The sequence below is a fragment of the Dendrobates tinctorius genome, unplaced genomic scaffold (genome assembly GCF_039654945.1).
Source record: "Dendrobates tinctorius isolate UK_male_01 unplaced genomic scaffold, ASM3965494v1 ptg000019l, whole genome shotgun sequence".
Classification (NCBI taxonomy): domain Eukaryota; kingdom Metazoa; phylum Chordata; class Amphibia; order Anura; family Dendrobatidae; genus Dendrobates; species Dendrobates tinctorius.
This window is the reverse complement of record NW_027361687.1, coordinates 81059596-81131684: the sequence shown is the minus strand read 5'-3', so window position 1 is coordinate 81131684 and position 72089 is coordinate 81059596. Positions and strand designations below refer to the sequence as shown.

General features: G+C 47.0%; 1 protein-coding gene and 1 long non-coding RNA gene across 2 annotated transcripts; one reads left to right on the top strand and one right to left on the bottom strand.

The window, feature by feature from the left end:
* Positions 1 to 20445: 20445 nt before the first annotated feature.
* Positions 20446 to 21381, bottom strand: LOC141082666 (olfactory receptor 10C1-like). Its single transcript, XM_073566616.1, has one exon. The coding sequence runs from the start codon at positions 21379 to 21381 to the stop codon at positions 20446 to 20448; it is 936 nt and encodes a 311-aa protein (XP_073422717.1).
* A 13393-nt stretch (positions 21382 to 34774) lies between these two features.
* LOC141082736 (uncharacterized) lies at positions 34775 to 69988 on the top strand. Its single transcript, XR_012230566.1, has 3 exons — positions 34775 to 35020; positions 68558 to 68711; positions 68801 to 69988. It is a non-coding gene; the product is annotated as an uncharacterized lncRNA (long non-coding RNA).
* Positions 69989 to 72089: the final 2101 nt, after the last annotated feature.

The window sequence follows — 72089 nt, the reverse complement described above, 5'->3', positions numbered from 1 at the left end:
CCAAACACATCATCTGCAACACAGCCTGCTGACGCTTTCCACTAGCTGCTCGATAGGGGGACACATCGTGTGCAACAGTGGCAGCTGCAGATGGAGTGCTCATACGACTGCGTTCTGTGGACGAGCTTTCGCTTCTGGAGGAGGAGGAGGAGGGTCGAACGCCTACAGCCAACTGTTTCCTATACCGTGGGCTAGGCAGCACTGTCCCACCACCGCTGTCCCCTGTGGACCCTGCATCCACCACATTAACCCAGTGCGCAGTGATGGACACGTAACGGCCCTGGCCATGCCGACTGGACCATGCATCAGTTGTGAGGTGCACCTTTCCGCTCACTGACTGCTTGAGTGCATGGACAATGCGGTCTTTCACATGATGGTGGAGGGCTGGGATGGCTTTGCGAGAGAAGAAGTGGCGACTGGGTAGGTCATAGCGTGGTACTGCATAGGCCATGAGTTCGCGGAAAGCTGTGCTTTCCACCAACCGAAAGGGCATCATCTCAAACGAGATTAGTTTGGCAATGTGGGCGTTCAAACCCAGTGTACGCGGATGAGAGACTGAGTACTTTCTTGACCTACTCATAGTGTCTGGGAGGGTGAGCTGGACTTGAGAGCTGCATATGGTGGAAGTAGCGGTGGACAGGGCGGACTGAGAGTGGGTTGATGATGGTGATGGAGTTGGTGTTCTTTCTGATGGCCTAGAATCAGTCTTTCGTTGATATAACAGTGGGATTCCCTGACTGCTGTGGTCTTGCAACGACACCTCAACATTTGCTGCTGTGCTAATCGGTGGGCTTACAGTGGGGGAAACAATGTAGCGTTGCTGACTACCTTCGTTGTGATCAGTTGCACATGTGGCACTTGAGGTTTGGTGTTGTGTCCACGCTTGCAAGTGCATGCTGGTTAAATGTCTAAGCATGCAACTGGTATTCAAATTTTTCAGATTTTTCCCTCGGCTAAAGGTCTTTGCGCACTTCTTACAGATAACCTTGGCCTGATCATGAGGATTTTGTTCAAAAAAGTGCCACACTGCACTCTTCCTACTTTGGCAGACATTTTGCGGCCTAGCACGCTGTGATCTTTTGACCCTCTGGACAAGCTGTCCAGCAACTCTTTTGATGTTTGGAACCTGTCTTTGGAGTGCTCAGGGCCTGCCAGATAACAGCTGTTGCGATGTCGATGTCTGCTGTGGATGCTCCTCATCTGAGCTATTGGAAGCAGCACCCTCTTCCCCCAATGGATGCCAATCTGGGTCAACAACTGGGTCATCTATCACCTCCTCTTCTATGTCATGTGCACCTTTCTCTGTGTCACCGTGTATGGTGGTATAGTGTGCGGGAAGGGGCACCTGAGTCTCATCAGGGTCAAAATCTGGCTCTGTACACTGCGAGGACAATGTAGTGCTCTGAGTGAATGTACCAGCAGAATCATCCATCAGCGGCTGTGCATCAGTGCACTCCATGTCAGATTCATCTTGGCCTGGGTAATTCACCATTTCACTTGATAATCCAGGCATGGTATGTGAAAACAGCTCCATGGAGTAATCAGTAGTATGGCCTGCGTCATCCTTCAATCTTGGTTGGGGTGAAGGACACAAGGAAAGGTGTGGTTCATGAACATGAGCCTCCAATGACGACTCAGTGCTTTTACTTTTTACAACTGAAGAAGAGGAGGCGATAGAGCTGGAGGCTGAGTCAGCAATGTAAGACAAAACTTTTTCCTGATGCTCTGCCTTTAAAAGCGGTTTGCCAACTCCTAGAAAACTAAGCGTTCGAGGCCTTATGTAGCCAGACGATGACGCAGGGTCAGCACCTCCTGCATTCGGTCCTATTTTGCTCTTGCCACTACCATCAGATCCACCACCAACACCATCATTACCAGCTGCCAACCCCCGCCCAATTCCACGGCCTCTTCCACCAGCCTTCCTCATTTTTGGTAGAAATGTAGACAAAATCCAACAAACTATATAGTAATGTAAAACAAGGTACAAGGTGTCTATAGGACAGGGGAGATTTAGAATTTCTGCGCACACTTTTGGACACTGGACACTTGTGGATTGTGTGAGGCCCACTGATATCTGAGCGCTATGTGACACGCTCGATGGCACAGCTGTGACCAAAGTGACGAGAGGATAATGGAGATTTTGAATCTCTGCGCACACTTTTGGACACTGGACAATTGTGGATTGTGTGAGGCCCACTGATATCTGAGCGCTATGTGACACGCTCGATGGCACAGCTGCCTGTGACCAAAGTGACGAGAGGATAATGGAGATTTTGAATCTCTGCGCACACTTTTGGACACTGGACACTTGTGGATTGTGTGAGGCCCACTGATATCTGAGCGCTATGTGACAGGCTCGATGGCACAGCTGTGACAAAAGTGACTAGAGGATAAGGGAGATTGGATTGCTTTTAAAAAAGCAGTTTGCGGAGCAGTGGGTAAACAGCAATGCCAGCGTGTCAGGAAGCCTTTAAAGGCAGCCCAACAACCAACACCACTGATACACCACTATATAGCCTCCCCTTGCACTGCACACACAGTGACTTGTGTGTTGTGCAGGCCAAATCGCTAGCAGCAGAAGCAGTTTTTTTGTCTTCTTCCCTGCCTAACGCTCTCCCTACAGAATCAGCAGCAACCTCTCCCTATACTAAGATAGGCAGAAGTAAGATGGCGGTCGGCGTGCACGCCCTTTTATACCCCCTGTGACGCCCACCAAAGCAAGCCAATCACTTGCATGCCCTTCTGAAAGATTGTGGGCAACGTGATGACCTAGGCACGGGTCACCACCGTGTCCGTGGATCCTGATTGGCTGAAAAAGAGCGCAAAACAAACTTTTGAAACGCGACTTTGGCGCGTAAGTCGCCGACCTCGTGGCCGACCTCATCCTAAGGTCGGGTTTCGTTTCATGAAACCCGACTTTGCCAAAAGTCGGCGACTTTTGAATTTTTTCGACCCGTTTCACTCAACTCTAGTGCTGTCAATTGGGAGGCAGCAGGACAGATTGCCATCAAAACAGCAGGGGAACAGCTGACGTTACTGAACCCCACAAACACAGGAGCTAGTGTTTTACTCTGTGAAGACGGCACTTCCGAGCAACAACTGGTTGTGTTGAAGCCCAGGGACAAGCACGGAGCAGGCTGAGGCTGCATTGAAGAAATTTTAAGATCGGTTGTAGACTTCTACTAGTTTTAACCAAGCTCCACTTAGGCCTGTGGCTTCACTGATTTTCGTATTTCCCCTGTCCTCCAACCCCGCCAGTTACAGCTCCGAAGTGGCGTCTGCACAATCCACACTTGTTCCTGTGTTACAGGTGTTCAGTCCGGTCAGTTAATCCCCTGATGTGTGTCCGGCAATGTCGCCTGCTCTGTCCACATTCCCATAACTAGTTATGGGAATGTGGACAGAGCAGGCGACATTGCCGGACACACATCAGGGGATTAACTGACCGGACTGAACACCTGTAACACAGGAACAAGTGTGGATTGTGCAGACGCCACTTCGGAGCTGTAACTGGCAGGGATGGAGGACAGGGGAAATACTAGAGACAGTGGAGCCACAGGCCTAATTGGAGCACGGTTAAAAATCAGTAGTGGTACGACTGTGTAGGCAGCAGGAGACTTTGCCATCCACACAGCAGGGGATCAGCTGACGTTACTGAACCCCACTGAGACACGGGAGCAAGTATCTCTTTCCGTGTGGACGGCACTTCCGAGCTACAACTGGCTGTGTTGAAGCCCAGGAAATAGGAGGGTGTAGGCAGAGGCCTACTGTATTTGGAATGTGGTGACAGCAGGAGAGACTGCCATCCACACAGCAGGGGATCAGCTGACGTTACTGAACCCCACTGAGACACGGGAGCAAGTGTCTCTTTCCGTGTGGACTGCACTTCCGAGCTACAACTGGCTGTGTTGAAGCCCAGGAAATAGGAGGGTGTAGGCAGAGGCCTACTGTATTTGGAATGTGGAGACAGCAGGAGAGACTGCCATCCACACAGCAGGGGATCAGCTGACGTTACTGAACCCCACTGAGACACGGGAGCAAGTGTCTCTTTCCGTGTGGACGGCACTTCCGAGCTACAACTGGCTGTGTTGAAGCCCAGGAAATAGGAGGGTGTAGGCAGAGGCCTACTGTAGTTGGAATGTGGAGACAGCAGGAGAGACTGCCATCCACACAGCAGGGGATCAGCTGACGTTACTGAACCCCACTGAGACACGGGAGCAAGTGTCTCTTTCCGTGTGGACTGCACTTCCGAGCTACAACTGGCTGTGTTGAAGCCCAGGAAATAGGAAGGTGTAGGCAGAGGCCTACTGTATTTGGAATGTGGAGACAGCAGGAGAGACTGCCATCCACACAGCAAGGGATCAGCTGATGTTACTGAACCCCACTGAGACACGGGAGCAAGTGTCTCTTTCCGTGTGGACGGCACTTCCGAGCTACAACTGGCTGTGTTGAAGCCCAGGAAATAGGAGGGTGTAGGCAGAGGCCTACTGTCTTTGGAATGCGGAGACAGCAGGAGAGACTGCCATCTCCACAGCAGGGGAACAGCTGGCAGTGCTGAACCCCACTAACACTCGAACGAATGTGTTTGGCTCTGTGGAGATGACACTTCTGAACACCAACTGACGCTGTTGGAGCCCAGGATTAGGCGAGGAGCAGGCTGGGGCCTGTTGCTTTTGGCAGGTGAAGGCAGCAGGAGACTTGCCATCTCCACAGCAGGGGAACAGCTGGCAGTGCTGAACCCCACTAACACTTGAACGAATGTGTTTGGCTCTGTGGAGATGACACTTCTGAACACCAACTGATGCTGTTGGAGCCCAGGATTAGGCGAGGAGCAGGCTGGGGCCTGTTGCTTTTGGCAGGTGAAGGCAGCAGGAGACTTGCCATCTCCACAGCAGGGGAACAGCTGGCAGTGCTGAACCCCACTAACACTTGAACGAATGTGTTTGGCTCTATGGAGACGACACTTCTGAACACCAACTGACGCTGTTGGAGCCCAGGATTAGGCGTGGAGCAGGCTGGGGCCTACTGGATTTTGGCAGGTGAAGGCAGCAGGAGACTTGCCATCTCCACAGCAGGGGAACAGCTGGCAGTGCTGAACCCCACTAACACTTGAACGAATGTGTTTGGCTCTGTGGAGATGACACTTCTGAACACCAACTGACGCTGTTGGAGCCCAGGATCAGGCGTGGAGCAGGCTGGGGCCTACTGGATTTTGGCAGGTGTAGGCAGCAGGAGACTTGCCATCTCCACAGCAGGGGAACAGCTGGCAGTGCTGAACCCCACTAACACTCGAACGAATGTGTTTGGCTCTGTGGAGACGACACTTCTGAACACCAACTGACGCTGTTGGAGCCCAGGATTAGGCGAGGAGCAGGCTGGGGCCTGTTGCTTTTGGCAGGTGAAGGCAGCAGGAGACTTGCCATCTCCACAGCAGGGGAACAGCTGGCAGTGCTGAACCCCACTAACACTTGAACGAATGTGTTTGGCTCTGTGGAGACGACACTTCTGAACACCAACTGACACTGTTGGAGCCCAGGATTACGCATGCCGCATGCAGAGGCCAATGGGCAGCGGTTTTTATGGAGGTTGTTGACTACTACTGATTCTAACCATGCTCCACTTAGGCCTCTGGCTCCACTGTCTCTACTATTTACCCTGGCCTCCAACCCCGCCAGCTACATCTCTGAAGTGGCGTCAGCACAATCTACACTTGTTCCTGTGTTACTGGTGCTCAGTCCCGTCCGTTGATCCCCTGATGTTTGTCCGGCAAGTTCGCCAGCTCTGTCCTCATTCCCACTACTGGTTATGGGAATGTGGACAGAGCAGGAGACCTTGCCGGACACACATCAGGGGATAAACTGATGGGACTGAGCCACAGGAACACAGGAACAAGTGTAGATTGTGCTGACGCCACTTCAGAGATGTAGATGGCGGGGTTGGAGGTCAGGGGAAATAGTAGAGACAGTGGAGCCAGAGACCTAAGTTGGGCACGGTTAAAAATCAGTAGTGGTTTGAAGGTTGATGGAGCTGGTGACTTTGCCGTCCACACAGCAGGGGATCAGCTGGCGTTACTGAACCCCACTAACACAGGAGCTAGTGTGTTTCTCAGTGCAGACGACACATCTGAGCGACAACTGGCTGTGTTGAAGCACAGGGATTATAGTTCAGGTGGTAGAAAAATGAACACACCAGCAGACCTGGATACAGTTGCCAACCACTAATTTAGTGTGTAAGAGGAATGGCAAAGTCTTTGGAGATCCAGGCCTTGTTCATTTTCAGAAAAGTCAGCCGGTCAACATTATCGGAAGATAGTCGCGTGCGACGGTCTGTTAGTACACCACCTGCGGCACTAAAGACACGTTCCGATAATACACTGGCAGCAGGGCAAGCCAGCACCTCCAATGCATACTGGCTAAGCTCTGGCCATGTATCCAGCTTAGAGACCCAAAACTTGAAGGGGGAAGAGCCATCTGGGAGTACAGTGACAGGGCAAGACATGTAGTCTGACACCATCTGACGGAAGCGTTGCCTCCTGCTGACTCGAGGCGTCGCTGATGGTGTAGACAATTGTGGTGGACACACAAAACTTTGCCACATTTGGGCCATAGTGGTCTTGCCTTGTGCTGCGGCGCTGCCTCTGCTCCCTCTTTGTGCAGAGTTTCCTCCACTGCCTCGACGCACAGAGCTGCTTTGTAAAGCACTAGCAACAATGCTGTCGGGTGGAATGGAAAACATTATGGACTGCACCAGTGACTCTTCGTACTCCCGCAGTTTACTCTCCCGGTTCAACGTTGGTATGAGCCTTTGTACGCTGTCCCGGTAGCGAGGATCTAGGAGGGTGTACACCCAATAATCAGCTGAGACGAGAATGTGGGCGATGCGGCGGTCGTTTCTCAGGCACTGCAGCATGAAATCAACCATGTGCTGCAGACTCCCAACTGCCAAAGAACCGCTGTCCCCTGTTTGAGGCGTGACCTCGGCCTGCTCTGCATCACCCCACCCTCGCTGTACATACTGAGTAGAGGTTTGTATACCTCCCTCCTCTGGAGAGATGTCTTCTTCCTCCATCGACTCCTCCTCATCCTCCTCACAAAGTGTCCCCTGCCTAGGCCTTTGTGAGGAAACACGTAGCGCAGACTGTCCAGAAGCAGATGGCATTTGGGACTCCTCATCCTCCACCTCTTCCGAAACCTCATCCCTTAGTGCTTGCAGTGTTTGTTGAAGCAGGCAGATAAGGGGGACAGTCATGCTGACTAGTGCATCATCTGCACTCGCCATCCGCGTGGATTCATCGAAGGCACGCAAAACGAGGCAGATGTCCTTCATAGAGGCCCACTCAATGGTGCTGAAGTGTGAACGGCGCACAGTGCGATTTGTTTGCGCCTGATGCAGCTGGTACTCCATGACTGCTGCCTGCTGCTCACACAACCGCTCCAACATATGTAACGTTGAATTCCACCGGGTGGGTAGGTCACATATGATGCGATGTTCCGGAAGGCCAAATCGTCGCTGCAGAGCAGCGAGGCGCGATCTTGCCGTGCTGGAACGCCGCAAGTGAGCGCACTCTATGCGGACCTTGTGCAACAGTGCATCAAGATCCGGATAGTCCCTCAGAAAGCTCTGCACGACCAAGTTAAGCACATGTGCCAGACATGGGATGTGTGTGAGGTTGCCTAGGCCAAGAGCTGCCACCAGATTTCGGCCATTGTCACACACTACCAAGCCCGGCTGGAGATTCGCTGGCCCAAACCACACATCGCTCTCCAGCTTGATAGCATTCCAGAGCTCCTGCGCTGTGTGGCTTCGATTCCCCAAAGAAATTAATTTGAGTACAGCCTGTTGACATTTGGCCACAGCTGTGCTCATATCGGTCGTAACAGGCTCCTGCTCTGCTGTTTCTGAGGAACTTGAGTAGGAGGAGGAGTCTATGTGTACAGAATGGAGTCCTGCAATCCGTGGCGTTGGAAGAACACGTACAGCGCCACTCTCCAGATCTGTACCCGGCTCCACAACATTGACCCAGTGGGCAGTGAGGGAAAGGTATCGTCCCTGTCCATGGTTACTGGTCCACGCATCGGTGGTCAGGTGGACCTTGCTACTAACGGCGTTTAGTAGCGCATGTTTTATTTTGCCCTCAACATGTTTCTGCAGGGCAGGGACGGCTCGCCTGCTGAAATAAAAGCGGCTGGGCACGTTGTATTGGGGGACTGCCAATGCCATTAAGTCCCGGAAGGTGTCAGTGTCCACCAGCCTGAATGACAGCATTTCAACTGCCAGAAGTTTGGCAATGCCTGCATTCAGAGACTGTGCTCGGGGATGGTTTGCCGAGTAAGGGCGCCTTTTATCCCATGCCTGTGCTACCGATGGCTGTGATGGATGGGAACGTGCTGCTATGGGTGGAATCTGACAGGGTCTCCGGACAACAGTGGCAGAAGTTCTTCCTTGGTGATCCTGTGAGGAAGCCGAACCAGCAGTGTGTGAGCTGGAGGAAGAGGCCCCAACACGAACTGAAGAGGTGGTAGGTGGTGCTGTACGTTGGCCTACGTCTTCAGGGTGTCTCTGCAACTCCAACTCGTGCTTGGTGCGCACATGTTTCCACATATTTGTGGTATTGAGGTTGCTGACATTTCTCCCTCTTTTGACTATCTGATGACACAGCTTGCATTTCACAAAGCAAATGTCATCTGCAACTGTGTCAAAAAAGTACCACACACTGCAAGTCTTGGGAGCGCCCGTTTTGCCTTTGGAATGAGGAATGCTCCTAACGGGTGCCGAAGTGGAGGGTACAGGCAACCAAGTCTTCCCCCTCCCTCTGCCTCCTGTTTTGGCCGGTAGGGGAATCTCTTCCTCCGAGCTGCTCCCACCACCTTCCTGTTCCTCACGCCATGATGGGTCAAGGACCTCATCATCTTCCCTCCCCTCTTCAAACAGCTGCTTCTCCGGGGTTGTCTCGCCAGCACCGTACGCACCAGAAAGTGGCAACTGAGTCTCGTCATCATCTGATGCGTACTGAGGTGTGCTGACCATAGGCACTGGCCCACTCACCTCTTCAGATTCAGAGGGACAAAGAAGTTGCACATCACTGCATACTCCCTCTTCTTCACATTCAGGAATGCTGCTTGGCTGGCCCCCTCTTTCCAAGCCAACAGATTCCGAGAACAGAAGTAGAGACTGTGATGGCTCCTGTCCATGTCTCTCTGACTGCCTGGGCACTTTGGCAGGTGGTGAAGAGACAGATGGTTGCTCTTCGGTGCTCTGGTCCTGAGAGGCTGTGGAAGTAATTGAAGTCGATGCGTTAGCTGCCATCCATCCGACAACGGCTTCAATTTGTTCCTCCCGCAGCAGTGGGGTACGTTGAGGTCCTACAAAGCTGCGCATAAAGGACTGTTGCCTGCTAAAACTGGGGGATGCTGATCCACTGGTGCCCGCAGCAGGCCCAGAATCCCCACGTCCTCTACCTGCAGAATCCCCACGTCCTCTCCCTGCAGAATCCCCACGCCCACGCCCACGCGCCTTACTCCCTGCCTTCTTCATCTTGCCAGACTGCTTAAGATAGGCAGAAAAGTACAAAGGGGGGCCTTAGTGTGCTTATTCCTGAACAGCTGGTTACAGGTACAAGAAACACTAATTTTATGAAGTGTGTGTGTGTGGACTACACTTTAATAGGAGCTGATGTGGCCTACACAAGTTCCAAATGTAGTGTTTGGTGAACTTTTTTTGTGGTTTCTTTGTTGGAAACAAACTCAAAGTATGTGAACAAAGAATTGAAACTGATAGTATCACCAACTTTTTGGAGCTATTAGAATGCAGGCAGGTAACCTACAATGCAAAAGATGAGGCTCCAAAAAAATTGGGTAATACTAATCTGGCTGCGCCGGCAGGGCACAAGCCAGAAAAAAAGGCTCCTCTATCTACTCCTATATAGTGTTTGCAACCAACCAATGTTGATGGATACGGATGGATGCACACTAATAGGAGAAGAAAAAATGAGCTGCACTCAAAGACAAATATGTGTGAGGCAGTGATGCACGTTGAGCGTCCTACAACCAGACGTAGCTGCAGGACACTCTACTCTGCGTGAGCTGCACTCACACACAGTCAGCTGCACTGTTCACGGCTGTCTGAGAGGTCTCTGACTGTGTGTGAGTGCAGCTCACGCTGAGTAGTGTGCCCTGCAGCTACGTCTGGTTGTAGGACGCTCAGCGTGTCACTGCCTCACACATTTTTCTTTTCTTGCAGCTCATTTTTTCTTCTATTAGTGTGCATCCATCCGTCTCCATCTACGGTGGTTGCAAACACTATATAGGAGTACACAGCGGAGCCTTTCTGCAGCCTGTCAGTGCCAGTGCCCACTTAGAGACCTCTCAGACAGCCGTGAACAGTGCAGCTAAGTGGGCACTGGCACTGACAGGCTGCAGAAAGGCTCCGCTGTGTACTCCTATATAGTGTTTGAACCACCGTAGATGGAGACGGATGGATGCACACTAATAGAAGAAAAAATGAGCTGCAATAAAAGAAAAATGTGTGAGGCAGTGACACGCTGAGCGTCCTACAACCAGACGTAGCTGCAGGACACACTACTCAGCGTGAGCTGCACTCACACACAGTCAGAGACCTCTCAGACAGCCGTGAACAGTGCAGCAAAGTGGACACTAGCACTGAAAGGCTGCAGAAAGGCTCCGCTGTCTACTACTAGTGTTTGCAACCAACGTATATGGATACGGATGGAAGCACACTAGATTGAAATTATGTAAAAAATGCAGCTCAAAAATTAAAAGATGTATGAGGCAGCAGTGATCACACTGGGTGGCCTACAGCCTGACGTGGCTGCAGGACCCACTCCACAGCGTGAGCTGCACTCACACAGCCCTTGCAGACAGCTGTAAACACTGCTGCTAGGGCAAAGAAGGCTACAGTGGTGGTTTATGTAGCCTGGGTAAAGCACTAGATGTTTGGTGGAATCGCTATTTCTAACTGTCCCTCACAGTCTTCTACAGCAGCCTGTCCCTAACTGAATTCACAGCAGAGTGAACCAGAAATGGCGGCTGCGGTGGCTTTTATAGTGCATCATGACATCATTTCGGCAGCCAATCACAGCCATGCCAATAGTTAACATGCCTACATGCCTAACAGGATGTGCCCACACTTCGGAGGATTCCCATTGGCTTAATCAAAGCAAGCAGGCTCATAGCATGATGGGAACTTCCGATTCCGATTCCGGAATCCGATATGACAAAAGTATCGTAAGTCAGTATCGGAATTCCGATACCGCTAATATCGGCCGATACCCGATACTTGCGGTATCGGAATTCTCAACACTAGTTCCGGACCCTACTTTGGTTTTTTAATGCAGTGTCGGGTGGGGATGTTACAGGGGCATGCAGATGCCCTGTCTCGTGCCCATGTGGAGTGTCAAATGTACAACCCCACAGGTTTGATCAGGGGAGGGGATATCTGAGGCAGTAACCCCTGTTATAGCTAGGGGGCGCTGTGTGCTCTCCCCAGGATACGCACAGAGGTGTATTGAGGCTATGGGAATGCATTGCTATCACAAGCCTAGCTGGGATTGCAATGGGGAAGCAGTGACTGATGTCACAGGTAGGGGTCACTGTGTAGTCTCCCCAAGATATCTTCGGAAGTGTATGAAGGCCATAGGTGTGTATGGCAGTCACAAGTGTAGCTGTGACTGCAATGCAAACTGATAATAAAAGTAAGTGTTACTCTTGGACATATTAGTGTCCAAGGCAGAGGTAGGGAAAACTTGCTCTGGATGTTGCGTATGAAACAAATTGCAGTATGATAGTGTTGCAGTCTGTTCCATTCCGGACCCAGGTTTTCCATGTGGCTGAAAGCCACAGGTTTGTGTGATAAAAGCCCTGCGGGAAAGTGTTAGAGAGGTCTGAGTGAGTGCTTAGTGAGTCTCAGGTGTGTCAGGGCCAGAGTGAGGCATGGCAACCCGCAATGTACACAGAGATGCAAGTCGTCCATGGTGACTTGTCTCGGATGTGGACAGTTCTGTACCCGGAGGTGAACCAGAGGTGGATGTCCTGTGCTCGAAATAAGACTGGCGTGTGAAATGATTGCAAAAAAAGGTGGATATGGTGCCCGGCTGCGATCCAGAGGATATCCTGGTCTGTGTACAGCTGTGTGAGTGAAGAGACTGTGATGCAACGGTGCAAGACACCAACGGAAACTAGTCAGAGGAGGACTAGCGTGTGTATTCACACAGCATTACATGTTGCAGGCACTAGAGTCTGGATATGGCGCATAGACACCCATGGAACTAGTCAGAGGAAGACTGGTGTGTTTAGTGCCTGTAAAATGAACGTTGCCGTATAATATATATTCTGCAAATGGTGAAATGGTTACTAGTTATATGCACTGAAGTTATATGCACTGAAGATATAGGCATTGAAATTATATGCGCTTGTGTGGATTGGACTTTTAATGCTGTGAGGAAACACATTAAAGAGACTTTTGTGTTTGAGTTTTGTGGGTCACTGCCTCTTCACTGCGTATGGTGCTACCGCTGCCTTACAGAAGTAGAACGATACATGGAGGATTACGTTCGAGATGAATTTCCTAAAATTTTCGGTTTCACGTAAATGTAAACATTTTGAGATTAGATTTGAGTTTCTCCAAAAAAAAAAAAACCTTCTCTGCATCATTTCCTACACTGCTGAATTACTAGAGAGCTAACATCATTTCTCATTGCCGCGTGGGCCTCCCCATAATGCCCTGCACTTATGACATTTCAAGCATTATCATACGTTGTGCAGTAGTGATTAGTACCGGGGACATCCAAAGGGAACTTCTGATCTGTGAACACAGTTTGTATGGCAGAGTCATATTTCATCCCCAAAGTCACTGGGTAAGGCCGGGGTCACACTAGAGAGGAATACGGACGAGTGAGAGGCGTTAAAAGCACGCATTACACACGGACCAATGATTTTCTATGGGTTTGCTCCCAACAGCCGTATATTTCTCGTCCGTATTCTACAGTCCATGCCAATCGTAGCATGCTTCGATTGTCAGCGTACTACGCCCGTAGTACGCCAATGCAAGTCTATGGGTGCGCAAAAAATACGGATTACACACGTGTGACTTGCGAGAAATACGCTGGTCTTTTGGCTGGTGACAGGAAATGGTCCAATCCATCATCAAGAAGCCTAGACATGCAAATGAGCTCAAAAAGCGCTCCAGACATCCAGGAAGTATGCCTCCACCGAGTACAGCAGCATCATGGCGCCATATTTCCTCAATGTGGAGATGCTCATTGTACTGGTTGCAGGAGCGGCCAGAACTCTGGGACCAACGAGATCCCCATTATGCGAACCGGGCAAGAAAGGAGGCGTCATGGAGGCGCATATGTCCATGATTTTGGTGATCGCCCACATGAGGAGCAGCAGAAACTGAGTAAGTACAAGGCAAAAAATGATTAAAATTACCTCACATCAAAAAATGCATATAGAATCAGCCCCCCCCCTTCCTGTGCTTGTACTTTTTTCCTCATGAGGCGGGTAGATTTTGATGTGACACATGTTTGGCTAGGAGGATGAGGAGCTTGTGGCCTGGGCCAAATGATGGCAGTGTCAAACCAAGTTATTAAGTGTAGTTACTTGATACATGAACTATTGTAACCCTGTGTATCTGGCCTGGATGCCCCAATTACATATGCCACCCTGGGTAGAAAGCACACCCCAGAAGGCCACATGCCTAGACTACTGGTAGCAAATGTGACCGATCAAATATGTAAAATTGAGAATATTTCCTGTCACATTGCAGTGGAAGATGTGATGAGACGCTGGCGCAGCATTCGCGATCAGTACAGGCGGGAACGTCAGCAGCGGTCCAGGAGTGGTGATGCGGGCTACGTAAAGCGAAAATACATATATTATGACCGCCTCTCCTTCCTCGCCCCTGTTCCGGATCTGAGACCGTAAGTAGATACCTCACACTACATTACACTGATACTTTACAGTACCAAAAATTTTGATTTATTTTTGGCTCTGTTCTATTTCGTAACAGAACTCAGTCCAACCTTACGGATAGAGGAACGGGCTCAGATACAGAGCCCATCATTGATCCTGTAGGGGATGAGGTGGCTGGCCCATCTTCCCCCCTACAAGAAGCATGGGTGAAGAATCCTCTCAGGAGAACCCAGTGCCTGCGCCACAAACCCCACCACCAGGACCGTCTGCTGCTGCACCATCAGCCATACTGGAGGAGCAGGGCAACATGAGCAGCAGCCCAACTGCCCAGATCCGGGGCTCTCCACAGCCTGCTGGAACATCCAGGTAAGGACGAAGAAGGCGCCAGATCCCTGCCCAAGATACCCGGACCAATGTGGACACAGGGGTCCTCAACTATCTGGCTAGAGTGAATACAGATGATGGCGAGGAGGCATACTCACGTAGCCTGGCCCTTTATCTTCGTGCCCTTTCCCATGAGGTGAGGCTCCGTATTCGAGGATGTTTTCAGATCCTGCTTGATGCAAGCACACCATCCAATACCCCATATGAGCTCTTTGAATATCTGGAGAGGTGGCAGCTTTCACCCAGAAATCTAATGCGCCTTAGACCACCCACACAGAGCCTGCTTGAGCAAGCATCTGAGGATCCTCAAATACGTGGGCCTACACCTCACCCCCTTCCTCCCCCTACCCAACCTTTACAACACCAGCAACATATGTCTGCCTCTAGCCAACCACACCAATATGGCCACTTTTTCCCACCCAGTGTTGGAGGCTGGTCCCAACCTGGTTGGGGACGACATGGCTATATTGGTGGGTATGAGACACGGGCCTACCCGAGCCAACAAGATGCCCCTATTCATTATTACTCTGGCCAGTACCCCCAACAGTCCCAGGAGGAAGGACACTGCCCAACATCGCCCTGTGTGGGGGCATACTGTTGCCCATGATGTGGGTAAAGTAGCCAGCAGCAACCACAGGCTGCTCTTCCGCCTTCTACTTCCCTAACTTACCACAATTTATAAGAGCATCAAAACATGAACATTCTTTACGCCTACCGTACATCAGTGTCCATAAGCGGTCTGATGCCAGGAGATGTCCAGTGGGGTTCAACTGTTGCTCTAAATCCTAATCCAAAGGAAAAAACAGGGGGTCTCCATCACCAAAATTCTAGAAAAAAGATAAAACTCACATTTATTCTGAAGGTTTTCAAATCATATTAATAAGCCACCATGACAGGCAAGGATACCTTGCGCGTTTCAGACACATATTACATGTCTGTAAAAAAGACAATATTTGACCGCGCTATCCTGGGAAAGTCAAAGGATGAAAATAGACTACTCACTTGATAATGCATAGAAAAGGCGTGCTGTCCTTATTCAATTAGTCACTTTTTTGGCAGCTAACTATATTCCCAAATCAAGGCGAACAGCCTCAAGAACATCACGCTCTCTATATGTATTATCAAGTGAGTAGTCTATTTTCATCCTTTGTAAAAAAGACAATATTTCACCGCGCTATCCTGGGAAAGTCAAAGGATGAAAATAGACTACTCACTTGATAATACATATAGAGAGCGTGATGTTCTTGAGGCTGTTCGCCTTGATTTGGGAATATAGTTAGCTGCCAAAAAAGTGACTAATTGAATAAGGACAGCACGCCTTTTCTATGCATTATCAAGTGAGTAGTCTATTTTCATCCTTTGACTTTCCCAGGATAGCGCGGTGAAATATTGTCTTTTTTCAGACATGTAATATGTGTCTGAAACGCGTAAGGTATCCTTGCCTGTCATGGTGGCTTAATAATATGATTTGAAAAGCTTCCTAATAAATGTGAGTTTTTTCTTTTTCCTAGAATTTTGGTGCTGGAGACCACCTCGTTTTTCCTTTGGATTCAAAATGTCTAATGTAACAATTTTGGTATTGCATTATGTTATTTTTTGTTATGTGTGAAAATTGTATTTTTCAAAAATGTTCACATCTGCAAAAAGGCCAATTTGGCCCATTGCCACAGTTATCATATGGCAATAATATGTTTGCCTTTAAAAAAAACAAAACAAAAAAAGGCAAAAGTAAAAATTTCTCTACTACAGTTTACATCTATGTCTCAATTCCCAAAAACCGTGTCAGCATACTAACATACGCTTACCAATGCAAGTAAACAGTCATAGAATCAGAAGGGGTAGAAATATATATATTTAGACACACATAAAACCAAAAATTATATCATAGATACAGCATGCTCTTGCCAAGAAGTTTCCCCCTCAGGTGACATAAAGTAATTAGTGAAAATATCACGCACTTTGAGCCCAGAGAGCGGTCTACGTTGAGGGTTGATAGGTGGTCTCACCCTACGCACATTGTCCGGCCTACGCACAACATCAGCAGAGGAGGAACAATCATGTATCCTGGTGAAGTTATGAAGAACCACACAGGCTTTAACTACTTCATTAACATTTTGTTTACTCAGCTGAATGGCAGACTGGAGTACCCGCCATTTGGCACAAAGAATGCCAAAGGAACACTCCACCAGTCGCCAAGCACGTGATAGGCGCAAGTTAAAAATTCTGCGCCTGTGGTCAAGGTTGCATCGGGGATATGGCCTCATGACATTGCGTGTTAACTGAAACACCTCATCTGCCACAAGGACATAAGGGACTGATTCTTGAGTTGATCCTGGTAGCTGGCGTGGTGGTGGTAGATCCAACTGGTTGGTGCGTAGCCGCCGAGCCATAATGGAAGCATTGAAGACTCTAGAGTCTCCCGTCCTTCCATAGGCCCCAATGTTAACAATTATAAACTTGTATGGAGGGTCGGCCAGAGCCAACAATACAACAGAAAAGTATTGTTTATAATTGAAGAATTTGGAGCCAGAGTTCGGCGGCTTACGCCCCCGGATATGTTTGCCATCAAGGGCCCCAATACAATTAGGAAACTGGCATGCCTCCTCAAAGTCCCTTGATATCCTCAACCAGTCTTCCATCCTGGGCTCGGGCATGACGACTTGATGTATTGAAATCTGGATAAAACTACATGTTGACCTGACTATGCCAGAAATGGTAGATCTTCCAATCAGAAACTCATGGTGGAGGGCGGCATAAGACAGGCCAGTGGCCAGGAAGCTGAAGAACAACAGAAATTGAACATTTTAGAATGCACAAATTACAAAAAAAAGGTACATACATACCAACCTTGTTTTAGGAATTCAGATCGACTAACACACATATTTGGTTGCAGAACAAATAAGTGATATTCAGTACATATTACACATAACATTCTGGTCTGTAAGTTGAAACATATGTGGACTAAGGTGAGGGCATTAAACTTGCCCAAGGTATGTATTTTTGGCTTCTTGGACTAACACATTATGAACATAGAGAATGTGGTTGTGTAGTACATACCTTATTGTGAGTAGAAGTCGCTCCTCTGCAGATTTAGCTTTGCGCATCCTTGTGTCCTGAAAGGTTATCTCAGGGCACACTGTCTCCAAGAGTCGATCAAATGTTGCAAGGCTCATGCGACAGTATTGGTAGAATTTAGCCGGATGCTCCCGCAGAGAAGAATAGAGGCGGTGAAAATGACCTCTTGTGAGTCGTTGCCTCAAAAGTGGATGTACCCACATGCGTCTCCTCCTCCGCGGATCCACTATCACTGGGTATGGTTGGCCAAAGCACCATGACAAAAGCCAGTTGAAGAGAACCTGCTCAGTTGTGTTGAAACTCAGACTGTCTGCCATGTTGCACATACAACAATGTTTTTTATTCATTTCATTGTGCATTCAGTGCATATAGGGGTGTGACCGCCCTTTTTCTGAGCTGGGAAAGCCATCCAGTCTGGCCTAAGCTGTTACTAGTGGTTCAGCCGCTCGACCCTTATTCACATTTACGCCACTTGGCAAGTGAAAAGGTTTTAAATACTAGAGTAGGGACTGTCCCACAAGGGTTGCCGTGACGTGGCGGGATGGCTTGTACATTATTTTGATCAAAATGATGTTTACTAAATACCCTTATTATTATTATTACCTTTATGCATTATTTGCAGTATATTTTTTACTTTTTAGTTCAGGATATTGTGTTTTTTGCTTTTTGTTTTCTCTGGTTAATGGTCATGTGTTAATATGCACTTACATTGTGCATACACATTAACTTACTTTTCTCAGTTCAGATTTGTTTTTTACATACAACACCAACACACCTAGTGAAGGCAAGGTCACAAATGGACAGAATGGAGGCAGCCACCTGTTCCTGAGGCCATAAATAGGGTGCAGGCTAATGATTTAATGGTTTTGAGGCCTGCAAACTATTTAAATGTCCATTTTGCAAGCCTGCGAGAAAATCTCGCCTTACGGATGCCATACGGATTACACACGGATCACATACGGATGCTGACATGCGCAAAATACGCGACCACACCTTACTTACGGATTACATACGGAGCACTATTTAGGGGTCATTCATCCGTATTACGCATGTAAACTACGGACCGTATTTTGCGTTGGTTAGTGTGACCCCGGCCTTAGTCTCTCTCCGGTAGAGTGTAAGCTCTATAGGTCAGCGGTGTCATCTATATATCTCTGACTTGTATGATGTAAGCCATAGATGTAAGAGGGGTTCTCTCTCTTTTTCTCTCATTCATGTGTATTTTGCAAGAAATGACAAGCTTTTCAGTATTGATAGCTGCAGGATTTTTTTTCTATGCCAATTGAATTTTTGCATAATTATCTGCAAATTCAAATTTCAAAACATCCACTAAACTCTAATTACTTGCACCTTTTCATTGTTGTTCTGAGTGTGTATTTTGCATTCCCTTTTATTGTGCTTTAGATATATCATACTTTAATAAAACTGCTTCATTTAGGTATTTACTGTTATTTAGCTTTGATTAAACTTTATAGATAGAGTCATTTGTGTATTTCAAGTGTTTAGAGCACAGTTCCATTGTAGAAACACACAAAAATCTGAAGGTAAAAAATACATACACATTTTTAATCATCTCTTTCAGCTCTATTGCAAAAATCTGAAAATAAAATACAAATTTACAAGAAAAGAAATTGACATGTTGTGGAGTTCATAAACTCTTCGTGGATCAGTTTACAAAAAAGTGCAGTGGTCGGGAGAGTTAGAGAAATCCTATATCTTTGCTGGAACTGTAATGTAATGAGTTTTTTGCATAGTCATAATTGCTCACTGTGGGAATGTAGCCTCAGCTCATGCTAGAGCATATAAATTAGACGTGTGACATGAAATTTTTGATGGGATATCCAACAGAAGTTACTGATCCATGTTATTAAATAGGACTGTTAAGATGAGCGATTTTTAGCTCAATCCAACTATCTGTGACAAAAAAATATTGCAGCATGCACTACTTTCTTTCCAGCCGTTAATGAGAATCACCCACTTAAGTGGAAGGATGTGTAAAAAAACAATAAATCATATTCCACTCAAAACATCTGATTTTTAGATAGATGTTACATTACATTATTAACCTGTGTTTGATTGTGTAAATATTTGAGCGCAGAAGTGTGAAAATGGATCGCAACCCGGATATCACACGGATGAAAATCGGATGATTTTTCACACTCTCGTCTGCCTAAATATCACAATAAGAAAGATCTTGTCTAGCAGATGTTTGTTCTTTTCAGTCAAAGAATGCCTCCTAGCTGCTTGACTAAGGATCAAGATGAGGCTCCTTGGTAATCAGTTCTAAAACCTTGGAGTGTAAGACAGGAGTAGCTATCTCACCCAGGCTCTACAGCCACTCCTAACTCCCGGACTAAAAATTAGGCCTCATTCAGATGGCTGTTTTTGGCATACAAGTGTTCTCGATTATTTTTAAGCCAAAATTTTTTTTAAAAAATGTTTGACAATGTGGACATGGTTTGAGATGAACAAATTTGAGTGGAGTTGAATTTTACTCCGTTATGCAAAAAAATTAGCATTTTTGTGAATATTTTTGTAAATTTGCTTTGCGTGAATTTAGCAAAATGACAGCCATCTTATTAAAAAACAACCAAAAAATAAACTCACCTCATGGGCCAACTGTCTGGTTCCACCATTGCTCACCATCTGCTCATGAGAGCTAACTCTTTTTCCCCCTTGATTATGTGCATCTTCAGGCTTGTTCACGCTAGGCTGAGACTTTTGGACATGATCAGACTAGTAGGTCACTGTTAGATTATTTATCTTTAACTGTGTCCCCGGAGTGATTTCATGTACGCCTGAAATTGTTTTTAACAAATTGTGCAAAATTTTAGTGTAACGTGCAATTTTTGCTCTAAAGAGGCGTAAAAAATGAAAGGCAAGAACTAAAGAGTATTTTTTATTTTGTGCAAAATTAAATAACACATTCTGAAGAACTTTTTGTCTAAAATGTCAATGCATACCACAAGAAAAAAAATATATATTTTTTTACAAGTTAATTTTACCATGAGAGAGATAATTACCAGAGTGAAAACTTTAAAATTTGCAACAAGACTTAGCAACTTGAAAACTTAATACACTGTCTTACAATTTTCCTTAAAGAATTTTTTACCTCTCTGTTTCTAAATGTATAAATAAATGGGTTCAGAACTGGTATGATAACAGTGTATACGAGAGCAAGGAACTTATCGTAATGACTACCCTTGGGCCTGACATACACAATGATTGCTGAACCATAAAACAGAGATGTTACAATGAGATGGGATGAGCAAGTTGAAAAGGCTTTTGTTTTACCCTCTAAACTTTCAATTTTTAATACTGTGTATATGATATGAATGTAGAAAACCATTATGGATAAAAAGGGTAAAACAGTTGCCAGGACAGCTGCCAAGCTAGTAGTCATATTACTAAGAGATGGGTCTGAACAAGATAAATTTTGCAGTGGTGCCAGGTCACAAAAGAAGTGGTCAACTTCATTTGGTCCACAAAAGTCTAAAAGAAAAGTAAAAAGACTTGGAATAAAAGAAGTAATAAAACCAAGTAACCATGGCAGGATGGATAATCTACAACAGAACTGACTATTCATTACGGCTGAGTACCGTAATGGATTAGTGATGGCTAAATATCGGTCAAAAACCATTAAAGCTAGTTGGAAGCACTCTGTTTCTCCCAGGGCATTGAAGGTATACATCTGGACAAAGCAACCAAAAAACGAAATGGTCTTCTTGGTATGAATGAGGATACCCAACAGTTTTGGAATTGTTACTGAGGCAAAAATGATTTCTAAAACAGTAAAAATACTGATAAAAAAATACATTGGAGAATGAAGAGAAGGCTCCGTTCTTACTAACATAATAATAGTAAAGTTTCCAGAAACACAAATGATATAGGCAAGCAGAACAGCACAAAAGAGTAAATTCTGAAATGAGTGTAGGTGGGCAAAACCCAAAAGGTGAAACTCATGCACAATGGTTGTGTTAATGTTCTGCATTTTGAAATTTAAAGACAACCTGTAAAGGATGACATATTAATGTTTTATTTTCTATTTATGTAGTATAATGGGCTTATACAGAAAATTTTATAGCCTCTTATATTATCCTAGTTTCCAAGGAAAAAAGATGTTAGTGATTGCCAATATTTCTTGCTATGGTGGTCACTAACTAGGCTTATTCCTAGGAATAAGCTATAACTTATGTTTTAGTGATAAAAAGTCTACTAATTAGTAGTCAACAATAGTTCTTACCATTCTTCATCAGGAACCATTGAAAAAGCCTGAAGAGGTGAAACCTATCGAGTCATATACAATTAATGGTTTATCTGAAGGGCTTGTTTAAACCTTATATCCTGTTAGATTAACAGGAGTCTTCCATGTGTCCAGCATGGCGTCTTATACTTCACCATTGCTCAAAATAAGACTTTGATAACACTTTTGAGGAAGATCAGTACAGCTCTGTCAGATGACATCTTTTGGACCAAAGAAGCCTCTGAAAAAGTGGATTGGAGATAAGTGTATATCCATTTGATTGTGCCGATATACTGTAGACTATGAGGGGATTAAGTAAAATTTCAAGTATAAAATAGTGTGGAGGGGAGAAAATACCTAGTTAAAAGAAAAAAGAAAAAAAAAAGATTTCCAATGAGGAGTGGTGGTGAGGTGAGAACAATTGGCGGAGTGCAATCAAACACTGTTGCTGGGAAGAATAGCCTGTAGTCAACTATTCATCCCCAAGCCTAAAAGTTATAATGTGGTGCAATTTGTCCTCTGCTGCCTTTGGGGGATAATGAGGGCTTGTTTTAAGTCGAGTTATAGAGTTTATGCTTTTCAAATTTTGATATATATAGTTTTGAGTATCATTTGTTTGAATGCGCAGTTTGAAGCTTTACAGAGTTGCATGTCACAGTTGACTCGTGCTGGGTACAGACAATAACTAGCTATGTTATACCATACATGTCACAGAACAGATTCCTCTTTTATATCCTTAACTCTGTAAGAAGAGGAAGACAAGAGGGAATAACATGTCCTTTGACAATGCAGTAGATGCCTAATAACAGCCGAGAAAATTCTATCCAAAAAAAAATCTGAGCAGTGCCTGTATTTTTTGGAACAATGACATGTACAGTATTTGGTTTCTATTTTCTAAATTATTAGAAACAATTCTAATAGGCTATTGTTCTCATTTGTACGACTACAAACATATGAATCTGGTGCATACGTCTTATATTTACAACTTAAGATTAGCAGATCAATTCACAGAGGATCGGGTTCGAGTCAAATTTCCGATTCCATGCATATTCAAACACCAAGCTTTTCCAAAAATTATCCCCATTGTTGGAGCTATTTCATGAATGTGTACCCTCAAGAAAGCACATTTCACAGTAGCAGCAGTACAGTCTGTCACTAGAAAACACATTGGGCAGCCAGGAGATGTGTGACGGTGCAGTGGCTTCAGCAAAAGCAGCACGTTAGGAAGTTTGGACAGGGGCAGGCAAAGAGATTGTCATGGTCACGCGTGGCTGGACACAGCGCCTCCAGCGGGGTGGATTTAGATGACACACGTGACCCTGGATACACCGCCTCCAGTTGGGCGAATTTAAATAATAAAACGTGCAGCTGGATACACCGCCTCCAACAGGCGAATTTCGGAAATACACGTATATCTGGAAACCCCGCCTCCAGAAAGGCGAATTTAAACAATAAGGGGGAAACCTGGGTAACAATAACAATGGTGGCCCTGCGATAGGAGTGTAGAGACACTGACTCAGGGGAGTGCAGGAGGTCTCCACTTCCCCGTTCCCTAACGTTCCCTAGGCCGGTTCGACACCGGGCGACGATCAGGAACCTAAAAACCCTGACTCGCCCTGCACCTAAACCCTCACTAGTGAAGTGGACGGTGCGGAAACTAATCCCACCACTGCACTAAAACACACATAAGGAAAAGAGACAAAACAGGGAAACACCACTTAGCTTTGCTCTGTTGCTTACGCTCCCAGCAACAGAGCCCACCACCTGCGTGCATCTGTTCCTCTGACCGGATCCAACACCATAGTGCAGCTTTGGAGCAAACAGAGTCCACCACCTGCGTGCAGCTGTCCAGAAACAGAGTCCAGCATATGAGTCCAGCTTTACAGCAAAAGAGTCCAGCATCTTGAGTCTAGCTTTCCAGCAACCGAGTCCAGCATCATGAGTGCAGCTCTACACCATTGCTGCCACTCCACCAAGCCATGCAAGAACTCCTTGCTGACACCATAGCTGCAACTCCACCAAGCCATGCCAGCCCTCCTCGTAGACACCGTAGCTGCCACTCCAGGTCTCTCACTGAGCTGCCCGGGACTCTCCTTCAGCTCCATCCTTCACCCAGGCTTGCTTGTAACTGAGGACTAATCATCAACAGTGATTGCACTCTGGTTCAGTTGGTTTAGTGCACGTTATTATGTAACTGGTGTGATTGCTCTATAAGAGAGTGTCAGGTGTGTCAATGACCCTAATGGCCACCGGGGGGAAAACTAGAACTGAAACCACCACAGCTAAAGGAAAGATAAAATGCACAGGTAACCTTTTTTTGTCATATCCAACCTGGATCATGACAGAGATGCTTGGCAATTTTGGGCCTGCAAGTAACAACAGCCACAACAGCCATAGTATTAGCCAATATATACATATTACCGTATATACTCGAATATAAGCCGAGATTTTCAGCCCGTTTTTTTGGGCTGAAAGTCCCCCTCTCGGCTTATATTCGAGTCATATACACCGGCGGGTCGGAGGGGGAGAGGGGGCGGGGGTGTCAGGTCATACTTACCCATCCTGATGCTGTCTCTTGAGCCCCCAGCTTCTCCACGCTCTCTGTTCCTGCCTTCAGCGGTCACGTGGTACCGCTCATTAAAACTCATGAATATGCGCATATTCATGAGTTTTGATGAGCGGTATCACATGACCGCTGAAGGCAGGAAGAGAGAGCGCGGAGAAGCTTGGGGATCAAGCGACAGCGTCAGGACGGGTAAGTATAGCGATACTCACCTGTCCTGCGTCCATGGCTGCTTGCTGCTGTCTGTCATCGGTCAGTGACTTCAGACAGCAGAGGGTGCGGTGACGTGATTAGTGCGCGCCGCGCCCCCTGCAGTCTGAACATCACTGACTGATGACGTTGCAGATAGCGGTGAGCAGCCATGGACGCAGGACAGGTGAGAATTTGACACCCAGCGACGGAGAGGTGAGTATGTCATTTTTTTTATTTTTACATGCTGCAGCAGCGGCAGCACATGGGGAAATAATCTTAAGGAGCTTCTAATGGGGGCAGCACATGGGGGAATAATCTATGGAGCTTCTTATGGGGGCAGTATATGGGGGAATAATCTATGGAGCTTCTTCTGGGGACACCATATGGGGGAATAATCTATGGAGCATTTCCCACCCTAGGCTTATACTCGAGTCAATAAGTTTTCCCAGTTTTTTGTGGCAAAATTAGGGGGGTCGGCTTATACTTGGGTCGGCTTATACTCGAGTATATACGGTATATGATGGACAGAGAGTAGATGTACAACAGAGTGTTGTCCATCCACACTAGTGACTGGAGAACGGTGTGGATAATAGTCAATGGAAAGTCCAGAATGCCTCATTTATATTGACAAATATTATGTTTTCCATTCTTGTGGCAGATAACCTTGTCCACTTTGGTATGACAACAGCTGCACTAAACACTCTGTCTGCCATAACCCTGAAGGCTGGACACAACAGTATACTTACAGCAAAATGGACCAATTCTTGCCACTGCTCCAATTTTCTGATCCAGAAATCGATGGGATCAGGGCTTAGGGTATCTTCCTGAGAAAGGACCAAGTCTATGAATGACTAAACCTGGAAAGTTCAGTGTAGAAGTGTGCCAGATTGTCACAGTGACAAATAAAAATCTTGTCCATCATGTCAAATATACTACAAGTCAGGGGTCCCCAACCTGTAGCTTGGCAGCCAAATGATTTTTGTAGTCCCATGAATTGTGGCTCGCAGCTCTATGCCAGTTTGTTAAACCTGGAGCTAATGCATCAAACAGGTATGAAGAGCAAATCTCAAAATGGTGAATTTTGTGAGTAGCCCTGCACAGAAGAGCAGATGTGGATGCACATATACTGGCCTTGGGGTTTAGAAATAATTTAAATATGGTACGCTGGAGCCAAGATGATGCTACCCGTCAGTGGAGGTGCTTGAAGCTGGATGCGACAGTGTGTTGAGAGTGTTTGAAGGGAGAATATTGAATGGGGGTATTGTGGGAACGCCTAGATCTTGGTATTCTGCTTTGGGTGAATTCTGTGGAAAAGTTTTGGAATCATTATACCCGTAATGGGGGCTTTGGTTGCCACTACAATGAGGGGGTTCTCCTGTTCAGACTCACTGAAAAAGGATATAACTAGTGTTGAGCGATACCGTCCGATACTTAAAAGTATCGGATCGGAATGGATCGGCCGATCTAAAAAAAATATCGGGTATTGCCGATTCCGATACCGGAAGTCCCATTCAAGTCTATGGGACTTCCGGTATCGGAATAAGAAAAACCCTATTTTTGCCTTGTACAGCCTCTCTGGGGTCTGTACGGGCCTTTCGGGGGGCTGTGCCGGCCTGCCGGGGGGTCTGTGCAGGCTCCGGTGGTCTGTGCCGGCCTGCCGGGGGGCTGTGCCAGCCTGCTGGTGGTCTGTGCAGGCTCCGGGGGTCTGTGCCGGCCTGCCGGGGAGCTGTGCCGGCCTGCCGGTGGTCTGTGCAGGCTCCGGGGGTCTGTGCCGTCCTGCCGGGGGGCTGTGCAGGCATCGTCCGATGGGACTACAAGTCCCATCGGGCGATGCTTGCTACCATGACAGTGATTGACACGTTAGCCAATGATGGGACAGTAGTAGTCCCATCATCCGGCTAATGTGTTGAATGTAAAAAAAAAAAAAAATTTACATGCTACATACATGCTACATACATACAACATGCATACTACATATATACTACATGTAACATACATACTACATATATACTACATGCAACATACATACTACATACATGCTACAAACTACATGCATACTACATACATGCTACATACTACATACATGCTACATACTACATACATGCTACATACATACTACATATATACTACATGCATGCAGCATACATACAACATATATACTACATGCATGCAACATGCATACTACATATATACTATATATACTACATGTAACATACATACTACATATATACTACATGCTACATACATGTTACATACAACATATATAATACATATATACTACATGCATGCAACATACATACAACATATATACTACATGCATGCAACATGCATGCTACATATATACTATATATACTACATGTAACATACATACTACATATATACTACATGCAACATACATACTACATACATGCTACATACTACATGCATACTACATACATACTACATACATACACTACATGCATGCAACATACATACTACATATATACCACATGCATGCAACATGCATACTACATATATACTACATACAATACATACATATAGACATACAGTACATATAACATAGAGTACATACTCACCGTCACTTGTCACTTTGATCCCCGAAGCCATTGTCGCCTGAGGAATAAATATCAAAATAAAAAAACACCAATATACTTACCCCGATCCGCAGAAGTCCACGAGGGTCCCACGTCCATCTTGCGTGGAGAACAGCAGCATCAGCTGATGCTACCGTTCTCTACCAGCTCCAGGAATACAATGACGGAAGGTAGGTATCCTTCCGCACTGTATTCCGCCACCACTTTAAAAAAAAAAAAGTCCCTAGTCTCACTTTATGCCATTGCTGCGTGGGAAATGCATGTAGTATATATGTTGTATGTATGTTGCATGCATGTAGTATATATGTATTATGTATGTAGTATGTAGCATGTATGTTGCATGTATGTAGCATGTAGTATATATGTAGTATGTATGTTACATGTAGTATATATAGTATATATGTAGTATGCATGTTGCATGCATGTAGTATATATGTTGTATGTATGTTGCATGCATGTAGTATATATGTATTATGTATTTAGTATGTAGCATGTATGTAGCATGTAGTATATATGTAGTATGCATGTTACATGTAGTATATATAGTATATATGTAGTATGCATGTTGCATGCATGTAGTATATATGTTGTATGTATGTTGCATGCATATAGTATATATGTAGTATGTATGTAGTATGTATGTAGCATGTAGCATGTATGTAGTATGCATGTAGTATGTAGCATGTATGTAGTATGCATGTAGTATGTAGCATGTATGTAGTATGTATGTTGCATGTAGTATATATGTAGTATGTATGTTACATGTAGTATATATGTAGTATGCATGTTGTATGTATGTAGCATGTATGTAGCATGTACATTTTTTTTTTTTTTTTACATTCAACACATTAGCCGGATGATGGGACTACTACTGTCCCATCATTGGCTAATGTGTCAATCACTGTCATGGTAGCAGGCATCGCCCGATGGGACTTGTAGTCCCATCGGACAATGCCTGCACAGACCCCCGGAGCCTGCACAGACCACCGGCAGGCCGGCACAGACCCCCGGACAATCGGCACAGCCCCCCCGAAGGCCCGAACTGACGGCGCATCATGATGACGTCATTTCGGCAGCCAATCAGAGCCACAAAAGTGGCTCATTGCATTTTGGACTTCCGATTCCGGTGTCCGATACGAAAAAAGTACCGGTACTCGGTATCGGAATTCCGATACGGCAAATATCGGCCGATACCCGATACTTGCGGTATCGGAAAGCTCAACACTAGATATAACTTTAAGATGGCTTGATAAAAATCCTTTGCAATTGCCTAATTTGCAGACCCCCATAAAGGGATTCTTTTCACTTCTAGTTGAGAAACAATTACTTTTTCAAACCTGTACACTTGCTTTGTCTCCCTAATTGAAGTGATAAATGTCATTAGGAGATTTAAGTGTTATACACATATTTTACAGAAAATAAAATACTTTTTTTGAATTTGAACAAAATTGCAGACATTTTTAATGTACAGAAAAACATAGTTATGCTACATAAACTTGACAAAACGTATTCACAATATATATTTTTTTGCTACGTCTTGGTCATTATGCCATTCTGTGGCAAAACTGCCATATCCTGAATACAATCTTTTCCAATTCAAGTGTGGACTGAATAAAATTATTCTGGAATCCCCTTTATTTACTTTGATTGTGTGCTGGACGCATCATAGATGTAAAGGTACTGTCACACTTAGCGATGCACCAGCGATCCCGACCACCGATATGACGCAGTCAGGATCGCTGGTACACCGCTAAGTGGTCGCTAGTGAGCTGCCACACAGGCAGATCTCACCAGCAACATCGCTGGGGACGGGGGTCGCTACTTACCTGTCACACCAGGCGATCCTGCATCCTCCCGCCTGCATCCACGCTCGTCGCTCGTCGTCACAGCAGGAAGCACCGCAGTAAGCTGATGACGAGAAACAGTCCAGGACGTTCTCGCGCGATCAGCGATAACCAGCGGGGGAGCGGGTCGGAGGTAAGTATCAGACATAGCGATATCGCTAGCAATATCGCTATAACGTCACTAGTAGAGTTGAGCGACTTTTGGTTTTTTAGGGTCGCGTTTCGTTTCGTGAAACCCGACTTTTCCAAAAGTCGGGTCGAGCAAGATCGTCCGATTATAGGGAAAAGTCGGGGTCGTCCCGAAACACGAAACCCAATGTAAGTGTGACGACTCCTGGAGTGGACCCTCTGGGTCGTGACACCAACCCTCCCAGGGCGAGCTGACCTAGTGAAGACCACCCCCTATACAGGGAGTGTCAGGGGCAAGCCCCAGGGGGTGAGGCACCACGACTGCTGGCACCAGGCGGCCGGCTCACAGGAGACACGAGTGGGTGAGAGTGTCTGCAGGAACGTGTAAAGTGTGGACCCGGGAACACGTGGTATACAGAGACTTCGTTCGTCCGGGTGTGAGTGAAGCAGGAAACGTGCAAGGAGCACGTCAGAGCACTGAGTCAGGCAGCAGGTGTGCCAGGAGGTGTAACAGAGTAAGAGACTGAGTACAGGATCAGAGTGTGTGCCCGGAGGCACAACTGAGTATAAGACAGAGCACGGAATCAGAGTGTGTGCCAGGAGGCACGACCGAGTATGAGACAGAGTACAGTGTCAGAGCATGTGCCAGGAGGCACAACCGAGTATGAGACAGAACACAGGGTCAGAGCGTGTGCCAGGAGGCACAACCAAGTACAAAGCAGAGTGCAGATTCAGAGCGTGTGCCAAGAGGCACAACAGAGTGCAAGGCAGAGGACCTGAGTACAGCGCACAGCCAGGCAGGGACACGGCAGACCAAGCCAGGAAGCACAACAATAATCAGGCACCTCCCCTAGGGGAGGTCGTCTGATATAGCACATGACTACTACTGGTTCCGGGTCAGGACCTAGCCAGAAAGCACATGACCACTACAGGTTCCGGGTCAGGTCCTCCATTACCATAGAGAGGACCGAGCCCTATACAGCACTGACAGGAGCGCGCAAGCGCAAACGTGACATGTAGGAGGAGGCCCGGGAACGAGAGCTGCGCGTGCGCACCCTACGGGACCCCCGGAGTGACCGCAGCTCCGGAAGAGATGACGTCGGGACTGAGGTCCCGCCCCCAGGTGAGCACGGCGTGACAGTACCCCCCCCTTTACGCCCCCTCTTTCTAAAACTGGAGAGGAACTTAGACAAAATCTGGGGTGCCTGGATATTCTCCCTGGGTTCCCATGACCTCTCCTCGGGGCCAAAACCCTTCCAATCGACCAGGAACATGGTTCTCCCTCTTACCTTCTTCATGGCCAAAATGTCATTCACCTCAAACTCATCCCCCAAGCCAACAGGCTGGGGTGTGTGGCCTGGAGGATGAAATCGGTTAAGAACCACAGGTTTTAGGAGAGACACATGGAAGGAATTGGGAATACGGAGTGAAGGAGGCAGCTTCAATTTGTAAGCAACAACATTAATCCGCCTGAGGACCTCAAAAGGACCAATGTAACGGGGGGCCCAGTTTGTAAGATGGTACCTTAAGGCGGACGTATTTGGTGGAGAGCCACACCTTGTCACCAGGGAGAAATGGAGGAACGTCCAGGCGCCTCTTGTCAGCGTGTAATTTCATTCTGTCCCGTGCTTTCTCGAGAGCGGTTTTGGTCTCCTGCCATACCCTGGAGAACTCCACAGACTGAGAATCGGCAGCAGGTACCCCCGAGACAGGAAGTACCGGTAGAGGCACATTGAGATGCTGTCCAAAGACGATGAAGAAAGGAGACTTGGTAGACGATTCACTGGAGTGATTATTGTAGGCGAACTCAGCCCAAGGAAGTAGACCGACCCACTCATTCTGATGAGCATTAGAAAAATGCCGGAGATAGGATGTAAGGATCTGGTTGGTACGTTCCACCTGCCCATTGGTTTGGGGGTGATAGGCGGAAGAGAAATCCAATGACACTTTCATGAGTCCGCATAGAGCTCTCCAGAACCGGGAGGTGAATTGGACCCCTCTATCCGACACGATGTGCTGGGGGAAGCCGTGAATCCTGAAGATATGGGAAATGAAGATCTTCGCCAAGTCAGGAGCAGAGGGTAGTCCGGGAAGAGGAATGAAGTGAGCCATCTTTGAAAATCGGTCTACAACCACCAAGACCACAGTACAACCGGAAGAACAAGGCAGATCAGTAATGAAATCCATGGCTATGTGCTGCCATGGAGCCGACGGAATGGGAAGCGGGAACAGAAGACCGGAGGGTGGTTGTCTGGGTATCTTGTTCTGGGCACAGGACGGGCAAGATGCTACAAAGTCTTTAACATCCTGGGAGAGTGAAGGCCACCAATAATGGCGAGAGATTAAGTCCAAAGTCTTTTTGACACCAACGTGGCCGGCAATCTTGGACGAATGTCCCCAATTTAGCACTCGTTTTCGGTTATTCTCAGCCACAAAGGTTCTTCCCGGAGGTAACGTGGTTAACTTGACAGGAGCCACAGTAATTACTTTGGATAAATCAATGATATGAGAGGGTTCTTCCTCTGCATCAGACGACAGGAATGATCTTGACAACGCATCCGCTCTAACGTTCTTATCGCCGGGCCGAAAATGTAGCTCAAAGTCAAAGCGGGCGAAGAATAGGGCCACCTGGCTTGCCGAGGATTGAGCCTCTGTGCGGACTGGATGTACGCCAGGTTCTTATGGTCTGTGAAGATCTTGAATGGATGTATGGCACCCTCCAGTAAGTACCTCCACTCCTCCAAGGCCAACTTAATGGCCAATAGCTCTTTGTCGCCAATGGAGTAGTTCTGCTCAGTGGAGGAAAATACTTTAGAAAAGAAGCCACAGGTGACAAAACGTCCAGAAGAGGATTTCTGCAGAAGGACTGCGCCAGCCCCAGTAGAGGATGCGTCTACCTCGTGAGTGAAAGGTCTACTAACCTCAGGTCGGTGAAGCGCCGGAGCAGCGGCGAAGGCTTGTTTCAACGACTGGAAGGCCTCTTCAGCCTCAGAGGGCCAAGCCTTTGGGTTAGCTCCCTTGCAGATAAGGGACGAGATGGGGCGAATCAACGAGGAAAAATGAGGAACGAACTGTCGGTAGTAGTTCGCAAAACCAAGGAAGCGTTGGATTGCCTTCACCCCATGGGGCTGTGGCCAATCGAGGACGGCGGACACTTTTGCCGGATCCATGCATAGACCTGATTCTGAGATAATGTACCCCAAGAATGGCAGGGACGTTTGCTCGAAAGCACATTTCTCAAGCTTGGCATAAAGGCGGTTCTCCCTCAGGCGCTGGAGGACTTGACGCACGTTCTTTCTGTGGGCGGAGAGGTCTGGAGAAAAAACGAGGATGTCATCCAGATAGACTACCACGCAGGAGTACAGCATATCCCGGAAGACGTCATTCACGAACTCCTGGAAAACCGCTGGGGCATTGCAGAGGCCGAAGGGCATGACCAAGTACTCGTAGTGACCGTCTCTGGTGTTAAAGGCGGTCTTCCACTCATCCCCGGAACGAATGCGGATCAAGTTGTAGGCCCCACGAAGATCCAGTTTGGTGAAAATTCGAGCTCCTCTAAGTCGGTCAAAGAGCTCCGGGATCAATGGCAATGGGTACTTGTTCTTGACCGTGATATTGTTCAGGCCTCGGTAGTCTATGCAAGGACGGAGGGAGCCGTCCTTCTTTTTTACAAAGAAAAATCCCGCTCCCGCGGGCGAGGAGGACTTACGGATGAAACCTCTAGCAAGGTTCTCCTGGATATAGTCAGACATAGCTTGGGTCTCAGCAGGGGATAGCGGGTATATCCTACCCCTGGGTGGCGTAGAACCAGGAATGAGGTCAATCGGACAGTCATATGGCCGATGGGGGGGCAGAGTCTCGGCCTCCTTCTTGTCGAAAACATCTGCAAAGGACCAGTAAGCCGACGGCAGACCTGTAGGTGCCGGGGATGGACCGGCAGAGTTCATCAGACGGACGGGCAACAGGCACTTCTCCTGACAGAACGGTCCCCACCAGAGTATCTCGCCCGACCGCCAGTCCAGGGTTGGCTCATGAGTCCGTAGCCAAGGGAGGCCTAGAAGAAGTGCGTGAGACATGGTGGACAAGACGAGGAAGGAGATCTTCTCCAGGTGCAGGGCTCCGATCTGCAGCTCGATCTCTTCGGTGGCCTGGGTAACGGACTCCAGCACGGACGTACCATTGACCGAAACAATCGACCGAGGAGTCTCCAGGGATCTGACAGGAATCCGGTATTTTTTAACCGCCTCGAGTGTGATAAAATTCCCCTCCGCGCCAGAATCCAGGAAAGCCTCCTCAGAATAACGCTTGGCACCGAGATTCAATAATACGGACACGAGCAGGGGAGGAGAGGAATCACGTACACCTAGGGAGGCCTCTCCTATCAACCCTAGGCGGAGAAGTTTCCCGGCTTCTTGGAGCAGGAACGGAGGAGGTGAGAGGAGCTCCTCTCTCTGGCTAATTCACGGGCACGTTCCTGAAACCGCAGGTCGATGCGTGTCGCCAGTGAGATCAGATCCTCTAAAGAGGTGGGAGTATCCCGACCTGCCAGTACGTCTTTGATCCGACTGGACAGGCCACGCCAAAAGATCCCTACGAGAGCCTCGTTGTTCCAACCGAGTTCGGAGGCCAAGGTACGAAAACGGATGGCATACTGTCCTACCGGTAGCGTACCCTGATGGAGGTTAAAGAGGGACTCGGTGATAGAGGCCAGCCGACCCGGCTCGTCGAACACCTTGCGGAAGGTGTCCAAAAAGGTGGAAAGCCGAGAGACGAGTGGGTCATTGCGCTCCCAGAGGGGGTTCACCCATGCTAATGCCTCCCCCTCTAAGTGTGAAACAATAAAGGCAATTTGGGCGCGCTCAGTGGGATAGTGCTGCGGCAAAAGCTCAAAATGTAACCGGCATTGGTTCAGAAATCCTCGACAAAACTTAGGGTCCCCGCTATATCGGGGTGGCTTGCCGAGGCGCGGCATCGGGTGCGGGGCCGAGGACTGGGCAGAAACGGATTGTATGGCCGACAAACGAGACTCCATGGATTTCAAAAAGACCATAATCCTGGTCTGACTCTCCCGTAGGAACACCAGTTCTTTTTGGATGGAGGTGGTGGCACCAGCGGGGTCCATGGCCTGATTATACTGTGACGACTCCTGGAGTGGACCCTCTGGGTCGTGACACCAACCCTCCCAGGGCGAGCTGACCTAGTGAAGACCACCCCCTATACAGGGAGTGTCAGGGGCAAGCCCCAGGGGGTGAGGCACCACGACTGCTGGCACCAGGCGGCCGGCTCACAGGAGACACGAGTGGGTGAGAGTGTCTGCAGGAACGTGTAAAGTGTGGACACGGGAACACGTGGTATACAGAGACTTCGTTCGTCCGGGTGTGAGTGAAGCAGGAAACGTGCAAGGAGCACGTCAGAGCACTGAGTCAGGCAGCAGGTGTGCCAGGAGGTGTAACAGAGTAAGAGACTGAGTACAGGATCAGAGTGTGTGCCCGGAGGCACAACTGAGTATAAGACAGAGCACGGAATCAGAGTGTGTGCCAGGAGGCACGACCGAGTATGAGACAGAGTACAGTGTCAGAGCATGTGCCAGGAGGCACAACCGAGTATGAGTCAGAACACAGGGTCAGAGCGTGTGCCAGGAGGCACAACCAAGTACAAAGCAGAGTGCAGATTCAGAGCGTGTGCCAAGAGGCACAACAGAGTGCAAGGCAGAGGACCTGAGTACAGCGCACAGCCAGGCAGGGACACGGCAGACCAAGCCAGGAAGCACAACAATAATCAGGCACCTCCCCTAGGGGGAGGTCGTCTGATATAGCACATGACTACTACTGGTTCCGGGTCAGGACCTAGCCAGAAAGCACATGACCACTACAGGTTCCGGGTCAGGTCCTCCATTACCATAGAGAGGACCGAGCCCTATACAGCACTGACAGGAGCGCGCAAGCGCAAACGTGACATGTAGGAGGAGGCCCGGGAACGAGAGCTGCGCGTGCGCACCCTACGGGACCCCCGGAGTGACCGCAGCTCCGGAAGAGATGACGTCGGGACTGAGGTCCCGCCCCCAGGTGAGCACGGCGTGACAGTAAGTCAATGGGGAATAAAAGTCGGCAGTGAGAGGAGGACAGGAAACACACCTACAGTGCCCATTTGAATGCCAAAAGCATCAATTCTTCTTACTTAAGCTTGTCAACCTTAATTAACTTCATAATACAAGTTACGCACTGAAAAATGGGGGTTATTTGGCTACAAACTGTGGGGGGGGAGGGCTGGCTCCAGGTTTTCATGTGCCCTGGGCGAAAGAGCGCCCCTTTAACACATACCACAACTCATCATGCTCCGATACGGCAGAGAAATAGCGGTATAGTACAATGAAAAATACCTCACTTTTTACATCTCATGACGAGGCCCATCTATTTCTCCATACAGAATCATTGGTCCCATATAATGTTTGAAACAGTATATGATGAGCTCCACATAATGCTACAGTATATGTTGGTCCCCATGGATGAAGCTCCACTGTCTTATGGGCCCAAATAATGCTCCAAACATAATGGGCCCCATTTCTAATGCTCTAGTGTATAATGGGCCCTGTAAATGCTGCTCCAGTGTCTGATGTCCACCTTTGGAATGTTCCAGTGTATGGTGGGCCCCATCTATCATTCTCCAGAGTATAGTGCTCCCCAAAAATTGCTGTCCCAACATTGAAAACAATCAAATAAGTCTCCTCGCTAGGGAATCCCTGTACTTGTCTGGACAGGTGCTGTAGCTTGCTTAACAGCTCGCCAGCTGTTCTCACGCCTAGTATGGATTGCACGTGATTGCACAAAGGTTAGAAAGGGTACCGTATCCCTGGATAACATGTATGGATAGCGTACACATTCAAAATATATGTCTCAGGAGGCAGGCTCAGACGGTGTTAGGCCCAGTATGGATTGCACGTGATTGCACAAAGGTTAGAAAGGGTACCGTATCCCCGGATAACATGTATGGATAGCGTACACATTCAAAATATATGTCTCAGGAGGCAGGCTCAGACGGTGTCAGGCACAGTATGGATTTGACGGCCCAGATTACACAGCGGAGGAGCAGGGAGAGGTAAAGATTGCAAATGCTGGGGCCCTGCCCAAGCAAAGGGGGCCCACTCGTGGGCGTCGGTACTGGCACTGGGCCCCTCATAGTACAGCGGTGTGTCTGACGGCGGGTGTGCACCACCACCGTCAGAGACACTTGATTGCACTATGAGGGACCCTGTGCCAGTGCCCGCGCCCAAGAGTCGGCCTACCCACCTGTCCAGGGCAACGGCACTCGCACGGTGTCGTGCGGTAGGTGGTGACCCCGGCCATGGGGGGGGAGGCAGCACAGTTAGGGAGTTTTAGAAAGTGGCATATGTTGATGTTGGACATTCAGCTGATGCAAAAGGCGAAATAGGTGAAGTACCAGGAAGAGGTGGACCAAAGCAAGCCATTTTTCTGTCACCCTATGTGTCATCAGGGGAAGGTGGGACAAAATCCTTGGAAACCCATGCGTGGTTCATTTTAATGAAGGTAAGATCATCCACATTTTGGGTTGACAGACGGGTCCTTTTTTCTGTCAGGATTGATCCAGCTGCACTGAAGACTCTTTCCAATAGCACACTTGCAGCTGTGCAAGCGAGCTCCTGTAAGGCATATTGAGCCAATTCAGGCCAGGTGTCCAGGTTAGCGGCCCAATAGTCAAAGGGGAATGACCTGTGTGGGAGAACATCGATATGGGAGGAAAAGTAGTTTGTAACCATAGTTGACAACTGCTGTCTCCTGTCACTTTCCATCGATGCAGTATTACCAGTTGTGTGAGCGGTATTTGAAAAATCAGTCCACAACATTGTCATGAAACCCCTGTCTCCAACGCCACTTCTGCTGTGTGCACCACGAACACCTCTGCCAAGCTGCCCCCGGCCCGTACGGCTCGTGTGAGAACCATCACCGCTGCTGTGTGCTGGGAATGCCTCAAGCAACCGATTTACCAGAGTTGCTTGTTTATTAGCCAATATTAGGTCAAGGTTCTCCTGTGGCATGATGTTTTGTAATTTGCCTTTATAGCGTGGATCCAGGATGCTGGCCAACCAGTAGTCGTCATCGTTCATCATTTTGGCAATGCGGGGGTCCCTTTTTAGGATCCGCAAGGCATAATCTGACATGTGGGCCAATGTTCCCGGTGTCAATGATGCACTGCGAGTGCTGGGTGGAGGAGCACTTTCTGGCAAATCCACATCCCTCCAGTCACGCACAAACCCTGTACCAGACCTTGCCACGCCAACATTTTCACTTGCCCCACGAGATGCATCCTCCTCCCCTAAGTAATCATCCCCATCATCCTCCTCCTCCTCCTCTTCTTCCTCCACCTCGTCCAGGAGAGGTCCCTGAGCAGACAATGGCTGAATGTCATCAAGGATTCCCTCCTCCTCTTCCTCCTCATCAACATTGGCTGCAGACGCCTGCTCCTTAAGGTGCGTCAAAGTTTGCATGAGCAGACGCATAAGTGGGATGCTCATGCTTAGGATGGCGTCGTCTGCGCTTACCAGCCGTGTGCATTCCTCAAAACACTGAAGGACTTTACAAAGGTCTTTCAGCTTCGACCACTGCACGCCTGTCAACTCCATGTCTGCTCTCAAAGTGCCTGGCCGTGTATCCTCCCACAAATGCATTATGGCCTGCCTCTGCTCGCACAGCCACTCCACCATGTGCAGGGTGGAGTTCCACCTTGTTGCAATGTCGATAATGAGGCGGTGGTTGGGAAGGTGGAGCAATCGCTGCAGCTTCTGCATACGAACGGAGTGTACAGGCGACCGGCGGATGTGCGCGCACAGTCTTCGCACCTTCTGGAGCAGGGCTGTTAACTCCGGATAATTTTTGAGGAAGCACTGCACCACCAGGTTCAAGGTGTGAGCCAAGCAAGGTATGTGGCTGAGTTTTGAAAGGGCTATGGCTGCCACAAAATTACGGCCGTTATCACTAACTACCTTGCCTGCCTCAAGATGTACACTGCCCAGCCATGACTCAGTTTGTCGCTTCAAGTACTCGGCCAGCACCTCGGCGGTGTGTCTGTCGCCCAAACACATCATCTGCAACACAGCCTGCTGACGCTTTCCACTAGCTGCTCGATAGGGGGACACATCGTGTGCAACAGTGGCAGCTGCAGATGGAGTGCTCGTACGACTGCGCTCTGTGGACGAGCTTTCGCTTCTGGAGGAGGAGGAGGGTCGAACGCCTACAGCCAAGTGTTTCCTATACCGTGGGCTAGGCAGCACTGTCCCACCACCGCTGTCCCCTGTGGACCCTGCATCCACCACATTAACCCAGTGCGCAGTGATGGACACGTAACGGCCCTGGCCATGCCGACTGGACCATGCATCAGTTGTGAGGTGCACCTTTCCGCTCACTGACTGCTTGAGTGCATGGACAATGCGGTCTTTCACATGATGGTGGAGGGCTGGGATGGCTTTGCGAGAGAAGAAGTGGTGACTGGGTAGGTCATAGCGTGGTACTGCATAGGCCATGAGTTCGCGGAAAGCTGTGCTTTCCACCAACCGAAAGGGCATCATCTCAAACGAGATTAGTTTGGCAATGTGGGCGTTCAAACCCAGTGTACGCGGATGAGAGACTGAGTACTTTCTTGACCTACTCATAGTGTCTGGGAGGGTGAGCTGGACTTGAGAGCTGCATATGGTGGAAGTAGCGGTAGACAGGGCGGACTGAGAGAGGGTTAATGATGGTGATGGAGTTGGTGTTCTTTCTGATGGCCTAGAATCAGTCTTTCGTTGATATAACAGTGGGATTCCCTGACTGCTGTGGTCTTGCAACGACACCTCAACATTTGCTGCTGTGCTAACCGGTGGGCTTACAGTGGGGGAAACAATGTAGCGTTGCTGACTACCTTCGTTGTGATCAGTTGCACATGTGGCACTTGAGGTTTGGTGTTGTGTCCACGCTTGCAAGTGCATGCTGGTTAAATGTCTAAGCATGCAACTGGTATTCAAATTTTTCAGATTTTTCCCTCGGCTAAAGGTCTTTGCGCACTTCTTACAGATAACCTTGGCCTGATCATGAGGATTTTGTTCAAAAAAGTGCCACACTGCACTCTTCCTACTTTGGCAGACATTTTGCGGCCTAGCACGCTGTGATCTTTTGACCCTCTGGACAAGCTGTCCAGCAACTCTTTTGATGTTTGGAACCTGTCTTTGGAGTGCTCCGGGCCTGCCAGATAACAGCTGTTGCGATGTCGATGTCTGCTGTGGATGCTCCTCATCTGAGCTATTGGAAGCAGCACCCTCTTCCCCCAATGGATGCCAATCTGGGTCAACAATTGGGTCATCCATCACCTCCTCTTCTATGTCATGTGCACCTTTCTCTGTGTCACCGTGTATGGTGGTATAGTGTGCGTGAAGGGGCACCTGAGTCTCATCAGGGTCAAAATCTGGCTCTGTACACTGCGAGGACAATGTAGTGCTCTGAGTGAATGTACCAGCAGAATCATCCATCAGCGGCTGTGCATCAGTGCACTCCATGTCAGATTCATCTTGGCCTGGGTAATTCACCATTTCACTTGATAATCCAGGCATGGTATGTGAAAACAGCTCCATGGAGTAATCAGTAGTATGGCCTGTGTCATCCTTCAATCTTGGTTGGGGTGAAGGACACAAGGAAAGGTGTGGTTCATGAACATGAGCCTCCAATGACGACTCAGTGCTTTTACTTTTTACAACTGAAGAAGAGGAGGCGATAGAGCTGGAGGCTGAGTCAGCAATGTAAGACAAAACTTTTTCCTTATGCTCTGCCTTTAAAAGCGGTTTGCCAACTCCTAGAAAACTAAGCGTTCGAGGCCTTATGTAGCCAGACGATGACGCAGGGTCAGCACCTCCTGCATTCGGTCCTATTTTGCTCTTGCCACTACCATCAGATCCACCACCAACACCGTCATTACCAGCTGCCAACCCCCGCCCAATTCCACGGCCTCTTCCACCAGCCTTCCTCATTTTTGGTAGAAATGTAGACAAAATCCAACAAACTATATAGTAATGTAAAACAAGGTACAAGGTGTCTATAGGACAGGGGAGATTTAGAATTTCTGCACACACTTGTGGACAGTGGACACTTTTGGATTGTGTGAGGCCCACTGATATCTGAGCGCTATGTGACACGCTCGATGGCACAGCTGCCTGTGACCAAAGTGACGAGAGGATAATGGAGATTTTGAATCTCTGCGCACACTTTTGGACACTGGACACTTGTGGATTGTGTGAGGCCCACTGATATCTGAGCGCTATGTGACAGGCTCGATGGCACAGCTGCCTGTGACAAAAGTGACGAGAGGATAATGGAGATTTTGAATCTCTGCGCACACTTTTGGACACTGGACACTTGTGGATTGTGTGAGGCCCACTGATATCTGAGCGCTATGTGACACGCTCGATGGCACAGCTGCCTGTGACCAAAGTGACGAGAGGATAATGGAGATTTTGAATCTCTGCGCACACTTTTGGACACTGGACACTTGTGGATTGTGTGAGGCCCACTGATATCTGAGCGCTATGTGACACGCTCGATGGCACAGCTGCCTGTGACCAAAGTGACGAGAGGATAATGGAGATTTTGAATCTCTGCGCACACTTTTGGACACTGGACACTTGTGGATTGTGTGAGGCCCACTGATATCTGAGCGCTATGTGACACGCTCGATGGCACAGCTGCCTGTGACCAAAGTGACGAGAGGATAATGGAGATTTTGAATCTCTGCGCACACTTTTGGACACTGGACACTTGTGGATTGTGTGAGGCCCACTGATATCTGAGCGCTATGTGACAGGCTCGATGGCACAGCTGTGACAAAAGTGACTAGAGGATAAGGGAGATTGGATTGCTTTTAAAAAAGCAGTTTGCGGAGCAGTGGGTAAACAGCAATGCCAGCGTGTCAGGAAGCCTTAAAAGGCAGCCCAACAACCAACACCACTGATACACCACAATATAGCCTCCCCTTGCACTGCACACAGTGACTTGGGTGTTGTGCAGGCCAAATCGCTAGCAGCAGAAGCAGTTTTTTTGTCTTCTTCCCTGCCTAACGCTCTCCCTACAGAATCAGCAGCAACCTCTCCCTATACTAAGATCGGCAGAAGTAAGATGGCGGTCGGCGTGCACGCCCTTTTATACCCCCTGTGACGCCCACCAAAGCAAGCCAATCACTTGCATGCCCTTCTGAAAGATGGTGGTGACCCGTGCCTAGGTCATCACGTTGCCCACAGTGTCCGTGGATCCTGATTGGCTGAAAAAGAGCTCAAAACAAACTTTTGAAACGCGACTTTGGCGCGTAAGTCGCCGACCTCGTGGCCGACCTCATCCTAGGGTCGGGTTTCGTTTCATGAAACCCGACTTTGCCAAAAGTCGGCGACTTTTGAATTTTTGCGACCCGTTTCGCTCAACTCTAGTCACTAGTTATAGCGATATTGCTAGCGATATCTCTTAGTGTGACAGGCCCTTAAGGGTGTGCACATGCTGCAGATTCTGCTGTGGATCCGCAGCGGTTTTGGGCCTGCGGATCCGCAGCAGAATTAGCTGCGTTGTACAGTACCATTATATCCTATGGAAAATGTCATTCTTTTCTGCGGATTCCGCTGCGGTTTGCCGTCTCCTCCACTGTAGAGATGATAAACCGCAGGGCAAAACCGCAGGCTAATCCACAGATAAACCGCAGGTCTTCTGACCTGCTGATTTACCTGCGGATTTTGCAAAATCCGCGCAGAAAAATCCGCAGACCAATCCGCAGTGTGTGCACACACCCTCATGCAATTGCTCGGTGTGAAGTCATCTTAGCTGTGTTATCAGAGAAATTGAATGGTCTCCAATAAAGGAAGATTCTGCATGTAGAAAAAAATATATAAAGAATACTCCAAAGAAACATCCTTATTCCATTATTAGTAAAGTACATAAATAATGCCTCATCAAGTCTATTAATATGGAGACGATTCTCAATTAAATAAGAAGAAGGAGAGCATAGAATCCAAATCCATTTCAACCATATGTATATTTTTATTTATCAAAAAAGACACACATCAGAGATACAGGGTAATAAGAAAAACCAATAAAATGGGTAGTCACATAAGGCCCGATACTAGAAGAAACAAGCGGACAACCTGTGATGGGTGTGAATACCCAAAAGCAATTGCCACAGATAACAATGCAGTTACAGTAATGGTTGTGAAATGGCATTAAGGATAGTCATTACACCAGCCAAAAAGTACATAGTTACATAATATTGCCCAGGGGAAGCTTCATGCCAGCGACCTCTGCACAATAGATCTATTATATAGTACCCAGATTAAAAGTAACAGTGCCAATTGTTAGTGAACTGGGTATAAATTAGCCAGTTACTTTTAATCTGGGTACTATATAATAGATCTATTGTGCAGAGGTCGCTGGCATGAAGCTTCCCCTGGGCAATATTATGTAACTATGTACTTTTTGGCTGGTGTAATGACTATCCTTAATGCCATTTCACAACCATTACTGTAACTGCATTGTTATCTGTGGCAATTGCTTTTGGGTATTCACACCCATCACAGGTTGTCCGCTTGTTTCTTCTAGTATCGGGCCTTATGTGACTACCCATTTTATTGGTTTTTCTTATTACCCTGTATCTCTGATGTGTGTCTTTTTTGATAAATAAAAATATACATATGGTTGAAATGGATTTGGATTCTATGCTCTCCTTCTTCTTATGTAGAAAAAAATGTTTGACAAGCACTACTTTATTAGATTTGTACTGGCACTCCTGACTCAAGGTACTGTCACACTTAGCGATGTACCAGCGATCCTGACCGCGTCATATCGCTGGTACATCTCTAAGTGGTCGCTAGTGAGCTGCCACACAGGCAGATCTCACCAGTGACATCGCTGGGGACGGGGATCGCTACTTACCTGTCACACCAGGCGATCCTGCGTCCTCCCGCCCGGCTCCACGCTCGTCGCTCGTCTCTCCACAGGAAGCTCCGCAGGAAGCTGACAAAGAGAAGCGGTCCTGAATGTTCTCGTGCAATCAGCGACAACCAGCGGGGGAGCGGGTTGTAGGTAAGTATCACACACAGCGATATCGCTAGCAATATCGCTATAACGTCACAAGTTATAGTGATATTGCTAGCGATATCGCTTAGTGTGACAGTACCTTAACCCCTTAATCCCTTAGTGGCTGAGACAAATTTGACCTTAATGACCAAGCCGATTTTTACAATTCTGACCACTGTCACTTTATGAGGTTATAGCTCTGGAACGCTTCAATGGATTCCACTGATTCTGAAATGGTTTTAACCAATAACATGAAGTACACTACGTCACGAAAAAACAAACCCCACCCTAACCAAACACCACAACCGTAACGCCAACACTACAACCATAAGCCCAGCACAGCCCTAACCCCAACACAACCGTAATCCAAACAAAATCTGTGCCCCAACCCTAACTCTAGCCCCAACCTTAACCCTAGCCCCAACCCCAGCCCTAGCCTCAACCCTAACCCTAGCTGTAAAGAAAGGAAAACTATATTTTTTATTTTATTATTTTTACCTAAATAAGGGGGTGACAAAGAAGGGTTTGATTTAATTTTTTTTTTATCTCTGTGATAAAATCTATCACAGTGATCAAAATGAACCAACAGGAAAATCTCCTATTGTTGCTAGGTACTGGCAGGCGCACAGCACTTGCGCCCGCTATTTTGTTCAAGGAAGATGGTGCGAAGGGCTGGGGGACGAAGCCAGAGGGGCCGCAGAGGGCAGAGGTACCAGGGGGACTTGGGGGACCCCATTTCTCTCTCCTCTGGCATGTTAGATCATGTCAGAGGAGAGAAATGAATGGAAAAGCAGACCTTTTTTTGCGATCACAGTTATTCGGTGATCACGAGACTGGGGACGGTAAAAACTGACCCAAATCATGTTCTCCGGGGTCTCAGCTACCCCCAGTAGTCAAGACCCTGGACATTTTCCAATGCTGGGGGGAGATATACACTTATTTCCCAGTGCCATTAAAAAGCGGCGCTCAGAAATAAGGCCCCTTAACTGCCGTTGTTGTAAGGCGTATCGGGGCAGTTGCTAAGGGGTTAATGAAACACAATTACACTAATTTCAGATTTTTTTTAAAAAAAACAAGTCTATGGTTGCGCAGAAAAAAATCAGAAACCATACGAATCATCTGTAGCGCATCTGAATTTTTCTGATATATTGCAATTCTTAACATAGGAAACTGTGATTGGTGTTGGGAATTTTAATCACTGTCAATTAATGAGAATGAATACCATACAGAGATGTCACAAATGGCATACAGATGTCAATACAGATAAGACACCAACAGTTTTTTTTGGGATAAAAATAGGATTATTTTTATTTTTATACACTGATATGAACTTGGAACAGATAAAGTGCCAAATACCTTAGTAGGAAGGCATGGCGGACATATATAATAATGTACCACCATATTAATACACATTCCACTCCATATACATAGTATCAATAGGAGAACAAGAGGAGTAACTGATTCAAATGGTTATAAAATGATGATATATTTTTTATAAAATAGCAATCAATATAAACAGTGTACAAAAAAGCATTATAGCAAAAAACACAGGACACACAAAGGATGAAGGTGTGGAGGTAAGTAACCCATGCATAAACACCCATACCCATGAAGTAGACAAAAATGCAAGCCGCGCAGTGTGGCAACCCTTCAAAAGGAAAGGGGTATGCCGGACATAGCAACCACCATAAAAATAGTCTCAAGTGGGGGGGACTATTTTTATAGTGGTTGCTATGTCCGGCATAACCCTTTCCTTTTGAAGGGTTGCCACACTGCGTTACTTACCTCCATCCTTTGTGTGTCCTGTGTTTTTTGCTGTAATGCTTTTTTGGTACACTGTTTATATTGATTGTTACTTACTAAAAAGATGATATTTTTTTTATAACCATTTAAATCCATTACTCCATTTGTTCTCCCATTGATACTATACTGATATGAACTTGGATGAAAAAATGGTTGCTTTTTTCCTTGCTTTATGACTGGACCAGAAACTGAAATCTAGAATTCATCGCACATCACTGCAGCAGCCAATCTGTAAGGATTCCGGACTTTTCTTTGTCCCTGTTTGCCCAGATCCAAGATGAAGTCTTGTATATAGGCCTGCCATGGAACTTCCAGTCTGTCCTGATTATTTAAGTCCAGGTCATGTGCACCTCTTTGCCTGAGTATTTTGTTGCTGTTGGCTCCTGAGATCCTGCTGTTCTGCTGTTCGGTGCTCTGCATCTCTTCGTTCTGCTGAATACAGTACTCATGGCGTCTCTCTGATGCTGTCTGTGCTTAACTACTGTCTGGACTTCCAGTTGGAGCTATTCATCCCTGGAACTGCTGTGGCCTGTAAGGAATCCTGACATCATCTTCTCCTCTAGGTCTGTGTTTGTGTGGGCTTCTGTGTGGGACTTGTGCAGGACTTACAACCCGAAAGCTGGACTTCCACGTTTAAGTGCTAAGTGCATTCCCACCTTTACGATTGCTGGACTTCTACACTTTAGTGCTTTGTGCGTGCTCATTATTAATATTGCTTGACTGCCTCATTAACCCCTTCCAGACCCATGACGCCTACGTAGGCATCATGAAAAGCTGTGCCAATACGTCCCATGACGCCTACGTTGGCGTCATGGTATAAATCACCCTCCTGTGGGTAGGGTGACCAGGGTCACAGAAAGGTCACCCGACCCGCATACACAGAAGGCTTTGTGCTTCACCACAAGGGGGGGTGGCTTAGCCCCCATGTGGCTACGATTGGCTGTTTCACTTTTAACAGCCAATCAGAGCAATCGGAGCGATAGTAATATTTCATCAATGAAATTTGATGAAATATTACAATCCAGCCATGGCCGATGCTGCAGTAGTATTGGATATGGCTGGAGACACTAATCTGACCCCCCACACACACCGGGCCAAGGACTGACGGCAGTGATCGTCTGTCGCCGTCACGATCTGCTCCCCCTCCCCTTCCCTCTGCTCCCCCCGCAGACCAATCATCTCCCCTCCCCCTCAGTACCCTCCGATTCCCGCTCTGGCTCCCAGTGTCCCGCCGTCCCAGACCATGGGCGCCGCCATCTTGGAAAATGGTGGGCACATGCGAAGTGCGCCTGCCGGAATTTGCAAAGCTGCAGATTCATTCATTTATTTTTATCACTATGATAAACTCTCACAGTGATCAAAATAATAAAATAAAGTGGGAGTTTATTTACTTTTTTTTCTATTTGTCCCTACCTATGGGGATGATAAAGAAAATATTTTTATTTTTCCATTAGTGTTAGAATTAGGGTTAGGGTTGGAATTAGGGTTAGGCTTAGAAATAGGGTTAGAAATAGGGTTATGGTTGGAATTAGGGTTAGGCTTGTCATTAGAGTTGGAGTTGGGATTAGGGTTAGGGGTGTGTTGGTGTTAGGGTTGTGGCTAGGGTTATGATTAGGTTTGGGATTAGGGTTAGGGGGGTGTTGGGGTTAGGGTTGGAGTTAGGATTGAGGGATTTCCACTGTTTAGGCATATCACGGGGTCTCCAAACGCGACATGGCACCACCATTTACTCCAGGCAATTTTGCTTTCTAAAAGTCAAACAGTGCTCCCTCCATTCTGAGCTCCGACGTGTGCCCAAACAGTGGTTTACCCCCACATATGGGGTATCAGCATACTCAGGAAAAATTGCACAGCAATTTTGGGGGTCTAATTTCTCCTGTTACCCTTGGGAAAATAAATATATAAATAATTTTCACGGCTTTTCGTTATAAACTTCTGTGAAGCACTTGGGGGTTCAAAGTGCTCACCACACATCTAGATAAGTTCCTTGGGAGGTCTAGTTTCCAAAATGGGGTCACTTGTGGGGGGTTCCACTGTTTAGGCACATCAGGGGCTCTGCAAATGTAACATGACGCCCGCAGACCATTCCATCAAGTCGGCATTTCAAAGCGTCACTACTTCCCTTCCAAGCCCCTACATGTGCCCAAACAGTGGTTCCCCCCACATATGGGGTACCAGCGTACTCAGGACAAACTGGACAACAACTTTTGGGGTCCAATTTATCCTGCTATCCTTGTGAAAATAAAAATAATTTTTAGCCCACAATTTTTTTAATTTTTTAAAATGACCACATATATATGAATCCATAGAAAATTAACCCACAAGGGGGCAGCAGCAAAGCACAAAAACAATATTCAATCACAGATATGATCTCAATTAATTTATGTGCAAAATAAGCATCATATTATTTTTATAACAGCGCCCTGAAAAAATAATAATAATCTCGCCCAAATACTTAACAAAAAGCCAAAAAATGACTGTGCAAAATCAAGCTAGCAAAATTGCTTATACTTTATATTGAACTGCAGCATTTTCAAGCAGATTGTTTGTATAAATTTGTCCAAATATATTTATAGGGACCGAAACAATCTTGTTCCTTACTACATAACAGTATTTAAGTGAGAAGATACTGCTAAACAGAACTCCTACTGCTAAACAGAACTCCACTATTAAATTAATGCCCAAATAGCTCAGAAAAACAATAGTAGATAAATGCGCAGTACAAAATTACAAGGGCAGAAAAAATCCAACTCCTTAATAAAGCGCTCTGCCAGCAAATTACTTATAAAATATTATCCATGTAAAACTTGTATGGACGTAACTGATACTGTCCCCAATAGCGCCACAGCGTTTATATTAGAAACAATGTCCTAGATAAGAGAAAGGGCATAGATGAAGTTTTTACCTGAAAAGGTGCCGATACGTAGTGTCCCACTGCTGAACCCTGCGCCCCGACGCGCGTTTCGCCCTACTGCTTCTTTTTTTGAGTTTTGCTGCTGCCCCCTTGTGGGTTAATTTTCTATGGATTCATATATATGTGGTCATTTTTAAAAATTAAAATTTTCAATAAAAAAGAAATTTTTAAATTTATTCAAATGGTTTGCTTCTTTGTGGTTGATACATTGGCTTGTTGCCACCTTGTTTGTTGAAATATTCAGTTTGAAGTGCCATATTGTAATATTTGGACGCATTGTGTATATAAAAATTATTTTTGCGGAAAAAAAAGTGATTTTTTTTATTTTCACTGCTCTGCGTTATAAACTTCTGTGAAGCACTTGGGGGTTCAAAGTGCTCACCAGACATCTAGATAAGTTCCTTCGGGGGTCTAGTTTCCAAAATAGCATCACTTGTGGGGAAGCTCCAATGTTTAGGCACACAGGGACTCTCCAAACGCGACAGGGTGTCAGCTAACGATTTGACCAAATTTTCCATTCAAAAAGTCAAATGGCGCGCCTTCCCTTCCGAGCCCTGCCGTGCGCCCAAACAATGGTTTATGACCACATATGAGGTATCGGTGTTCTCAGGAGAAATTGCCCAACAAATTTTAGGATTCATTTTGCCCATGAGTAAATGAGGAAACTGAGGCTAAAAAAAAGTTCTTTTTTTCACAAAAATTTTCTCTTTTTACGGATCAATTTGAACCCCCAGGTACTTCACAAATTGATCCGTAAAAAGAGAATTTTTTTGTGAAAAAAAGTACTTTTTTTAGACTCAGTTTTCTCATTTACTCATAGGCAAAATTAATTTGTTGGGCAATTTCTCCTGAGAACACCGATACCTCATATGTAGTCATAAACCATTGTTTGGGCGCACGGCAGGGCTCAGAAGGGAAGGAGCGCCATTTGACTTTTTGAATGGAAAATATTCTGGAATATTTAGCGGTTGCCATGTCGCATTTGGAGAGTTCCTGTGTGCCTAAGCATTGGAGCTCCCCCACAAGTTACCCCGTTTTGGAGACTACACCCTCTGAGGAACTTATCTAGATGCATAGTGAGCACTTTGTGAAGTACCTGGGGGTTCAAAGTGCTCACTATGCATCTAGATAAGTTCCTCAGAGGGTGTAGTCTCCAAAATGGGGTAACTTGTCGGGGAGCTCCAATGCTTAGGCACTCAGGGACTCTCCAAATGCGACATGGCAACCGCTAAATATTCCAGCATATTTTCCATTCAAAAAGTCAAATGGCGCTCCTTCCCTTCTGAGCCCTGCCGTGAGCCCAAACAGTGGTTTATGACCACATATGAGGTATCGGTGTACTCAGAACAAATTGCCCAACAAATTTTAGGATACATTTTATCCTGTAACCCACGTGAAAATGAAAAAATTGATGCTAAAATAAAATTTTTGTTGGAAAAATTAAAATGTCAATTTTTTCCTTCCACGTTGCTTTAGTTCCTGTGAAGCACCTGAAGGGTTAATAATTTTCTTGAATGTAGTTTTGAGTAGCTTGAAGGGTGCAGTTTTTAGAATGTGTCACTTTTGGGTATTTTCTGCCATATAGACCCCTCAAGGTGACTTCAACTGTGAGGTGGTCCCTAAATAAACGGTTTTGTAAATTTTGTTGTAAAAATGAGAAATCGCTGGTCAACTTTTAACCCTTATAACTTCCTAACAAAAAAATATTTCGCTTCCAAAATTGTACTGATGTAAAGTAGACATGTGGGAAATGTTATTTATTAACTATTTTGTGTCACATAACTCTCTGTTTAACAGAATAAAAAGTCAAAATTGGAAAATTGCGAAATTTTCACCAAATTTCCATTTTTTCACAAATAAATGCAAAAATTATCGACCTAATTTTACCACTAACATGAAGCCCAATATGCCACAAAAAACAATCCCAAAATCGCTAGGATGCATTGAAGCGTTCTTGAGTTATTTTCTCATAAAGGGACACTGGTCAGAATTGCAAAAAATGTCCTGGTCATTAAGGTCAAAATAGGCTGGGTCATCAAGGGGTTAAAGGCGGTGTGCTTACTCACATACTTTCTGCTGGACTCCTAGGTTTAGTTTCTTGTACATACCTGCGTTATATTAGGCTAAGTGCACACGTACCGGAACTCTCGCGGAAATTCCCGCGAGAGTTCCGGAATTCCATTGGAATTTAAAATGCGATTTTCCCGTGGAAAAACTAGCATTTTGCAAGCGTATTTAGCTTGCAAAATGCTAGCGTTTTCCAAGCGATCTGTAGCATCGCTTGGAGAACTGATTGACAGGTTGGTCACACTCGTCAAACATAGTGTTTGACGAGTGTGACGAACTTTTTACTACTGAGGCCGCCTATGCGGCATCAGTAGTAAAAGATAGAATGTAAAAAAAAATAAAAAATGGTGTTATTCTTACCTTCCGACGTCCCGCGCAGGCGTTCCCAGTAATCCTTTGCGAAAATGCCAGCGATGACGTCCGTTCTCGCGGGATAGCAATGTCTCGCGGTAATTCGCGATGACGTCGCGCGAATGACCACGAGACTTCGCGATCCCGCGAGAACGGACGCCATCGCGGGCATTTTCGCAAAGGATTACTGGGAACGGGAGCGTGGAGAGAGGCGGGAATGCTGCGCGGGACGCCGGAACGTAAGAATAACAATATTTTTTATTTTAAAATTCTATTTTTTTACAGGGATATGGTACCCAAAGCCCGGAGGACAGTCTCCTCTCCTCCGGACCGTGGGTACCATCCGCAATTGTTCTGCTTACTTTCCGCATGGTGTGCACAGCCACATGCGGAAAGTAAGCGGAACAATGCATTCCTATGGGTGTGGGATCGCCGCGATTCCGCAAATTAATGAGCATGCTGCGTTTTTTACCGCGAAGCGATTCCGCCGCGGTAAAAACCGCAGCATTAGCACAGCATTGCGGAATCCCATAGGAATGCATGGGATGCTTATTTTTCGCGTTTTCGCGGCAAAATCGCGCAGTTAAAACCGCCGCGGAAATGCGAAAAAAACGCCACGTGTGAACTCAGCCTTACTGTTGGACTGGTTATATTAGTGGTCGCCCCTCACTCTTCAGTTACTCTGAACAGTTCTATATTGAGCTGTGCTTTCGTTACTATTGCAGTAAGTGCCCTGTTAGTTTTGTTACACTTGTTAAATATGCTTATGACACTGACACCAAAATTGATGCAAATATTATCCCACGCAATCAGATTCCATAGTACCCATATAAATGTTACACAATCATTAAGCTCCACAGCTTCTCCTGAGAGCCATACTCCAGCAATTCTATAGATAATGAACATAGAATCAAGTATTGGCTACACCGCCAATCTAACTAGAAATCTCAGGGCCTATTCTTCATGTGAGGCCTTCGCAAATGCCCATTCTTCATGTGAGACCATATACTATGTATATATAATTGCCTTAAATTGTCTGTCATCCACTTCCATCTGGATGTCCCCGAATCCCATAATCCACCGCGCCGACCGGAAGTACGCTGACCGCCATATTGAATTATCCAAGTGATGGGTATTTCAATATGGCACCCGCTGGTGGTACCAGGCCCTTCCACAGTACCATGAGCGGGACACCGCCGGGACCCCCCACCGCCGCCAGACCCTGCTGCTGCCGCTGCAGGACCCGTCGCCGACGGACCCCCCCGCCAGACCCGCCGCTGCCTGCCCACCTCTGTCACAGCCGGCAGGAAAGACCGTGGCTTGCGGCCTTTGCGCAGAGGCCGCAAGCCGGGGTCTTTCCTGCCGGCTGGCCGCCGCCAGGACACCCCCCGCCGCTGGACCTGCTGCAGCTGAACCCCCCCACCGCAACCGCTGGACCCGCCGCTGCTGGCCACCATGTACATACACACACAAGTACGTGCACACACGTACGTATACACACACACACGTACGTACACACACATGTACATACACACACACGCACATGAACGTACACACACGTTCACACACACACCTGTATGTACACACACATATACTCACATACACACACGTACAGTACTCATGTACATACACGTACTCACATACACACACGTACTCACATACAAACGTACTCAAATATACACACACATGTACTCACATATACACACACACACATGCTTGCATATATACACACACACATACTCGCATATACACACACGTACTCACATACATACACGTACTCACACCCACACACACACCCCACACACACACTTCCCTCCCAATGCGATAGCATCGGGCACACCTCTAGTATTTGAATAAACTTTCATTTCAGTGTCATATTATCCCACGCAATCATATGTGTACTTCGTAATCTAATTCTTAAAGGATACTCAGGCCACTTAAGGAATCTGCAGGGATAATGTCGACTGAGACAAAGTTGGATCAGTTGTTCTCTATGATCCAATCTTTACAGGGGGATATAGAGGCTCTGCAAAACAAGGTTGCTAATTGGGAGGCCCATTTTGGACTAGCCCTTCAGGATTTACTTAATCGGATAACAGCTTTGGCACCTCCCCCCCCGGGGCAACTGCTGCCAACTAGTCGTCCCAAGTTACCATCATATAGGTTCAGTGGAGACCGCTACAAGTTTTGTGGGTTTGTGAATTAATGCCTTTTGTATTTTGATGTCCATGCCGCCCAATTCCTTACTGATCGATACAAGGTTTTATGTATAATCATGTTACTTACTTTCTGAGCTTTCTCGTGGGCAAATCCGCTTATGGAGACTCGTAACCCTCGTTTGAATAAGCTTGACGATTTTCTTGCTGCAATGTCTATGATATTTAATGACCCTAATCATCAGACTACAGCTGAGACCGCCTTGCTATCTTTAAGTCAGGTTAAGCGTTCTGTCATTGAATACGCTACTGAGCTTAGACGGCTGGCGATGGATAAAATTTGGGACTGTTATGCCCAATTACCCATTTTTAAGAGGTGATTTTCTAGTGCGATGAAAGACGTGATAGCTCATGCAGATTCACCCCAAGAGTTAATGTTGTATAAAAGCGTCTGTGTATGCATTAATAAATGAATTACGGAGTGTAGACAGGAGAGATTTGCAGCCTCTAATCGTGTCTCTAACTCTTCTTTTTCTCCTAAATAACCTACAGGCAAATCCTCTTTTGAGGCTGAACCAGTTCGAATGCAGGTGATGCTTTACAGCGGCATGAGAGTAGCGAGCGCAGAGAGCATAGTTTTCGGGAAAGTCAGTGTTTTTACTGCGGTCTGTCAGATCACTGCCTTATTAACTGTCCCAAGTGGCCTCGCAAGGTACTGGCCACGGTAGGGGAATATGAGAATCAGGATGCTGAATCTGTTTTGATGGAGTCTAGTTTTTCTGTGAATGCCAGCTTTCATTATCCCTCTGTGTTTTAGGTGAGGCAGTCACAGACAGAGAAAGAGACACATTGTTCCCTTCCCATTAAGATCCGATTGTCGGGAAAATGGATTCCCTGTGCAGCTATGGTGGATTCAAGGGCAGGAGGTAATCTTATGGACTTAAACTTCGACAAGGAACATGGCATTCAGAATCAGCAGAAAGCCACCCTGGTAACTTTGGAAACGGTGGATGGTTCCCCTCTAGTTTCTGGACAGTAGATCAGGAAACTGTACCTCTGGAAGTCTCCATTGAACCCGATCATCAGGAAATGCTATTCTTTATGTCAATCTCCTCACCACATTTCCCTTTAATTTTAGGAATTCCATGGCTGCAGTCACAAAATCATATCATCAACTGGGAGACAAAGGAGATTACTTTCCCATCAAGAGAAACACCATTAACAAGTCAGGCAACTCCTCGGGAGATGTTAATAAAGATACCTCAGTGGTACTTTCCATCTGTTTATAATGAATTTTCAGATATTTGTGAGAAGAAAATGGCAGACCAGCTTCCTCCTCACAGAACTTATGATTGTCCCATTGAACTGCTTCCGGGGGTAACTATTCAATTCAACAATGTCTACCCACTAGCAGCTCCGGAGCTGCAGGCTTTGAAGGAATACATTGATGAGAATTTGGCTGAGGGTTTCATTTGCTCCTCCTCATCATCAGCAGGAGCACCCATCTTTTTCATTAAAAAGAAGGATGGAACTCTTAGACCTTGTATTGATTATCGAGAGCTCAATAAGGTAACCATCTGGAATCGCTACCCTTTACCATTGATTCCTGAACTGCTTGAAAGAGTATGACATAGAGAAGATTTTACTACGTTGGATTTTCGAGGAGCGTATAATTTGATTCTGATCCGCTCTGGAGATAAATGGAAGACTGCATTTAGATGCTGGAAGGTTGCCGGAGCATTGCAGAGACTTAAAGGCATCACTAGCTATTCAAAATGACCATACCAACATCTGGCTAATGATATTTTTAGAGATCTGTTAGACCATTTTGTCGTGATCTATCTGGACGATATTTTGATTTTTTCGGATTCATTACAGGAACATCAGGAGCATGTTAAAACCATCCTGAGACGTCTAAAAGAGAATCACATCTACATTAAGTCTGAAAAATGTGAATTCCATAGCACAGAAATTCAATTTCTGGGGTATGTCATCTCACCACAGGGGCTTAACATGTAGGCAAGTAAGATCCAGGCTATTCTTGCTTGGACCACACCTAAAAATGTAGGTACAAGGGTACAGCGTTTCATTGGATTCTCAAATTTTCATAGACGATTTATTTGTAATTTCTCTGAGATTGTTCAACCCATTACACAGTTAATCAAGAAGGAAAAGACCTTCTTGTGGTCCTCACAGGCTCAGGAAGACTTTGATTGTTTTAAGTCCTGGTTTACTTCTGCACCTGTACTGATTCATCCTAACCCAGCACATCCTTTCTTTGTGGAAGCGGACGCTTCGGACTGTGCTCTAGGGGCCATCCTCTCACAAAGAACGGGAGACAAGGGTCTGTTTCATCCATGGGTTTTTTTTTAGCAGTCTTTCTGCAGCAGAGAAGAACTATGATGTGGGAGATAAAGAGCTTCTAGCCATTATCACTGCATTTAAGGAAAGGAGGCAACATCTGCAGGGGGCAGCACAACAAGTTATTGTGCTTATGGATCATCGCAATCTGGAATTTCTTAGATCTGCTAGATGTCTTTCTCCATGGCAGGCTTGTTGGAGTCTATTTTTGAACCAATTTAATTTTGTAATTTTTTACCACCCAAGATCACATAAATGGAAAGTGGATGCTTTTCCCGAATCCATGCCACGAATTCCATACCTGGGACCCTGTCCAAGACTATATTGTCTGATACCAACTTTGCCAGAGTCATTCAGAATAAGGACTTATGGAAGATCATTAAGGAGGCCTATGATGCAGACTCATTTCTTGCCAACCCGACTGCTGATGTGAACTTAGTTCTCAAAAACGGTATATGGGTCCAGGATCAACATTTATTCGTTCCAGAGGCCGAAAAGCTGCAGGTCCTCAAGTTTGTCCATTACTCCAAGTTGGCTGGTCATCAGGGGGGTACAGAAGACACAGGAGTTCCTCAGCCGTTTTTTTGGTGGCCTACCTGTTTTAAAGCATGCACATACCTCACAAGAGAGAACATAACTTTTCACATCTTTCAGACTCCTCATGTATCACCTACTGGATTGCTACAACCACTACCCGTCCCCTCTCACCCTTGGGGGTCTATTTAGATGGACTTTGTAGTAGAATTGCCCACCTCTGGGGGAAAGAATTCTATTCTGGTGGTTATAGATCGCCTTACTAAAGCTGCCCACTTTATCCTTTGTATTGGTCTTCCCTCTGCCAAGGAGACAGTAGATCTGGTCATCCAGAATGTGTTCCGGCTGCATGGAGTTCTGGACGAAATCATCTCCGATCGGGGAGTGCGGTTTACATCCAGTTTCTGGAAGGGATTCTGTTCTGCGCTTGGTGTTAATGTTTGTGTGTCTTCTGCATATCATCCTCAGACTAATAGGCAGATGAAGTGGACTAATCAGACTCTGGAACAGTATCTTCGATGCTATTTCAGCCATTTGCAGGATGACTGGTTGGAGTTGCTTCCAATAGCAGAATTTTGTTACAACAACTCTTAGAGTTCATCTACTGAGATAACGCCTTTCTTTAACCTGGGTTATCATCTCAGTATTCTTGCCAGATCCCTGATCGATGCTCCGGTGCCTGCAGTTCATGAGAGGTTGGCGGCAATGAGACAGAATCTGGAAACTTTGATGTGTTTCATGTTTCCCTATTAAAACCAGTGTCTCTAAATAGTTTTCAAGGTCGTATTATGCCTCCTCCTCAGCCTGTGTTGGTGGACGGACAAGAACAGTTTGTTGTTGAGAAGACTCTGGACTCTAGGATCTGCAGGAATCAACTGCAGTGTTTCATCAAGTGGCAAGGATACTCATCTGAGGAAAACTGGTGTGACAGTTGCTCAACGGCTCCCAAGACTCTCCCCGCTTCCCCCCGTGCCCCGGCGTCCCGGCGAGCTTCTGGAGCTGGTGCACGTCACCCAGTATCCACTGTTCCAGTCTCGTGGCCGGCTCCGGGGTCCCGTCAGGTGCGCATGCACACCTCTCCCACTTGACTCTGCGGCTGCGCGCTCGGCTCTGGGGTCCCATCTAGTGCACACGCGCATGTCTCTTAGCTCAGTCTGTGGCAGCTCCTTCCCGGTTTCTCTATGGTCCTGGAGGACCATGACCCAGAAGTCCTGCGGTGCGCACTCCCTTAATCAGGCACAGCCTACAGGAAGAGGCTGCCTGATAATCATTTGTGCCTTACTATGATTCGGGCCCCCATGCTCCCCTGCGTCTTTGTGTTCCCTGGCTACCTGCTCTGTGTTACGCTGCTGCATTATTTGCTCCACTGTCCTCACCCAGTCCCTCTCTGTGTTCTCTTCTAGTGTTCGCCTGCTCCAGCCTGTGCCAGTCCTCTCCTGTGTCACCATTCCCCTCCAGAGTACTCCACTTCAGCTTCTCCCTACCATTCCAGCAGTAGTCTCTTCCCCTGCTGCCAGCCTCTCTCCTAATCCGCTCTGTCTCTTCCACTTGTGTCTCCTACTGTCCATCCCTGGGTACCAGCTGTCGCGGTGATAGTCTCTCCTGGGCCTGCCCCTGACGCTCCCTGTATAGGGGGTGGTCTTCACTAGGCCAGCTCACCCAAGGGAGGTTCATTGCTGTGACCCTGTGGGCTCACTTTAGGAGTTCCACAAGTTCCCACAGTATAATCAGGCCATGGAGCCCGCTGGTACCTCGGCCTCCGTCCAAAAGGAACTTGTGTTTCTATGGGATAATCAGACAAGGATTATGTCCTTTTTGAAATCTATGGAGACCTGCTTGTCGTCCTTACAGTCCTCTGACCCTGAGAGCGCTTCCTAGTTGGCCAGTCTCCAAAAGGAGCTCATTCAGCAACGCGACACCCAGTCCCACATTCTCAACTATATGGCGTTGGTAGATAACCGACTCCTTTTCCTACAATCCGTCGCCTCACTTTCTGCCCAGGCCTCGGCCCCGCATCCGGCGCCTCGTTTAGGTAAGCAATCCCGGTATAGTTGTGACCCCAAGTTGTGTCGGGGGTTTTTGAATCAATGCCAACTACACTTTGAGCTGCTGCCTCAGCAATATCCCACCGATTGAGCTAAGGTGGCCTTTGTGGTTTCTCACTTAGAGGGGAGACTTTAGCATGGGTGAACTCTCTCTGGGAGTGTGATGATCCTCTTGTCTCTCAACTCTCCACTAGAGATGAGCGACTTTGCCTTTTTTCGGGTCGAGTCGGGTTTCATGAAACCCGACTTTCTCAAAAGTCGGGTCGAACGAAATAGGCCGATTATCGTGAAAAGTCGAAGGCCGACTGAAACACGAAACCCAATGCAAGTCAATGTGGAAGCAAAGTCGGCAGGGAGTGGAGGACAGTAAACACACCTACAGTGCCCATTTGAATGGCAAAAACATCAATTTTTATTACTGAAGCTTGTCAACCTTAATTTACTTCATAATAATAGTTACGCAGTGAAAACAGGAGGTTATTTGGCTAAAGTTATGGGGGGGGTAGGGCTGACTCCAGGTTTTCATGTGCCCTGGGCCAAGGAGCGCCCCTTTACCACTATTTCTCTGCCGTATTGGAGCATCATGAGTTGTGGTATGTGTTATAGTACAATGAAAAATACTTCACTTTTTAAATCTCATGACTGATATCGATTTTAAATTCTCCAATAGCTCCAAAAACGGACAGTATATAACTCCATACAGTATTATGGGCACAGCATAGTGCGCTATACAGAGTAATGAGGCCCATATATTTCTCCATACAGAATCATTGGTCCCATATAATGTTTGAAACAGTATATGATAAGCTCCACATAATGCTACAGTTTATGTTGGTCCCCAAGGATGAAGCTCCACTGTCTTATGGGCCTAAATAATACTCCATATATAATGGGCCCCATTTCTAATGCTCTAGTGTATAATGGGCCCTGTAAATGCTGCTCCAGTGTCTGATGTCCACCTTTGGAATGCTCCAGTGTATGGTGGGCCCCATATATCATTCTCCAGAGTATAGTGCTCCCCAAAAATTACTGTCCCAACATTGAAAACAATTAAATAAGTCTCCTCGCTAGGGAATCCCTGTACTAGTCTAGACTCCTCGTCGTCCCTATATTCCATCTCACTGCACTTGGCTGTTTAGAGAGCGCAATGACATCACGTCTGTATGCCCTCTGCCTAATCAGAATATCACTGTCAGGACACGCAGAAGACGTCATGGCGATGGAGCAGGGAGAGGTAAGTATTTCAACTTTGCAAGTGCTGTGATCCGGAGCAAGCAGGGGTGGCCCACTCGTTGGCAATGGCACTGGCACAGGGCCCTGTTATGAATGGGTCACTTAGGAGGAAAAAAGCAACACAACGCTAAGTCTCTGAAAACCAGAGAGGTTGGTAACTATGCAGACTGCAGAGCCCTGATCTTAGCACACAACTAGAAGCAGTCGTGGAGCGTGCCTACGGTGTCCTGGACGTCTCGTCACAACCGGAGAGCTAAATATGCCTAAAGTAAGAAAAGAGGAAAACTAACTCCCCAGAGCAGACCCCAAAGGAAAGACATCCCCCCACATGTATTGACGGTGAAGCAAGATGAAAACACAAACAAAGGCAGAAAAATAGGCTGAGCAAATGATGGGGCCAAACTAACTTGAAAGGACAGGAAAGGAAAGATACTGTCTGCAATCTGCCAAAAAACCCTACCAAAAATAATGTCCAACGCTTCTGATAACAAAATTAACTCTGAAGTCACTAGACTTCTCCCACTATATCAGCACTCTGGAACATTCTGAGGCAGAGCAAAAAGAGGCCAATCTAATAAAGGACAAAAAGGCAAATTGGCAAATACAGATAAATAAGAGTGGAAATTCAGCACAGCCCAGCCGGGCTGGCTGACCTCACAAAAACTGAGTTGACCAACAAGAGCAAGTGTGAACATTAGCAAAAAACAAACTTAACTTGAGATGACTGGAGCAGAGCTGAAGTCCAAGGCCTGAGAAACAGACTGAATCACCAGCAACAGGATAGGGCGTTGGCTGTCTTATATCCAGTCTGATACTCCAGAGATCCAATCACTATCCTCCTCGTCAGGTGGCAGACATTACCAATTAAACTAACCTTACTACCTCCTGTCACTACCAGAGGGAGAACGGAAGGAGAACTCCCAGCTGGTGGAGCAGAAAATGAGCTCATAACAGGGCCCCTCATAGTACGGCGGTGTGTGGCGGTGTGTCTGACAGCGGGTGGGCCCTGGGCCCTCCCACTGGCAGAGACACTTTTGTGTACTATGAGGGGCCCTGTGCCAGTGCTGTCGCCCATGAGTATTCCCCCCCACCTGCTCAAGGAACCTGCACTTTCATCTGCACCTTCCTCTTTGTCACCGTGTAACGTGGTATAGTATGCGGGAAGGGGAACATGAGTTTCCTCAGGGTCAGATTCTGGCTGTGTAGTGTGAGGGGAAGGTAGTGGTCTGGGTCAATGTACCAGCAGAATCATCTAGCAGTGGCTGGGCTTCAGTGCACTTGTGGCGTCCCCACAAGTACGGTCGCCACAGTGGCATTACCTTCCTCCTAGGGAGTGTGATGTCATGCTTGGGAGCAATGAAGGATATCTGTAGCAGTTAAACCAACACACAACACATTTCCCATTCCAGGCCAGCAGGGAGACCTCTGAACCTGACTGCTGAGGAGCTGCTCTCTGTGGTCGGGAGGAGGTAAGTTAGGGCACTCTGTGCAGGGATGGGAAAGTGTGTGGACGTGAGAAGGGGAGCTGGAGGATGAGCAGAGTTAAGGCTCACTCCTAGCTGGAGCGCATGGTCCGGATTCCGGTCTCTGAGTTTGTAGGGACACTGACGTTCCTGCAGCAGAAACCGGAGGAAGTAGCAGCTGTAAATGCTCTGTACCCAACTAAGGCTCGGAGGCCCCAGCATCGACGTGTGGGAGCCAGAAGGAAAAGGCTACGGCTGCCTGCCATACGAGAAAGTTCCAAAAGAGAGTCAACAGGGGGAACTTCATTGAACTCAGCACTGCTAGTACCTCAGATAAGCGCTAGAACAGAGGCCACACTACCTATCTGCAGAGAGAGAATTCCAAATTGGCTTCCAGGCTGACCAACTCCTTCTCCAATCTGTACTCTGGGTCTTGGATGGCACTTACAGTCGTGCAGTTCCTTTACCTTTACTTGGTGTCTGTCATCTTTCTCCTGCGCCTGGCGCACGGCGCTGCTACATCCTGCACTGCACACCATCTACCAACTCTTTCATCTGCCCTGCGACTACGGCCCTACCTGTGCAGGGCTTCTACATCTTAGCTGCACCACAACATCTGTCCCAGAGAAGCGAGACTGCAGCGCTGGTCAATCTAATCAGAAACCACAGGTGGCGTCACGTATCATTCACCTATAAACGTAATTCACCCCTTTGCATGGATGCCCATGGCCACAGAACGGGTCACCACCACCGTGACACATCCCTGTGAGACACCGGCCCGGTACCGATTAACCCCACTGCCCTAGCTGGCCATCCACACTCCATGTCAGATTCATCTTAGACTTAGAAAGAGCTACATGGACTAATGTGAATTCCCATCATACCATGCCTGGGTTATCAAGTCAAATCGTGAAGTGTGGCCTGCTGTATCATTCACTTTTGGTGGGGGTGAAGGAAACAAGGAAAGGGGTTCTTCCTGACCAGGAGCCAGCACTTGACGATTCAGTGCTTGCATTTTTTGAAACTTCAGAATAAGATGGCATATTTGCTGGAGTCTGTTTCGGCAATGTAAGCCAAAACCAGTTCCTCATGCTCCGCCTTTAAAAGCGGTTAACCTACTCCCAGAAAAGGTAGCCTTCCAGGCGTTCCAGAGCCAGACCATGACACAGGCTCAACACCTCCTGCCTTAGTTGCTATTGTGCTTTTGCCACTACCAGCAGATGCACCACCACCATCAGCACCAGCTGGCCCCCCCACGCCCACATCCGCAGCCTCTTACACCAAACTTCAAAATTTTGATGAAACTAGACCCAAAATAACATCAGATATATGGCACTGTATCACAAGCGTACAGCTCTATTCAGTCAAAGGATAATTATCAATCTCCCTATATATTCCATCAGTCACACAGAGACGCTCACAGGCTCAGTATGGAATAGACAAGAATATAAAAATTAGACAAAGTGTACAGTATCATCAGATAGCAGGTATATATAGTATAGTTTAAACATTCTAAATCTCCGTAGATATTTGAGGAGGCACACACAGACAAACTCAGGCTCAGTATTGGATTACAACACAATCTAAAAAGCTGTAAAACGTTAATGGATCTCAAGAGTACAGCTGTACACAGTGTAGGTGTCATTGTTGTCAATCTCAGTATTTATTTCCACAGTCAGAAAATAACTCTCACTTGGTCAGTTTGGATTAGACCAAAATATAACAAGCAGTAAATGGGTAATGTATCACAAGCGTAGAGCTGTATACAGTGTTGGGGTCATTTTTAAATGTACATCTAAATTGCAGGAGTAACCCATAGACACTCACATGCTCAGCATGGATCACACCACAATATAACAAGAAGATCCGCAAGAAATTGTCCCACATGTGTGATTATGTTACAGGTGTCAATGATACACTTAGAGTGTTGGTTGGAGGACGACTTCCTGGCAGAAAGGGTACAGTATCACCAGATACCAGGTATTTATAGCATAGTTTAAACATTAACAATGTACGTCTATATATCAGGAGTAGTGTTGAGCCACCCCGCTAGTGTTTTGGTTCGTCGCACAGGAGGCAAGTTCGTCGAATGTAGGTCGAACGTTCGAAGAACACCGTCGAACCCCATTGAAAACAATGGCAGGCAAACACAAACACATACAAACACATAGAAAACAATTACAAAGCAGACAAAATGCTCAGAAGACAAAAATAACATATGGAAAAGGGCAACTACATTTAGAAAAGAGGTGGAGGAGTAAAAGGAGGAGGTGGAGGAGACACAGATATAGGCTTGTCATGCCCTTATGAAGTCAAGAAAGGCTGGAATAAAAATGTAAAATACAAACCAAAAATAAATTCTGAAATCGAACATGATCATATACCGTCGGACTTCCCACCAATAAATTATGCCATCTGCCGATGGGGCTGCGTTATTCCCACGAACCTCCAAACTGCGTCCATGATGGCAAAGTGTTTGGTTTCCGGGGGCTGTATGATTGCAAAGCTGAACCTTAAAGGAATGTCCAAAAGGGCACCACCAGGAGTAGAGCCTGTGGCTTAATTGGACTCCACCCGGAAAACCACAACCATACAAGCTACAGAAAAAATGGACAGATTGCAAGCTTTGTCGATTCTGTGTGTTGTGTGGTATGTCCGTTTGTAGTTGTGCTAGCGATTTCTCAGCTTTATTCCGTTAACAACTGAGACTCCGACATGCCCACGTGGTACGCGTCAAGCTTACTAGAGGGATACGCGAGGCTCTGGCACGCGAGATCGAGCAATAACAGGACTATCATGCCCTTACATGTCCGGGGCTGCATGCGCGCTGCACTGGAAGGACCAGCTTTTGTTGCTTACAGGTGCTGATAACCCTCTGAACACTGTTAGTGATGGGGATCTGGGATTCCAATTATTCCCCGCGAACGATGATTTCCCAGTAAGTGCAGGTCAACCGCAATTACGGAATTAGGCCTAACCGGCATTCCTGAAAAAATGAAAAAAATAAGTGTCCAAACCACAGGTGCTATTGCTTGTTTAACAACTCGGCAGCCATTCTCAGGCCCAGTATGGATTCGACAACATTGTAGAAAGTTGATAAAGGGTACAGATTCATCGGATAACACGTATATATGTTGCATAGTTTACACATTAAAAACCTATGTCTATAGATCAGGAGGCAGGCTCAGACGGTCTCAGGCCCAGTATGGATTTGACCAGATTGTACAAAGTTGAGAAAGGGTACATTATCACTGGATAGTAGGTATATATAGCATAGTTTAAACATTTAAATTCTCCGTGTTCTCAGTATGAATTAGACAACAATCTAAAAAGTAGAAAAAAGGAAATGTATTTGAAGCGTAGACACTTTTGGTGGTATTTTTAAATCTTCATATATATTTCTGTCTCAGTAAGACAGTCCAGCCTCTCCGCGATAGGAAATGAGATGCATACAATTACTGACATAAAGTGTAGTGATTGCAGAAATCAAGGAATTAATAATCACCGGAAAAACTTCCGTCACAATTCTCAGAGGCGATGCTGACCCTCAATTAATTTGTGTGTGGAGACAGCGAAAACATTTCTTTGTGAAGAAAGTGTTGCTGTATCGCAGTACCGTTGATCCCATCAGCGTTACTCATCTCCATCAAATTTTTATCACAGGGAGAGATGTAAACATGGTGCTCAGTGCCTATGATGATCTGTCACGTAACTTTGGAGTGCAAAAGACAGAAGCCACAGGCTGTAGGCGATTCTATGGGATTGGCATTAGAGGGCACATTTAAAAATGGGCGCCGGAATGTCACACGTCTGTGAGTAGGAAAAGTGTGAAAGCTGATGATAAACCACCACTGCATGTCACTGTGAGTCGACGTCCATAAGAAATGGAAGCCATTGATCATCTGAAGCTAGAGCCCTGCCAGCTGGTCAGGGCAAAGCTACGTCTTAACCATCATCTATCAGTTCAACAATTTTGTAGTGGCATTCCCAGCGAAGGATTTGACAGCCCAGACTACACAGCGGAGGAGCAGGGAGAGGTAAATATTGCAAATGTTGTGGCCCTGCCCAAGCAAGGGGGCACGCTCGTGGGCGTCGGTACTGGCACTGGGCCCCTCATAGTGCAGTCAAGTGTCTCTGACGGTGGGGGTGCACACCCGCCGTCAGACACACCGCCGTACTATGAGGGACCCTGTGCCAGTGCCCGCGCCCAAGAGTTGGCCTACCCACCTGTCCAGGGCAACGGCACTCGCACGGTTGCGTGCGCTAGGTGGTGACCCCGGCCATGGGGGGGAGGCAGCCCATTTAGGGAGGTTTACAAAATGGCATATGTTGATGTGGGACATTCAGCTGCTGCTAAAGGCGAAAATGGTCAAGTCCGAGGAAGAGAAGGACCAAAGCAAGCCATTTTTCTGGCAACCTATGTGTCATCAGGGGAAGGTGGGACAAAATCCTTGGAAACCCATGCATGGTTCATTTTAATGAAGGTTAGATCATCCACATTTTCGGTCGACAGACGGGTCCTTTTTTCTGTCAGGATTGATCCAGCTGCACTGAAGACTCTTTCCGATAGCACACTTGCAGCTGGGCAAGCGAGCTCCTGTAAGGCATATTGTGCCAATTCAGGCCAGGTGTCCAGTTTAGCGGCCCAATAGTCAAATGGGAATGACCTGTGAGGGAGAACATCGATATGGGACGAGAAGTAGTTTGTAACCATAGTTGACAACTGCTGTCTCCTGTCACTTTCAATCGATGCAGTATTACCAGTCGTGTGAGCGGGACTTGAGAAATCAGTCCACAACATGGTCATGAAACCCCTGTCTCCAACGCCACTTTTGATGTGTGAACCACGAACACCTCTTCCTAGCTGCCCCCGGCCCCTACGGCTCGTGTGAGAACCATCACCGCTGCTGTGTGCTGGGAATGCCTCAACCAACCAGTTTACCAGAGTTGCGTGTTTGTTAGCCAATATTAGGTCAAGGTTCTCCTGTGGCATTATGTTTTGGAATTTGCCTTTATAGCGTGGATCCAGGATGCTGGCCAACCAGTAGTCGTCATCGTTCATCATTTTGGCAATGCGGGGTTCCCTTTTTAGGATCTGCAAGGCATAATCTGACATGTGGGCCAATGTTCCCGGTGTCAATGATGCAGTGCGAGTACTGGGTGGAGGAGCACTTTCTGACAAATCCACATCCCTCCAGTCACGCACAAAGCCTGTACCAGACCTTGCCACGCCAACATTTTCTCTTGCCCCACGAGAAGCATCCTCCTCCCCTAAATAATCATCCCCATCATCATCCTCCTCCTGCTCTTCCTCTTCTTCCTCCACCTCGTCCTCGAGACTTCCCTGACCAGACAATGGCTGACTGTCATCAAGGCTTCCCTCCTCCTCTTCCTCCTCGGCTGCAGACACCTGCTCCTTAATGTGCGTCAAAGTTTGCATGAGCAGACGCATAAGTGGGATGCTCATGCTTATGATGGCATTATCTGCGCTTACCAGCCGTGTGTAAAGTCCTTCAGGGTTCTGAGGAATGCAGAGGTCTTTCAGCTTCGACCACTGCACACCTGTCAACTCCATGTCTGCCCTCAAAGTGCCTGCCCGTGTATCCTCCCACAAATGCATTATGGCCTGCCACTGTTCACACAGCCGCTCAACCATGTGCAGGGTGGAGTTCCACCTTGCTGCAACGTTGATAATTAGGCGGTGCTTGGGAAGGTGGAGCAATCGCTGCAGCTTCTGCATTTGACTGGAGTGTACCGGCGACCGGCGGATGTGCGAGCACAGTCTTCGAACCTTATGGAGCAGGCCTGATAACTCCGGATAATTATTGAGGAAACACTGCACCACCAGGTTCAAGGTGTGAGCCAGGCAAGGTATATGTCTGAGTTTTGAAAGGGCTATGGCTGCCACAAAATTCCGGCCGTTATCACTAACTACCTTGCCTGCCTCAAGATGTAGACTGCCCAGCCATGACTCAGTTTGTCGCTGCAAGTAGTCGGCCAGTACCTCCGCGGTGTGTCTGTCGCCCAAACACATCATCTTCAACATAGCCTGCTGACGCACACGAGGTGTCTCCTGTTGTGAGTTCATTTTGCCCTTCACCGTCGATGTCTGATGAACTCCCTCTTCTGGTGAAGGAAGGTAGTGAGGCTGATTACCAAACACCTGATCTGGTAGATGATGACTGGGTAATAGGAACTGCTGACTGGATATAAAGCAGCCGACGCCCTTCTGAGTCGCTGGTGATTTCTCTGCTGGATTCTTGGAGACCAGTCTGATTCCTGCTTCCCAAAGATAAGTTTTTGCTCTGCTATTCAACTTATTAGTTTTGTTTTGTTTGCCTTGTTTTTTGGAGTTCAGCCATCCCCGGTCGGGATGTCTCTTTGCTCTGTCTTCAGAATTTACCTGAGTGCTGATATAGTCATTTTGAAGTCCTAGCGACTTCAGGGCCTGTTTTTCCTATCAGACGGTTGGGACATTTTTTGTTAGGGTTTTTTACGGATTGCAGACAGCAGCTTTTCTATCCTGTCCTTTTTAGTTAGCTTGGGCCCCATCGTTTGCTTAACCTATCTTTCTATCCGTGTTAGTGTTTTCATCTTGCTTCACCGTCATTATATGTTGGGGGCTGCCTATTGCTTTGGGGTCTGCTCTGGGGCAGTTCAGATTTCCCCTTTCTTTCTTTAGGCCGAGGGGTCTAGGGCATCGTAGGAACCCCCCACGGCTACTGTTAGTTGTTGTGGATAGGATCAGGGGTCTGCAATCCGATAGCTTCCAACCTCTCCGGTTTTCTGGACTTAGCTTGTATTTTTGTTTTTTCCTCCTTCGGTGACTCATTCATAACAGTCCCTCTATCGATCATCCGCAGCTGCCAGTGTTGCTTTCCACTAGCTGGAGTGCTCGTGCGACTGCGCTCTGTGGACGAGCTTTTGCTTCTGGAGGAGGAGGAGGGTAGGACGCCTACAGTCAACTGTTTCCTGTACCATGGGCTAGGCTGCACTGTCCCACCACCGCTGTCCCCTGTGGATCCTGCATCCACCACATTAACCCAGTGCGCAGTGATGGACACGTAACGGCCCTGGCCATGGCTACTGGACCATGCATCAATTGTGAGGTGCACCTTTCCACTCACTGATTGCTTGAGTGCATGGACAACGCGGTCTTTCACATGAAGGTGGAGGGCTGGGATGGCTTTGCGAGAAAAGAAGTGGCGACTGGGTAGGTCATAGCATGGTACTGCGTGGGCCATGAGTTCGCGGAAAGCTGCTCTTTCAACCAAGCGATAGGGCATCATCTCTAACGAGATTAGTTTGGCAATGTGGGCGTTCAAACCCAGTGTACGCGGATGAGTACTTTCTTGTCCTACTCATAGTCTCTGGTAGGGTGAGCTGGACTTGAGAGCTGCATATGGTGGAACTAGTGGTGGACATGGCGGACTGAGAGAGGGTTGATGATGGTGATGGAGATGGTGTTCTTTCTGATGGCCTAGATTCAGTCTTTCGTTGATATAACATTGTGATTCCCTGACTGCTTTGGCCTTGCGACGACACCTCAACATTTGCTGCTGGTGGTGTGCTAACCGATGGTCTTACAGTGGGGGAAACAATGTAGCGTTGCTGACTACCTTCTTTGGGAGCAGTTGCACGTGTGGTACGTGAGGTTTGGTAGTCCGTCCTCGCTTGCAAGTGCATGGTGGTTAAATGTCTAAGGCCGGGGTCACACTGGCGAGGAATACGGCCGAGTGAGAGACGCTAAAAGCACGCATTAGACACGGACCAATGATTCTCTATGGGGTCCCTCGCACCAGCCGTATATTTCCCATCCGTATTCTACGCTCCGTACCAATCGCAGCATGCTGCGATTGTCAGCGTACTACGGCTGTAGTACGCCAATGCAAGTCTATGGTTGCGCAAAAAATACGGATTACACACGGACCAGACGTGTGACCTGCGAGCAATACGCAGGTCTTTTGGCTGGTGACAGGAAATGGGCCAATCCATCATCAGGAAGCCTAGACATGCAAATGAGCTCAAAAAGCGCTCCAGACATTCAGGAAGTACGCCTCCACGGAGTACAGCAGCATCATGGCGTCCACTTACATAAATGTGGAGATGTTAATAGTCCTGGTGCAGGAGCGTCCCGAAATCTGGGACCAACGCGATGCCAATTATTCCAACCGGGCAAGAAAGGAGGCGTCGTGGAGGCGCATCTGTCGCCAGATGTACCATGACTTTGGTGATCGACCACGTGAGGAGCAGCATAAAATTCTTAAGTACAAGACAAAACATGAGTAACCTTAGCGCACAACAAAAAAGGAACATAGAATCAGCACCCCCCTTCCTGTGCATGTACTTTTTTCCTCATGAGGCCGTTAGATTTGGATGTGACACGTGGATTCACACAGCCATAATTTGGGTTTAGGCCACAAGCTCCTCATCCTCCTAGACAAACCAATTATTAAGTGTAGCTAAGGAGACCCTGTGTATCTGCCCAATTAGATATTAGTAGTCTAGGCCCATGCCTAGACTACTGGTAGCAAATGTGACCTATCAAATATGTGAATTTGACAATATTTCCTGTCACATTGCAGTGGAAGATGTGATGAGACGCTGGTGAAGCATCCGGGACCAATACCGCCGGGAACGCCAGCAGCGGTCCAGGAGTGGGGATGCGGGATACGTGAAACGAAAATTTATCTATTACGACCGCCTCTCCTTCCTCGCCCCAATTCTGGATCTGAGACCGTAAGTAGATACCTCACACCACATTACACAGATACTTTACAGGGCCAAAAATATTGATGTATTTTTGCCTCTGTTCTATTTCATAACAGAACTCAATCCAACCTTACGGATCGAGGAACGGGCTCAGAGACAGAGCCCATAATTGATCCTGTAGGGGATGAGGTGGCTGGCCCATCTTCTCCCCCTACAAGAAGCATGGCAGAAGATGAGTCATCACAGGAGAACCCATGGGCTGCCCAACAAACCACACCACAAGGACGGTCTGCTGCTGCCCCATCTCCCATCCTGGAAGAGCCGGACATCTTGAGAAGCAGCCCAACTGGCCATATCAGGGGATCCCCACAGGCTGCTGTTACATCCCGGCGAGGCCGAAGAAGGCGCCAGGTCGCTGTTCAAGAGAGCAGGACCATTGTGGACACAGGGGTGCTAAATTATTTATCTAGAGTCACTACAGATGATGGGGAGGAGGCCTACTCACGTAGCCTGACCCTTTATCTCCGTGCCCTTTCCCGTGAGGTCAGGCTCCGTATTAGGGGATGTTTTCAGATCCTGCTTGATGCAAGCACCCCCCCAATACCCCATATGAGCTTTTCGAATATCTGGAGAGGTGGCAGCTTTCCCCCCGAAATCTAATGCGCATGAGACCACCCACACAGATGCTTGCTCAAGCAGGGTCTGAACATCCTCTAATACGTGGGCCTACACCCCACCCCCTTCTTCCCCCTACCCAACCTTCCCAACAGCAGCAACAGATTTCTGGCTCTAGCCAACCCCACCAATATGGCCACTTATTCCCACCCAGTGTTGGAGGCTGGTCCCAACCTGGTTGGGGACGACATGGCTATATTGGTGGGTATGAGACACGGGCCTACCCGCCCCAACAAGATGCCCCTCAGCAGTATTACTATGGCCACTACCCCCAACAATCACAGGAGGAAGGTCAGTACCAACAGCATGGGCAACAGTATGCACCCACACAGGGCGATGTTGCTCAAAGTAGTCAGCAGCAACCACAGGCTGCTCCTCCGCCTTCTCCTTCCCCAACATTCCACAATTTATAAGTGGCTTAAAACATGGAATTAGTAAACCCATACTGTACATGACTGTTCTTAATCGGTCTGATGGGAGTAGATGTCCAGTGTGTTTGAACTGGTAGTTAAAATCCCAAGGCAAAGTAAAAAAGAGGTTTTATCCAGCAGCAAAATGAGCTAAAACAGATAATCATATGATTTGAAAACCGTCATAAGAAATGTTAGTATTAAGACACCATGACAGGCAAGGCTACCTTATGCGTTTCTGAGACATATTACATGTCTGTAAAAAATACAATATTTCACGGGGCTATACTGGCAAAGTCAAAGGATCAAAATAGAGTACTCACTTGATAATGCATAGAAAAGGCGTGCTGTCCATATTCTCTTAGTCCAATTTAGGCCAGCTAACTATATTCCAAAATCAAGGCAAACAGCCTCAAGACCATCACGCTCTCTCTATGTACAGTATTATCAAGTCAGTCTTCTAATTTGATCCTTTGACTTTCCCAGTATAGTGCGGTGAAATATTGTGTTTATTACAGACATGTAATATGTGTCAGAAACGCGTAAGGTAGCCTTGCCTGTCATGGTGGCTTATTAATATGATTTGAAAACCTTCAGAATAAATGTTAGTATTATCTTGTGTAGCTCATCTTGATGATGGATAACTCCTCTTTTTTACTTTGGATTCCAAATGTGTACAGTTGCAATGTTGTTATTACACTATGTATGTTGTAGGATATGTTTGTAATTTTGTTTGAACAACAATGTTGAAATATGCCAAAAGCCCAATTTGGGCCATTGCCCAAGTTTTTCATAGGGCAAGAATATGTTTGCCTTACAAACTAAAAAAAAAACAACAAAAAAGCCAAAAGTAAAAATTGGCCAACTACACTTTACGTCTCTGTCTTAATTGTCCAAACCCATATCAAAATACGCTTACCAAATCAAAGCAACAGTCATAGATTCAGAAGGCGTAGAAATATATATATTTTGACACACATCAAACCAACATTGCCAACATAGATCCAGCATGCTCTTGCCAAGAAGGTTCCCCCTGAGGTGCCATAAAGTAATTAGTGAAATGATCACGCACATTGAGGCCAGAGATCGGTCTACGTTGATGGTTGATAGGTGGTCTCACCCTACGCACATTGTCCGGCCTACGCACAAAACCAGCAGAGGAGGAACAATCATGTATCCTGGTGAAGTTATGAAGTACCACACAGGCTTTCACTACTTCATTAACATTTTGTTAACTCAGCTGAATGGCAGAATGGAGTACCCACCATTTGGCACAAAGAATGCCAAAGGAACACTCCACCAGTCGCCGAGCACGTGATAGGCGCAAGTTAAATATCCTGCGCCTGTGGTGAAGGTTGCGCCGGGGATATGGCCTCATGACATTGCGCGTTAACTGAAAGGCCTCATCTGCCACAAGAACATAAGGGACACATTCTTGAGTGGAGCCTGGTAGCTGGCGTGGTGGTGGTAGATCCAACTGGTTGGTGCGTAGCCGCCGAGCCATAATGGAAGTATTGAAGACTCTAGAGTCTCCCGTCCTTCCATAGGCCCCAATGTCAACAATTATAAACTTGTATTGAGGGTCGGCCAGAGCCAACAATACAACAGAAAAGTATTGTTTATAATAGAAGAATTGGGAGCCAGAGCTTACGCCCCCGGATATGTTTGCCATCAAGGGCCGCAATACAATTTGGAAACTGGCATTCTTCCTCAAAGTCCCTTGATATCCTCAACCAGTCTTCCATCCTGGCCTCGGGCATGACGACTTGATATAGTCTTGTCCATATTTCAATACATGTTGACCTGACTATGCCAGATATGGTTGATCTTCCAATCAGAAACTCATGGTGGAGGGCAGCATAAGACAGGCCAGTGGCCAGGAAGCTGAAGAACAACAGAAAAGGATGATTGTCGAATGCACATATTTACAAAACAAACAGGTCCATACATACCAAACTTGGTAAGATTTCAGAGCAAATAACACACACATCTTGCTTTGCACAATGAGTAAGTGATATTCAGTACATATTCCACACAACATTCATGTCTGTAAGTTGAAACATATGTGGACTAAGATGAGGGCCTAAAACTTACTCCAAGAAGGCAAAAATTCAAACTTTGCCCAACACATCATGAACATAGAGAATGTGGTTGTGTAGTACATACCGTATTGTGAGTACAAGTCGCTCCTCTGCAGATATAGCTTTGTGCATCCTTGTATCCTGAAAGGTTATCCAAGGGCGCACTGTCTCCAAGAGTGTAGCAAATGTTGCAAGGCTCATGCAACGGTATTGGTAGAATTTGACAGGATGCTCCCACA

Excerpts from the sequence above, each read along its gene's own strand:
- LOC141082666 (XM_073566616.1), bottom strand. The coding sequence starts at position 21,381 with ATGCAGAACATTAACACAACCATTGTGCATGAGTTTCACCTTTTGGGT.